At 23.1% G+C, this 72,089-nt stretch overlaps 2 protein-coding genes across 2 annotated transcripts in view; both read right to left on the bottom strand.

Annotated features, from left to right (window-relative positions):
* Positions 1-6,185: 6,185 nt before the first annotated feature.
* LOC105364864 (ADAM DEC1-like) lies at positions 6,186-20,529 on the bottom strand. The gene is made up of 4 exons (XM_011502894.1): positions 20,499-20,529; positions 19,963-20,151; positions 7,446-7,801; positions 6,186-6,230 (listed from the first exon to the last, which is right to left on the bottom strand). The coding sequence occupies exons 2-4, from the start codon at positions 20,036-20,038 to the stop codon at positions 6,186-6,188; spliced, it is 477 nt and encodes a 158-aa protein (XP_011501196.1). The 5' UTR covers positions 20,039-20,151; positions 20,499-20,529.
* Positions 20,530-52,575: 32,046 nt separating this feature from the next.
* The window catches only part of LOC105364865 (neurotrimin-like), a 28,000-nt gene continuing 8,486 nt past the window's right edge, over positions 52,576-72,089 (bottom strand). The window contains exons 2-6 of the mRNA XM_011502895.1: positions 71,897-72,063; positions 70,189-70,399; positions 60,298-60,425; positions 55,591-55,759; positions 52,576-52,874 (exon numbers count right to left, since the gene is read on the bottom strand). Coding sequence (XP_011501197.1) covers positions 52,783-52,874; positions 55,591-55,759; positions 60,298-60,425; positions 70,189-70,399; positions 71,897-72,063 — 767 coding nt within the window. The 3' untranslated portion in view covers positions 52,576-52,782. The remainder of the gene's footprint in view (positions 52,875-55,590; positions 55,760-60,297; positions 60,426-70,188; positions 70,400-71,896; positions 72,064-72,089) is intronic.

Below are 72,089 nucleotides of genomic sequence, written 5' to 3' on the forward strand. Positions count from 1 at the left end.
ATTAGTAAAAAATAAATACTTAACATAATTAAATTATACAAATTGTAAATCTGTTTATAAAATGTATGAATTATACGTATTAGATTGTTAAAATTAATGTTTTACAATACAAAACTAATAAATGAAAAATATATCAAATGCATACTTTATGAAGTTCTACACTGTATGAATATTTTATACGTTCTACAATCGATATTATAAACATATTACATATGATATACATAAATGTAAATATCGAATAATTTATATTAGTAGTATTCACATGAGCAATTACATAAGAACTCTGATATTCTTTTAATACTTTAATTTTATGTATTGTACATGCAGATATATATTGAGAGATATATATTTATATATAGTTTTGTATGTATTTACATTCGAAGTTCACGAAAAACAACTTAAAATATAAAATTCAGTAGTAATCGCGAATTATCGATATTATAAACGTATGTTGTCAATACTTTCAATTCCACATAACGAGCGTACCTCTACCTCTTAAACAGTATACGGGTCCCTCTCTCTCTCTCTCTCTCTCTCTCTCTCTCTCTCTATCTATCTATCTATCTATCTATCTATCTATCTATCTATCGATCTATCTATCTATCTATCTATCTATCTATCTATCTATCTATCTATCTATCTATCTATCTATCTATCTATCTATCTATCTATCTATCTATCTATCTATCTATCTATCTATCTATCTATCTATCTATCTATCTATCTATCTATCTATCTATCTATCTATCTATCTATCTATCTATCTATCTATCTATCTATCTATCTATCTATCTATCTATCTATCTATCTATCTATCTATCTATCTATCTATCTATCTATCTATCTATCTATCTATCTATCTATCTATCTATCTATCTATCTATCTATCTATCTATCTATCTATCTATCTATCTATCTATCTATCTATCTATCTATCTATCTATCTATCTATCTATCTATCTATCTATCTATCTATCTATCTATCTATCTATCTATCTATCTATCTATCTATCTATCTATCTATCTATCTATCTATCTATCTATCTATCTATCTATCTATCTATCTATCTATCTATCTATCTATCTATCTATCTATCTATCTATCTATCTATCTATCTATATCTCTCTATCTCTCTCACTCCCATACGCTCACTCACTATTCTGAATCATACGCGGCTCGTTTAAACGCACTCGCGCTGTCGAGCATAAATTACCGTGTGGCTACAAGAGTGGCAATCATTGCTTTGACTAACTAGATATATATAACGGGCGGTCTTACACTGCAATATGTTAAAGCCTATTTTCATACTTTATGTTCTATACAAGAAGCTCATTCTTTGATTCAGAGATAATAAAATCAGTCTGTAAATCCCTATATCCTCGAGGTATAAACATAATTATGATTAAATAGAATATGTAAGAAAACATGTTATTTGTTCTTGAATTACAAATTTATATTTTACGTGGATTCGAAAATTTAAAATCAATATGAAAAATTAATAAAAATTAATTTTAATAAAATATAATTTTGTTTTAAATGAAAATGTAGCGAAATATTAAAGCAAATATACGTAATAAGACTCGCATAATAATGGGTAAAAATTTATAGTTCATTGTTCATTCAGAATCAACTTCTAATTTCTATATTTTTGTATATGGATTACAAATTTTAATTACAAATTAAATCAACAGCTAGTATTGTACTTTCAAATCTATTTTATTGGTTTTATGAGATATGAAATATTATATATACAAAATATTATATTTACGTATAAAATTATGATCCTTTTATTATTGAGAAAATTCATTATTAGCATTTTTTAATCATACATTAGCAAAAGTAAGTAGATAAGGTATGAGTATATAATTATGAAATTCTGTTGCATATTAAATATCTATTGAGTATTATGTATCCGATTACGTGGAATGCATCATTGATATTTTAATAGAGAGACTATAATTATTTTCATTATCACCTTACTACTTAAGCGCATAAACCACCACCTAAATACCACATAATAAATAAAAAAGAGTAAATGTGTTATAAAATAGAAGAATTAATATTGAGTAATATAATTAAAATAAGTGTCATTATTAATGAATGTTGACCTAAAAATATTATCAAGTCTAATATTTTATAGTTGCAATTGAATCATGAATAATTATGTTATATATTATACCATGTTTTGTACAATGTAGAATATAATACAAACATATAATATAAATTAGAAATATATATTTCTATGTGGACATATTTCATAAATTTTTTATAATATATCAATGGATGAATAAATAAATACTTGCTAAATTTAATGATTAAACCTTAAATTTTGATAGTAATATGATGATTTGTGCAGATTTAGACATGAAAAACCTGAAATGTTTTATAAAAAGTATCTGTCACAGTGAACTTTATTAATGAGTTGCCTCTGCTGCAATGAAAAGTTATGCTAACTCCCCGAAACATTTTTAAATGACATTGGACGGCTTTAACTCGCGGATGAATCAATCATCCATATTACGTATAAACGTTTCATTGTAAATTTACTAATAATAAAATATAATAATAAAAATAATTTAACATAAATTGAAGTAGTATGCAATAATTTAATTTTTGAAGATTATGCAATTAATATGATTTCCTATGTAATTAATTTTGATGAAATGTAAATAATTATTTTAAATACTTCTTTGTAAAAGTAATAATAATGTCCTGTATATTTATAAATATTTATTTCCTCTTATATTTTTTACGATTTTATTGAGTATTTGCATATTATATAAAAAAAAATTGTAATATGTCAAAAAGTGAGAAGCAAACCCATCAATTTCAATGATTTAGGACGTTTAGGTTTAATAAATTGGCATATTTACAATAAACTCTTAAATATATTTAGTTTTTGAAAAAATATTATTCTACATATTTATATCTACATATTTTAGCTGCTCTACGTATTGTAGCTGCTCACCATTATCACAGTACTTTAAAAACTATCTGTATGAGCATATTATTTAACAATCGCTAAAATAATAGTAATAATAATAATAATGATAATGTAAATAATAATAATCGTCTTCGTCATAATTATCATCATCACCTTCATCATCATGAGACAACTAAAATAACCTAGATATGATATCAACTACTTTATTTTATTACTATTTCAAATAATTACTAAAAATATTTCAAATTAATTGTGTATTATTTAATATAAAAGCTTGTTTTACTCTTAATCGGAATTGTTTATTATTCATAATACATAATGATATTGTTTCATTTAGTTATATGTATATAGATCTAATTTATATATATATATATATATATATATATATATACTGTATCGAGACCAGTATTTGAAGAAAATATCTTATATATTATATATTACATCTATATCTATATATGTCTAAAATATCTATATAAAATATATTGAACGTATATTTTATATTATTTCAAAATTAATAAAAAAAATATGACAAATTGAACGCGTACGAATTTTATAATATGGAAAATATGGTCAGTAAAAAAATAAACGTTATTATTTTAAGCATTAATATTGAATTCTATGAAATTATTAATACCAGTAAAATTAATTATTAATACTAGTAAATTAAAATACAATTTCTATAAATTATTATATTATTTGTGTACATATTTTTTATATCATCAAGTTATTTGTCATCTTTTATGTATATAAGCATCCAAATCATATATCACTAAAAACCTATATCTGTCAACTATAATTATTTAAATAAATTAATTATTATGAATATATTAATATTCATTAAAGATAAAATAACTGATACTGTTTTCATATCATATTAGATGTTTAACTGTGTACGCAATACCATTCATAAAATTTTATAATAAAATCGAACTTTTAAAATCATTTAACGTTTTTTTAAAACATTAAGTTTTTAAATAGAAATTATTATTTTAACAAAAATTGATACAAAATTATTTTTGAGAATTTCATTGTAACAAATCATTATTTCCACAAATGCAGAATATTGTATCATAACTATTACAACTACAACTATTACTTATTTTAATTTAACACTTAGAAACATATTATACAACAAACCTACAATACTGAATAATGAGGGAAATCGGAAAGCATGCCCCTGTCACAGGCACGATTCTCCACACGCGCATGCCCGATCGATCCATGATAAATGGTTCCTATGCTATTCTGCTCATTTATACCGTCATTAGACACACTGCACTCCTGTTAATGATGTGTAGGCGTTGCGCAATCACGTTACTCGATGTGACCATATATATATCCCAGAGCACACACGCATAACAAACATACAAGTGCACGCAAAAGCCCGCATGTACACATATTCATATATACCAAACGTTCAAATGCGTACAAAAATACATATACAGACATAGGCGCACATAAACACAAACGCGCATGGACAAACGCTATTCGTACACACAGGGATTCAGATTCAAATAAGATTTTATTTGACCGTTAACAACGATAGGACGTTGGAAGTATTTATTAAAATAAGAAATATATTGCCTTCGAGTTCGATACTTTATGAATTAATGTTTTTATAATTACATTTTATATGAAAACTTATTGACTATAAAAGTCTTTGAATTACATACAATTCGCATGCAATTTTTTAATATCAGTAATTTTTTTAAGATAAATTTTTAAACTTTTGTATTGTCTGTTCTCTCTTATACAATTCAACGATTAGAGATGACGAGATTGGTAATAAGATAAAACATAATTTATTATATTTCGTTCATATTAATGGATAGTTTATAATTTTATTAATTCGTTTATTAATTTATATGATATTGTTCGCTTGAAAAATCCAACATATAATATTACAAAAATTTTAATATTTCATAACGATTTTATCTAAAATAAAGGTTGCAATAAACAATTCTAACAAATTACTTTTAAATTGTCTTTCGCAACATTAGATTGAAATTTACATTTCCTCCATCGTTGAATTTCTACATTTATTTATCTAGAATTTTAGTAATCGTTAAAAGTTATTTACGTAACATTTTCATCAAACGTTGAAATTAAATAAAAGGAAAAGTGTGTCTATAATCTTTATACATTATGCTATGAGTAGAATATCGAGGATGAGTAATAGTAAATGCAAGTTTGCATTTCAATAAATAAAGTTCATATGTTCAACAATAAGAAATTAAATAATAATGAAAGAGAGTATGATCTCAAAAAACATTCACGACAATATGATGTTCTTTTGCATTGTATATCTCAAATAGATACGATTATAAAGCTAAACGAGCACGTACTAATGAACGTATGTATTCACCTACATAAATAAATAGGTAGATTTGTGCTGACCGTAAATTATGAATGCTGTCGAATACTACACTCGTAGACTATTAGTACATCTATTAATAAATTTCCATTTGATAAATGGACGCACATCTGTGTATAAACATTTTTAAGACGCCGTCAATGAACCAATGCTAAATGAACATAACCGTTGTTATAATTAATAAGAATAATTCAGCATATTATCCATCGTGCATTCTCAATACTTTTAATTATAACGAAAATTGAAAAAAGAAAAAGAGAGAGAGAGAGAAAGTAAGTGAAAGTGTGTACAGGAATGAGGGAGGAAATCAGTAATAAACAAATTAGTAAAACAGTCGTTATATTTATGGAAGCATTTCTCACACAGTCTTAAGAATTTTATTTAAATGATATTAGCGATATAATGTTTATATAATCTTTAAATAGCAAAATAATTATTAAATAGTATATGCAATAGATGCATTTGTGTATCTAATTATGCAATTAAAATTAAATTAAGAAGACTTTTAAAAAATATACTCTATTTTTATTGTATTAATGAAGTATATAATGAAGTATCGAATTATATCTGATTATTTTTTAATTTATATTTTATAATATATATTGATTTATTTTTGTAAATTTCTTTGAATTTCCTAAATGAATTATCTATATTATGTGATAAAAACGTATATATCAAATTGACCCCTATAACTATTTATCGAGGAAAATGTATTAAAAATTAATATTTGTATATTTGCACATTTACCGAGAAAAATAGTCATGAATCTATAGATAAATAGTTTTTCGACTTGTACATATTATGGATATATGTGCAAGTCGTATGCATCCATAGACCAAATCCAATACACACTAGACGCACCCTGGCTATAAATCTCTTGGTTTCTGCCAAATTACATCATTATCTAAAAGCTACAAGTAAATTATATTAATGCATAAACACACGCTTAATCCCTATTGAAAATTAAGAAAAGCACGTAGCACTACGGATTATACATCGTAATGTTATTGACTAGTTAATATCGATCATGACAGCATATTTTTCCTGTGCCCACCTACGAAAGGGCGGGGACAATATTTTTCATCGTCTTCTAGTAAACGTTTAGCGTCAACGGATACGATTTCTTTCTCACTCAGATTACGTGTTACAGAACACACACACACACACGCGCGCACGCGCGCGCGCGCACACACACACATATATATATATATATATATATATATGCATATGTATTAGTTATGTGGGTTTAGCTTTTTTCAACCGGAATACAATTAAGATTTTTTTGAAAATTCATTTGGGACGTAAAATTTCAATTATTATGTCTTCCCATTTGTAGATTTCAAATTAGAAATTTACATACATAAATGAAACTTTAAATTTCTAAATAATAAAATATAAAAAAAAAAATTATGCAAGAATTAATTATTGTCATAGTTTATACATTTTGACAGCATTTCATTAAATAATCCATATAATTATTATAATTGTGAATAAAATGTTCTTTACTTTTAATAAGTATAAGTTTACTTTTAATAATTTAAATAAATAAGACATTAATATTTAAACTTATTCTAAAAGTAAAGTAAAAAATAAATTAACATTTGTTTCGAATTAATATTTTAAAAAGTAATTCCTTTAGAACTTTCAGTATTGCTAAAAAGAGTATAATTTTTTATGTACACAAAGTAATTTGTCGACTACGTAGTTGTTTATACGTATATTTACAGCAATTAATCTAAGAAATATTTCAAGTTCATAAATAATGAATAATTTAATGCCGTAACTCATTAGTCAAATCATTAAATGTTATCCTTTACTAATTAGAATTTAATAAATCTTTTATCTATATCACTATTTCGTTTTTAATCCAATGTATTAAACTTGTAAGCTCGTAATATTATTTTCAAGCTTTAAAAATCAATGATTACAAGGATATTATTTAATCAAGCACTAAATATGTAGTTTATAGTCAACTAGTAAATATAAGTAAATATATATAGTAAATAATATAGCAAATTTGATAATAAGGAACATATTTAACATATATATTCAAGTATATAAAATATATAAATACTATGATAATTGCTTTTATGCATATTACGAATCGATTGCAAATAGCTACCTACCAAACCATCGCAGGTGGACAAAACAACTCTGGAATTCGGCTGGTTTTGAATAATGCCTCGATAATGACATTTAGTCGTATGATTTTTAAATGCACTACGATGACGTATTTCTCGTTTATGCCGTTCCACAATCATAGATCTCCCAATAAAGCTGTTGGCTGGTGCTAACTTCAACTGATACTTATTGCCACCCATTGTTAGGTCATAATATAGATCCTCCATTTCTGCAGAGAGGCCATGTAATTCACCATCTGATAGATGGGTCACGTTGGGAGAGATTAGATGGCCAAGATGCGTTACCTTACGTGGAAATATGATCTCATGCGAATGAATATGTTCTTCAGCTGTGTACAGACCTGTTTTAATAATAAAAAAAGGATTTTAGATAAGAGCTTAATGTCTTGCTGTCTTAATTTAGTGACATCTTGATATGCAAATATATTATCAAATTTTTTATTAAATTAAATTCAAGAATAAAATTATTATAATATTTATTAAGTTGGACGTCGATAGAATTTTTCAATTATAATAAAATTCAAAATAAAATTAATAATTTTGCGAATATACATGAAGATTTCTCGAGTAAATTATTAATGAAGTTTTATATTAGGGTTACATAATATAATATATAATTAGCTGCTATTAGAAATAGAAATTGATAGATGAAATACAAATTTTAGTTTATAAATAATGCAAATCTATAATATATGCTCGGTCTTAAAATTTTAATTTATATTTTAAATTCTAAAATTATATTAAACGTGTTATGCACTTAAAACATTTTCACTACTTAATATTTGAAAATAAAAGCGAGAATTTTTCATTTTAACTTTTAATAGTAATGCACTATCTCTATTTTATTTATAGTCTTTATGAAAGGATATCATTTATGTAAGTGATAAATTTACTAAGAGAATTCTAAATTCAAAGGCTGTCAAATCATTTACTTAATTAATTTTAGTTCATCTGTAATATTCATAGATAAGCTTTATATATATATATATATATATATATATATATATATAATTCATCTAGACGATGAGAATGCAAAATGCCAAAAAAATTTTTAATGTAAACAATTATTTATAGTTCATTATTCCAAGCTGTGACCATCTTTTTCTGTATTTTTTCATTCAATCTATGCGAATGTAATGTTCATATCATAAACTAGTTTCTATATATTATTTGACTTTAATTTTTACTACCACTTCTGATTAAGATTTAAATGAATGTTGCTTTTTAATTATTCCTTACTTTTTTATAATCATAATAATAATTATTATTATTAATTATAACTTTAAAAATAATCCAATTATTTATAAATTACATAAAACTTATTTGGGAATTAATATAATTATTGATATGTAATATTAGAAAAATTGTAATTCCTTCAGATAATAGATTTATTTGATTATTTATATAAAATACAATTTTTAGTCATCTCTATTAAAATTATATAACCTACATACAGTATATTTATACACATCTTTATATTATGAATAATAAGAGTGGTTACGTCTCCCTATTGCTAGACATCGACAGAGATGCTGAAATGTGTACAAACAAATGATAATTGCAAAAAGCAAATGTAAAAAAGGTGAATCATTCATTAATGTAATTATGCAGTCCAAGAATTACGCAAGGTATCATAGTATTTCCAACACAATTCTTGCGAATATCTTTTCATCTAATAATACTAAATTTATTCTACAATTTTTCATAAATTTACTTTATTCTACATATTATATTGAATCTAATAAAAATAATTATATATTCTTTAGTAATACGTATAATGTGATGGTAATTTGCTTTTTTTTATATGGGACAAAATTAGTGAAAACAAAAAAAAATTAAATATGTATGAGATAACAGAAAGTATATGGGATTAGGATTGTCACATTTATAATTCAACCAAATACTCTGACCGAATTCAGATTATACTTATGGTTAATGCAACTAGGCGTAAATATATGCAAAGAAGCGTAAAATTTATTATTTAATCAACAGATCAGTAGTTCGCAAATATATACCCCTACATTGAGTCTTTCAGTATTACTGTGAATCGATTCACGAAATAAAAATTATTTAGATTATGTTTTTATACTCGTAATTCAAGTTATTACTTGGAATGAAAAGTAAATTTCATGTTAAAAATGAAAAATAATAATTAAGAAGTACGTATAATCCATTTTCTTACTTGTTAAAAGAATATTGTATTTCTACTATTAAATAATTCGTAATCATAAAGAGTTTTTTAAATACGTATACCAAGTTTTCATAATATTCATAATATTTAAAAAGCAATATTAATGATATTGAAACCACTGGCTTATTTAATATGTAAATTTTGTTCGTGTCCGTTAAATATTTATTAAAGTTTATAATAATGTTATAACGTCAAATACTTTACATTAGAAAATTTATATCCCAAGATAATATTTATATTATCAATTAAAATTGAAAATTATAGTAAAAATATAAAAAGTTTTAAATTTGTATTCATACAATTTTTAATCTAAAAAGATACTTTATAAAAAATATTAATATGCTCAATTCTACTTCCGATGAATAAAATTTCTTATATATTATATTATATTACGAATATACATTATATTCGTTATAAAATTTAATAATAAATATTAAAGCAATTTTTAAGTAATTTTTAAATAAAGATAACTATAATAAAATAGACAATTATAATTAATTGTATCAATAGTTAAATTCAAATAAAAGTTATGGTGAAATTTATATTATTAAAAAAAATCGGCTTGTCTATATAGATAGACTAATTATTGGATATTTATATTATATATAAATAATTTATTATTAAATAGCTATTAATGAATATTTATTATATATAATAATATAATAAATATATATTTTTATTTAAATTAAAAACACTTCTTAATTCTTAAAATTAAAAATGCCTTTATCATGTATTGTTTTGAAGATTATAATTTAGATATAAAAAAAAATATTAAACAGTTTACAAAAGATATGTTAAAAATTTGCATGTATAATTATATGAATAAGTATAATATATTAAATTTATACTAAAAATTATTAATTAATTCTTACATTATAAATTAATTATTAAATTTTATAATTTTATAATTTAATATAAACACTATCTGCTTTTAATATGCATTATTCATATTTATTAATATGCTTAATTCAGAATAAAAAGTCATAAATTACTTCCAGTTGAATCTATATAACAATCTTATTAAGAAATATGTTCATATAGTTAAATTTTTATAAAGCTATTATACAATTATTCTATCTATTTTTTTTTTTTTTTGAGTTGACTCATAAATTTTATTTATATACAAATAATTTCCTCTGTTAAAAATAAAGAAATATTCTGCTTATTTTATAAACACAAGTCTTATTCCCCAGAGTTCACCCATAAATATCGATTAGTTAGTTTAGCTATTCAGTAATAGAATGCATATTTATTAAACATAGTGACGCAAAGTATTAAAATACTTTAGTAATACTAATGCTGTTTATGTTGCAGTCATATCAAATTACCATATACGAAAAGCATTTTATACATTTACAGGAAATTAAATTTCATTCATTTTATGCCAATTACTACATGAAGACATTTATAAAAAAAACTTTAAAAGAAAAACAATTTTTATGTTTTATTCTCGTTTCAACCGTAACACATTTATTTTAAGATATTTTCAACAGTTTTATAAAAATATAGATGAAGGCATGGAGGATAATTTGTTTTAATGAATAAATATATTTGTTTAAAGAAATAGTATAAATTAATATATCCAAATTAGATGAAAGGAAACGAAATAGAATAATGAGTGAAAATGATTTGATAGAAAAATGTCGTTGAATCAAGTTCGACGCCTATGGACTTAAATTTCCTTTTACTAAAACAGCAGCTCTTCTTCTTCTTCTTCTTCTTCTTCTTCTTCTTCTTCTTCTTCTTCTTCTTCTTCCCTTGAATTTAGTAAGTACTCAGACACTAGCATCAATGCAATTGGACTAAACTTTATTCTCTGTTTTCACAAGAAATCCAGCAGATTACTGTGACTAGATCAACGTCATAATGGCCCGACGCCGATGAAAAATTTGAATGATTTCATTGGTTTTTGCAGTATTAAACGAAAACGTTTTCTATACGTTTATTACAAATACATCAAGAAATAAATAAGTATATAATTTTTTTTCTATAGATAATGGTAAATTAATGAAAAACATTATTTGTAAATAGAAATTTATTTATATTTTCAGTTTTATAAATTTGAGATAGAAATATTTAATATGCAAATATAATACATACTTTTTAATGATTAAATGCATTTTAATTCTTCATTTGACTTTAATTAAATCTGTTATATATATATATATATATATATATATATATATATATTTACTGAAATATTACGTAAGCAGATTAGAATATTACGTAAGCATATTAGAAATAAGAGAAGAAAAAATATTTAAATAGTATACATTAGTTAACCAAACCTACATGGCCATATGTTAGTTTAAATTACAAAAAAAAAAAAAAAAAAATCCAGTTTGAAGTTGTGCATATAACTAATGAAGAATTATGATTATTTTTTTTACATAATAAAAATTTTCTTATGTGTCTAAACAAAAATAAAAAGTAGTTTAACGTTTTAATCAAGTATACTTTTTAAAAATATAATAACATTTATTACTATTATAACATTTCTGGTAATGTAAATATTACTGAATGATAAATTTTTAAATATTTCACTATATTTATATCATTTACTTACATCAATTCATATTTCATACCTAGTTTAAATAAAGTTATTATCTTAAATATTAATACAAATTACTAAATATTTGTTTAGAAAAAAGTAACAATAACAATACATAACGTATAAATATTTATCACTTTCAAACTACTTATTTCAAATAGTGACTATAATTTTATTTTTACTATATAAAACCTGCAAAGAGTATTTTTAATGTTGTTTTTTTTTAATAAAATTAGAAAAAAATTGATAATCAATAACATCACATATTCTAAGTTATATTTAATAAATGTTTTATTACTATATAGTTGCTTTTGCACACAGTCTTTGTTATTATTTAAAAATAAAAATGTAAATTATATAATCAATGTTGATATTTTCAAATCAGAAATTAAATGTCATACATTTTATAGCCTTAAAAATAAATAATCAACACTTTCTTTATCGTATAAATTCACCTCGTATTATATCAAGGTGACTCATTATGTAATAAAGTTATATTACTATTAGTTGTTCATTTAAGCCAAATTCAAATTTTTGTAATTGTGTGAGTAAGAAAGGAAAAATAATAAAATCGTAAACATAAATAATTAATATTTTGGTACATATTTAAATCACATTTATACATAAATATATAGTATTCAATAATTATAGTTAAAATTTATTTATTTTATTTAATGAATTCTAATGTCAATTTAAAAAACTCTTTATTCGTATATTTACTAATATGTGCATGAGATTAATACTCAAAAAAATCAACAATTAATATAAGTGTGAGACGAAAAATATACAATAAATAACAATAATATTGAAACAATAATGATACAATAACTATTGATGTTTAGATGAATTTTATTAAAATATTTATAAAATGGATATAAATAGATAAATAGATTATTGTTTTTACTAATAATTATGAATTACTATCCCAATAATTAATGAAAATGCATTTAATTTACAAATTAGAATATCATAATTTTTAATGCATTTATCCACGGAAATTTCTGTAGAACTAGGAAGGGATGTGAGTTACTTAGCTGTGTGAAGCACAGCAATTGTCTGAATATGAAACTTTGAATATGAAAACTGCATTAGGCTGATAGCTGAGATCCATAGATACAAAAGTTTTCCTATAAAATATATTTATTTAATAATATATTTATTACTATAATAATGTACTTGCAGGGACTTAGTAAATTTGATATCGAGGTATATTCGATAATATTATGAGAGAACGAAACAAAATAGTTTTGTTCGTTATTATTAAACATCCTTCACGTAGGATAAGAATCAATGAAATTATTTAAAAGTTTTCTAAATAGTTATGCTATTGATGTGCAAAGTAACAAACTAATATCAAAATATCAAAATTACTTTTATTGATATAGTTTTCTATATATCAGATATATCAAATTATTCCATTAAATTTTTCATTCAATATTCATTATTCTGTTACATACCGAATTTTTATCAATTGGATCAATTTTTTATTGAGAAATAATTTTGTTGTACAATTTGAATCCTATAATATTACATTACATGCTGTTATACATGTCAAAATCAATATAAAGCTCAATACATATATTAAGAAAAATTGTGTTAAGCCTTTAGATTGATTTATCAAAAATTAGAGTACGGTTTTCAGTCTTTATCAAAAGCAGAAATTTAATAAAGTAAAACGTGTTTAATGTTTTCATAATTTATGCAAGCTGAAAATATTTTTGTTTCCTTTAAATTGTAATTTATTTTTTAACTTCATTTGATCTCTTAACAATCAATTTTCTGCGTCGATATTTACAGTGCAATTTCCATTGGTCATTCTACTCAAAGCGTCATGTTTTTTATTTAATAATCTTCTATATAAAAGTTTCGTTCGTCCTTAAGCAACTAAGAAAGGGTTTAATACTTTGCAAATTGACTTGATATGAATTTAATATAAATATTTTCTGATAATACTTGCTTAAATCTTTAATTATCAAAATAATCGGTGTCCTTCGCTCTTGATCAAAGAACCATTCATATTCCGTTCGAGACTTTATCTGATAATTTTTCATTTATCCAAACCTTGTTTGCATAACAAGACTTAAATTGATTTTTTATTTTAGTTTTACTATCAAATAACTATTAATATTAATTAATTTTCTATTCGTTTATAGAAAATCACAACTTAATTAAGAAATGTAAACATATTTTATTTTTAATTACGAATTATTCATAAAATTCATAAGGTGTATAATAATTATATTGAAAAATTGAATTAATTAGTTTTCTTAGGTGAACATGAATTTTAATAATTATTTAAAAAAAAAACGGCAAAAAGACACTTTCTCAATAATTTATACAAACAAATAGTTAAGCGACTATCATTATTATAAATTGGTCTTTTTACTTGTAAACACTGTTAAATTTTGAATAATTCTTATGATGTTTATATATTATAATTGGAATTATTATTAGGAATAAATGTTCTGTTACTAATTAAATAAAATTAATTTTACATGCAGATGGCTTACTTAAATATATAAAGCACATTGTTTATGAATGACGTTATATTCGTGGCCTATTACGTACTAATAATTACAATCAAAAAACTGAAAAATTCAACTTATATTAAAATTATGTCTTCCTCGTTTAGAAAATGACAACTATTAAAAAAGGTAAAAATTAATTTCTTTTGAAAATTTTAGACAATAGTCATTTCATAAAATAATATAAAAATATATAATCTGCCATGAATATTTAATAATAAATATTTATATGGTAAAATTTTTTATATAATATATAATATTAGAAAAGGAATATTGATAAAAGTTTAAAATAAATATTTGTTTACAATAATCTAATTTTATATTTATAAATATATTTATAATATATTTATAAATTCATGTACATTTATAAAATATTAATGAATTGTAACAAAAGTGAAAAATCAAAAATGATTAATGATAATGATTTAATCATATAAATATTATTACATATAATATACAAATTTAATAAGATAAGTACACTTCAAAACTTTTATAACTATACCAAATTTTGTATATTTAATTAATAAAAATAAATTTAATTCTGGTATTGTACATAGATAAATTAATTACTAAAAAAAAAATTTTTTTATGAATTATTATTAATTTTTTCAATATTTATTCGATCGGTACATCTAAGTTGGTAATGTTGTATTTAATTTGAATATCTGTGACTCATTCGTATCCTGTATATGGTCATATGTATCTCTATTCTTGTTTATTATTTATACTTTCTCAGTCTCTCTCTCTCTTTCTCTCTCTCTCTCTCTCTCTCTCTCTCTGTCTCTGTCTCTCTCTTGTCCCTTTGGTTCTTTTATAAATGTGGTAACATTTTACTCTATTCTTCATAGTAATATGCTTTCGGACTTGCTGAAAAAATACTTTTTTTCATTTCCTCAGTACAAGAATCTTTTGCTTGGCTTATTAAACACGAGCTGACAACTAATCATGCAACATACAACTTAATTATTGTATAAATAGCTTGTACATGGCGTAGTGACATGTAATGCGAGAAAAGAGCGTTATAACCCACTAGTGTAGCTCTACACTCATTCATTACGCGTCTAGCTGAGAAGCTTATATTCTAATTACTATTAACGCATATTTAGTGACATTTTCCTAATTATTTTTTTATTTTAAAGATATTTGTTGTTCTTTGAAGTTTTCAAACTATATAAGTTTTAAAGTCCAGTATTTTTCATGCACTTTACATGTTATACAAAACTAATAAAGTAGAAAAATTTTGAAAAATGAAGTATAGCATTTTGTATTATGATGGACTTAATAAAAAATTAATAGAAATTTTTAATTTTAAAGACAACTATAAAATATAATATAAACTAGTTATAATAATATAAGATACGCAAGAAAAGATGTATTTATATAGAGATCCTAATAAATACTCAGTTACTACCTAAATTGTATTTTAATATTTCCAACAAACCATTTTTCTCCATTTCTTTATAATACAAATTAATAAAAAATAAAATTTAATAACAATACACGTGTTAATTATATATTTTAACTTATAAGTTAATGAATTCTTGATTTTTTTGCTTGTAAATAAATATAATCTATTCTATTATTATGTATAAAGTGCACTTTTACAGTGTTAATAAGTACTAGTGGTTAATTTGTCTGTATTAAATGTTATTGTGTAAAATTATCTATATTATTGGAAATATGCTAATGGAAATGAAACATTATTTATAAATTAGTAATACACAATATGTAGAAAGCTAATAAATCTAAAAATCACCAAAAATTTGTATAAAAATTTATTTCATGGATGTTTTTAAAAAATCTATACATAAGTTTGTACAGCTTTTGAAATATACATATTTACACAATTTATTTCATATTCTACATATGCACAGAATATACATACCCACATATAGATATAGCAGACATAGCAGCTAATTTACAAATTCAAAACTACGTTCATAAAAATCTTATGTTTTAACAATTTGTTTTAGTCAATAATATTCTTTTCTAAGATCTATGTTGAAATATAGAGAAAAGTACAATAATAAGAGAAAATTATGTAATTCTTTCAAATAAATCAATACAAATTCTGCATCTCTTTAATTACAGTTTATTACATACAATTGAAAATTTTTAATTATATTAAATTGCGCATACCATTTCGATTTTCCAATGGTTTAATAAAAATATGAAATTTAAGCTTTAAATTATGTACATAATTTCAAAATATTATCTAAATAAGGGACAATTAATTTATTATTGATTTCGTCATATAATACCTTTAATTCGAATTTCATTGAAATTACTATTATAGTTGAGTTTTTTTTCCTTTTAGTAAAATTTGTAAAAGTAAAATATATATATATATATATTTATATTATAAATTATTATATTATATATATTTATATATGGATAAAATATCTTTCTATTCAATGAAAATGATTTTTGTTTGAAAAGATTACTATAAATAACTAATAAATAATACTAATAATACTAATGATACTAATAAATAATAACTCAAATAATTTAAATAATGCATAGGGAATATTAAGCAGAATGTTTTTACATATTTGCTATTTTATTAAATTATTCTATAATATTTTTGAAAAAAGTATGAAACTTAATAAAGTTATTTAAAAATTTTTCATGTTTTCAAGCATTTTTAATTTAATAAATGATATTAGACGTGTAAATTATAATTATCTCTAATAAACAAATAAGTAATAAAAAAATTTGAAACTTACCTGCAAGTCTTTATAATTTTCTATAATAAAAAAATCTATTTTCGTTCAAAATTAAAATACTAGAAAAGAAATTCCAAAAATAAAAAAACAGAAAAAATTCTAATACATGTGTAAATTTAACATTATAAATAGAGTATGTTTATAAAAAATTGGAAAAGTAGATGACTGTTTGTTTAAATACCATTTTTTATAAGAGTATCATTAATCATTTGCAAGAAAAGAAATGAAACTAAATAAATCCATAAATACTTTTATGAATTTTACAATTTGAAAATTTTAAACTTATTTGTAAATAAACAATAAAGATATGTTGAAGTTATACTTTTAATGAAATTAAAAGTATGTAAGTTAATAAATAATAATTTAAGAAAAAAATGTATAATCAATAAGTTAAAAATATAAAAATAAGAAAGAAAACATTTCAAAGGCTAGAAAAGATTAAAGCATTTAAATTAATACTACTGTGGAATTAAAAATACGACCTTAAAAATTTATTTCCTCGGATTAATATTAAATAGAATTTTATATGTCCTTTGAATGCATTTAAAAAGAATGGTCAGTCTATCAATATTTATAATTATAAATAAAAATAGATTTTTTAATAAACATAGATGCTATTTAGAATATAATTTCATTTAAAGTGATTTACGTTGAAAAGAGAACCGATTAATATTAATATAATTATTAATAAGTATATAAAGCAAAGATACTTTTAGTGCAGTTTAGGTAAAAATATGTAGGCTATTTTTATGCAAGAAATATTTTGTACAAATAAATTTTGAGTATACTAGAGTCGATTGTTAATAATAGTCGAGTGTTTTAATAATAGTGGATTGTATTAATACGACATAATGGCATATATGTTTAAATTCTTAGTAAACTTATATATTGTATACTATGAAATTTAATTTTTCTCTATTCATTAAAATAATAAAAATATCAAGCTTTCCTGCATATCACACACGAAAATTATATTCTAACTTCTTATGAATGATTAATTATATGAAGAATTAGATGAATAATTATATTTTAATTATGTTTAAGTATTTTTTTGTTTGTTTTTTTTTTATATCAAAGAAGGTATTGCATAATATGTAATTAACATTAACTTGAAACCTATTTAATATTATATATATATTACTCTGCTTAGATTGAACGAAAGACATAAGAAAGTCATATTCATAAATAAAAACTGTATATTTCATAAGAAAAATATTTAGATAATTGCAGTCCTCGTATTTTCAAAAAATATAATATTAATTCATTTAAGTAATTGATTGATTTAAGATACATGCATTATGTAAATAGCCAAATTTTTAATTAAATCAGTCAGTCATATTTGAGTCATCTTGTTCTTACACGAGAAAGAATTTAAAAAACAAGTATATTTGCTAATTACGCGTAAAGTTAATATGAATTCTAAAAATAATTAAATAGAAGATCTATGTAATATACATTAAATAATATTAGTAATCTAACAATATATATTAAATATCTAAAAAAAAATATTACGATGCTTGTTTTCTCTTTAAGTGTTGAGAGTGCAAAATAATTGTTCCGCGGCCGAGAATATTTGATATATATATACAACGAAAATGACTAACTATATGATTTATAATTAATGTAGACGGTAAGTTTGGTATGGAAATGAAGATAATTAAGTAAATAACTAAATATTAAGGAGAATTTAGAGTTTGCGAAAAGATATTTGAATTCTAAAATTCTGCAACTTTTCTAAATATATATTTGAAGGTATCTAAATACCATAATTTTATAAATTCACAAAACTACAAAAATATATACGTAAAGCAATTTTGCAAGCAGTAAAACATAAATACAATTAATGTTAATTAAAATTTATTGTTAATTAAAAATTAGAAGAATAAAACTTTTATAGTATTTCATGCGCAAGATAATCCATAGCAACTGTTACAATTAAAATTTTTAATTTATCATTTATTACAGGCCACACTATACTAACATCTATTAAAATTTACAGATTCTTTTGCAACAAATAATTCTATCAATTATTTTATATCTTCTATAAGACTGTGCACATTTTTAGTCATAATGCACATAATTACTAATTTTTAAAAGCTCTAGTAATATTAAGTTTTTATAATATTTGAAATTAGTTATATTAAATTATTAAATTAATTATTATTTTAATTTTATAATATTTTAAATTAGTTTCTTGCTATTATTATATATTATTTACATCATAAATATGTTATTAAGAAGAATGCTATAATAAATCGTTGAATAATTAATAGTTAATTAAAGAGTACCCATATTACTTTTGTTTTAAATAATATTTTCATTTTTTAATCTTTTTAATAAATCAAGAAGTTCTCAAAATAATAATGAGAAGATAATTATAGAAATAATTAAGCAGTTATTACAAAATTTACACACATAAATAAATAGCTGTATATATAATTATAATTTCTCCTAACATATTGTAAAAAATTGAATTTTAATTTCCTAAAATGTATAGAATGTTATTTACCTTTGGGTTTGATCGATGAAAAATCATGGGCTGCATAAACGAAGTTTATCAAAAGAAAATTAATAAAGAAATGCATTCTTTGTTGTAAGCTGTTACTTTTAAATATTAAGACAATTTACTCTCTTGTTTCACAAAACAGCAAATAGAGTTTTTCAGCATCTTTATGAGTGTATTCATTCAAAGAATCATCTAGAACAGAAAAGTAGAACAATATATTTTAGATATATATAATTTTTCATACCAAATGTTTTCCTATGAGTAAATTAGAAATTTATAGACTTTTGAGTTGAATCATATTAATATAAATTCAATTTAATTCATATAAAATGAATGTTATTATTAATGATTATCATCACTAACTTTATGAAATTTGAGAATAATGAAGTCGTCCTCCAATATGACTAATACTGTCATTCCATTTACTTCATTAGAATAGTATAGAAATTTCATAAATTAATGTTATCTACAATGTTATCGTAAGAAACGATATTTTCCAAACAATTAATGCACGCAAAGAATATTCGGCTCAAACATACATTAAGTTTTCCTTCGTCTCATACATTTGCGGCATCTCCGAGATTCGTGCCATCCGAGTCCCCTACCCACCCACTCAATACGACGGAACCGGGCTCGCTATCCCTCCGGTATGTTCATACTGCGTGCGACGAAAATAAAGAGTGGTACTACAGGATTGAAGAAAAAAGGAGAATGACTGAAGGAAGAGGAGTCTGGAACATTTCGTCATGAGAAAATGACAACACCGCCCACGGAGCTTACCACTAGCGACGCTGCCTAAATGTCCCCTGAATTAAAACTGCTCCTTTTAAATTATACATTGGCTTCCGCCATTCGGCCTTTGTGCAATTACACTTCCAACATATTTTGTCTTCTAGACATATATATCTATGAATTATAAAATTTAAACAATGTATAAAGGTCTAGTATTCAATTTTTGTAAATACTATAAAAATATGAAAATACTCGAACTGTTAAATGTTAATTATAATCATATATTTATACATTAAAATATTCAAAAAGTTAATAATGATAAAAATGGAAAATATGTTTCATTTATTCTTATAAGATAATTCTTATATAGTAATAATCTATTTCAAATAAAATATTCCAACAATACCTTACTAATTTATAACATATTGTAAATTATTAATGTATAAATTTCGAAATTTGTTTTATGAAATTTAAAATGAAACAGTAGTGGTTTGTGGTAATTAATTCCTTATTATTTTATATAAACATTCATTTTTATTTTATAGAATATTAATATGATTTTTAAAAATTTATGAAAATAATTTAATATTCCGATAATTTTAATATAAATTTTAATTATTTGTCAGTTATTCAACAAAATGGAACTATTATAATGTTTGCAAGTGTGAAAATCTGTTTATAAAGCTATACAATACAAATTATATGAGAAAAAGTATTACTCAAATTTAACGTAAAAGCTTACTTCTGGATTTTCACAAAATTTCTTATATGAATTAAGTAAGATTACTTATGTGCAACTTAAAAAATAAGAATATATATATATATATATATATATATCTGTGTGGACATATGTATAGAGTTCTAATTAATCATTTTTTAATTTTTACGATTGAATACCTGTATTTAATTTTTAATTACTTAATTTTTAAATAATTTCGTATTAATATTATTTAATATTAGAACATAAGGAAATATAAGTAAGTAGTTATACATGTCCTTACAATTTTTGAATTAAGCTGTTCGGTATGAGATCGCCAAAAGTGATTTATCTTTTCTCAGTGATTTGCATTCTTAGGATTTTATTTAAAACATATATAAAAAAAAAAAAAACACAAAAAATTGTATTTTTAATTTTATAAGAATTCATAAAATAATAGTGGATATTATCTGATTTTTCAAAATATCTAAATTTAAAATTTGGAACAGTAATTAATGTGCCACTCATCAATAGTTGACAATTTGAATATTCCGCATTCATACAAGAGGTTTTGTTAGAATGTCAGTCGAACGCCATATCTGTGTAGCAATAACTCTAAAATAGTCAGAATGTAACACAAGCAAGACAGTCCAATTGTAATTTATCATCTGACACTGCGAGATATGGTCAGTAATGGTGTACATCAGCGTAAGCCTATACAAGTGTACGTATCCATTCACAAACCCATCTGGAGGTTCGCACTCCAAACGTTACTGATAACAATTAATTATCATTTACGTGAGTTGTTTATTTAAATATTTTTTTCTATTATATTGTGCACTGTATATTTATTGTTAACGAGTATACTTTAGAAAGAATATCTGTATATATATATATATATATATATATATATATATATATATGAAATAGCATTTCATTTTCAATTCGACAAATCTAAATGAAAATTATTTCATGTACCTTTCACATCCTAACCACCAATGTGGTTAAGATCGTGCCTCACTTGCTAAGTTTCCCTCGTAACTTAAGCTGATCGAAGTTAATAATCAATAGTATACGAATCACTCATAATATAATTATTTATGATCATTATATGACCTACAATTTTTTCTTCTAGATTATATATATGTTAAATATCCATGTATTAATTTAACGTAATAGTCATGAGAGTATTTGTTTCAAGACTAAAGTGTCATTATGATAAATATTTGCAATAACAAGATATATATGATATGTATAAAAGATAAATTTACCTTCTGGATTTTAGATTTTCATGCAGTGCAATATTTTTAGAAAATATTATATTAAAAACATTATTTCATTGATTTTTCCAATTGACTATTTAATAATCAATACAGCTTTGTATTATTATTATTTTTTTTTTTAATTCATACAAATCTGCATTTTACATCATTATTTAATACTTGGAAAATACTACTCACAATATTGATCAAAATATGTTAAAATTATAAATTTTATTATTTTATATTCTTTTAAAACAATTTTTCAAATATAATATTATTCCTCTCTCTCTCTCTCTCTCTCTCTCTCTCCCTCTCTCTCTCTTTATATATCTTAATATTATATTAAAAAATAATGAATTAATTAATATTAAATTAATTAAAATAACAATAAATTCTTCAATATTATTCAATATATTTTATTATTCATTTCATGTTAAGATATAGCATCAGGAAAAAATAATATTGTGTTTGAAAAAGATTTTTAACTATAATTAATATAAAAAATAAGAAATTGAATATATACGTATGTTAAATATTTTAAAACTTTAATTTTCCTTATAATTTCATGATACACGGAAAAAAGCAAATAATTGTATATTTAGTTTAATAAAAGAAGGCTTTGAAAGTCTGTATAAGTAAAATGTTATCATTCATAAAAATATTAGGATTGATTGACTATTATTTTTCATAAATATATTTGCACATTAAATAATTAAAATTTATGTGTATGATTTTTATTTATATAAGTATATATTTAATTAATTATTTATATTAATTTTAATTATAAGAAATTAGTAAACTTAACAGTATATTACAACTATGAAAAAATGTATTACATTTATGTATATGTATAATGTTAAAATTAATCATATTAGATTGGTACATTGCATCATCGCGACAGTACCTGGCAGTAGTATTTGCAATAACTAGTTATATCATATAATATCATATAATATTTATCTTCTAAATTGTCAATGTTTAGTTTGAAGAACAATTGATAAATTTTTTGTTAATTGATTTTAAAAATTTAGAAATATTATCAAAATTTTGAATGCATCATTTGAGTATAGAAAATAAGTAATGTATAATTAAAGAAAAGTGGACATCTTTTTTCTGATATTTAAAATATAAGTTTAGAATATAATGTGTGCATGTGTGTGTATAAATATATATATACCATTGGAAAACAACCAAATTTTACACATGATTTTATTATTTTATTAAAGTGAATGAAACTATTAAATAAATCTTCTAATATTTACTTAATCTTAATCATTATGTATAGAGGCATTTACACTGAAATCGAAATTTAAAAAGTCTCTTAGTTTGTTTAGTATTAATTTCTTAAATTAATGTTAAATTAGATTAATCAAATTAATAAAAATTAATTACATTTTATATTTTTTATAAAATCATAGTTAACAATGAAAGTAATATTCTGTTACATTTTCAAGTTACAGATATTTAATCAGTATGGATTAACATAATGAAAAACATCTAGTATCAATTATTATACATAAGTTCCTGGTTTATCAATCTAATTTATGGTTTATTTTTAATAATACTTTAGTGCATTATAAATATTTGAGCAAATTTTTTATAAAAATCAAAATTCTTTTATAAAAAATCAAAATTTATTGATGCAAAATTTATTGACTTCTAATAAATGTTTCATTGCTTATATCTTATATATTTTTATCTTTATATGATCAAGTATCTCTACCCACTTTATTCTTGTATCTCCGAGTCTCCGTAATTGCTTCTCTCTTTCTCTCTTATAGGTATATATCCACACGTATACTTAATCTTTCTCTATCTTTCTCCTATTTCTTTATTGCTACCAGACCCTCGTTCCTTCGCTTTGTCTCTTACCGTTATCTTTTTTATCTTTTCCGTTTTTATTAAATTACATATAAACATACATGGAAACTGATCTATATATATTTATATAAACATAATTAATATAATTTTATATTGTTAAGATATTACTAATATAAATATTTAATTAATAATAAATGTATATGTATACATATTTCAAATTTTTTACTTCCTTCTTCCATTGCTCTTATTGTCTTTCTATATTCATCTCTTCTTTTTCCATGTCAATATATATATAATTATTTTTGTTTTCCTGAATGTTTTGCAAAAAAGTTTTATAGAGAAATTTTTCATTTTTCACGTTTGTGATAATAAGTTATCAGAACTAGAACACATACCGCAGGATAGCCATGTATATTTTATACCTATTGATGATTTATAGCAGAACTACTTAATACATGTAAACAAGTAAAGAGAAAAAATAATTAGGAAACGCTTGATAGCACTGCCTTTTACTTGTCCCTCTCTCTCTCTACATACACGCATAAAGACACGAACGTACATAAAGAGAGAGAAGCCTCAGAGATACTAATTCTCTCAAAAAATGGACGGATGATATTTGAACAAGAAAGATTATGCGTTCCACAAAATTAATCGTAATACGAGCCGATAGGTATAGCGAAATGTGAGAATTGCCTAGCGCCTTTAGCTCTTGACTTCGTGCGTCCGTCCGTTAATTTGGCGCCGTCCGATAGGCGTGCGTCCCTGGAATGTCATTCGCCGTTCCCCATCGCAAAAAGTGCTGTGGCGCCAAGCGAAAAGATCAATTATTCATCTTTTTCTCTAAGCGTTGTGCGGTCGATGCCATTGGCATCAAGATTCGCGGAATTGCCAAGGACCGTAGTCCGTCTATCTCTGTCAGTTAAACTCACGGTGCTAGCACGTGTGCCGGAGAAATTATGTAGCATAAAAAGATATTTACATGTGCGATGATTCATTTAAAGGGATTAACTACAATCATAAGTTTCTATCTTTCATTGTCATTGTTTCATCGATTGGCAAGAGGTATGCGCGAATAATATAAAACAATAGCAAAATAATTATTTAATCAAATTTACGAACTGATGCAAATGAATAACTATATAAGAGTTCCCTACTTATATAGCAGTCTTTTAATCAATAGATCCCTGCAGTTTTGTCACTAATACAATTGTTAATAACTTTCTATATTTTATTTATGTTTAAAAAAATTCATAATTAGTAATAATTACTGAAAATTAAAACACTATTTAAATAGTTACGATTAAGATCCATAAATGAACCATAACAAATATTACATAAATTATTCAAAATTAATGTATTATACTTTATTATTAAATAAATATCTATTAAAACTTGTTCCATTAATTTTTTACATTAATTAAATAATTTATTTTAAAAATGCAATACAAAACTATTTTCCGATAAATATTTTCAAAAAAACGACAGTGAAATATTATTTATTGTAGATTTAATGAAATATCAAATCGAATTTACTTTTATAGATTTTTCAACAAGAAGTGAATTTTTTTAAATATTTTATGAAACCAAAAATTGCATACTTTGAAAAGTTGATCTATGATTTCTACCTTAACAGACTATTTTTAAATAAATTCCAAACAATTTAATTTTGATTTTAAAATTTTATAATCTACTGATAAAATGCTTCAAAAGAAATACATATTTAATCATTTATTTTAATTCGTAACATTTATATTTTACTCACTGTGCTATAAGTATAATTATTTAATACATAAATATCTTCTTTTTTTTTAAATATTAATTGTTATAAAAAAAATAAAAAATTTGCATATAATTAATGACTATCATAAAACTGAATGAATTTATATTTAAAAAAGTATATGAAGATGAAAATATATATAGCATATATAGATGTTTATTGGATATATTTTGTTCAAACATTTAGAATATGATCAAACTTTTAGATTATTTCTTAAATATTGTAACCGTATTAATTTTTTAAAATTGCATAAAAAATTACACGCTGTAAATAGCATTGAAATTTATTCACTAACAGTAATAAGATACATATATATATATATATATATATATATATATATATATTGAATTATTTTGAAAATATATATCAGAATTAAAATAAATTATATACTACATAATTAACCCCTATAATCACGATTGAAAAAAACGTATTCAGCATTATAAAATTAGGATCTAATAGTTAAAATATAAGTACTGCTTGTATTTTAGTTTAAAAGAACTGTTCGAGCTTACACGAAATCATTCATTTCATGTATAACAAATCTTTATTATCTAATGTTACTTGTTAAATATTAATTTTTTGTTACCGATGGAACATTTGCTAAATCTTAATTACAACCAGATGTGCTAGTTAAACGTATTTATTCTAGCTGACAACATAACATTATAGGCATTCCTACAGCAATTTTTTCATAATATTCTAAAGTATTTGCGTTACTGCTCTACCTAAACTCAAAATATATATGTTCAAATATACAATTAATTTTATGATAATTGCACTATTCGTAGTTATTTCTTAATTATCGTTTTAATTATATGAATCGTATGGAGGAATAATGAATAAAAATGGTTGTTTCTTTCAAAACGATTATTCTTCATTTATACGAATTTATGCTAAACGTTTTGAAAAACGTTTTAAAAACGGAACATTCCTCAGTTTTTTCTTTTATTATTATTGTAAAACGAAGACAGAGTAATTGTTAACTAAGTTTATGATTAAATATTCGTTAAATATATTCAATAAAATTTTTAAATCCAAATGTAGAATATATAAAATCTTGAAAGTTGACTTTTAGAATATATTATTTGATAAAAAATAAGTGCAAATAAAATATAAATGTTAGTATAAAGATTTTAATGTTACGTGTATAGTTAATCTTTAAAATGCATAAATCTGAAAACAATATTATTCTCCAAAAATATTTTACATGTAGCACTGACTAAAAATTAATAATCAATTTTTTCAAAAACCTGTTGACTTAATTGTTGCATTAACTACGTATTAATGAGGTATCAATTAAAATTTCTTCTTAATGTCTATTCGAATTATAATCTCCTATATACAATCGACTTTTCCTTTCTAATTACCGGAGAAAATTATAAAATATCTGATTAATTACAATTAATATATTAATTGTTAAAGGAAAAAATTATAGAAATCAGAAATTTCCAATAGATACTACAGATCAACGAAAAAGAGCAAACAATTGAAATTTCATTTAATAACGTTTAATTATAAACAATAAAACAGAAAAAGCAAGGTGCAAAAGAAATACATATTTTTAATAATCGAATAATTCTTAAATAATGAACATACGAAAAATATTAAAAGTGAAATTTGATCCCAGTTCAAGGAAATAAACGACGCTTTAAATAAGATAAAACATGCTTACACTGCACGTACCAATCCATCTTGTTTGAGGTAAGAGCTACGACGACGGCGACGGCGACGACGGCGAAAAGAACGTCGAATCGGCACACGAAGCATTCGACGTGAACCACAAGGAATTTCGATACTGGCTGATTTACCTTTCTTCTTCTGTTTCTTCTATAAAATGTTCAACCACACAATTCAGTCGCGCATAGAGATTTTTATCATTGCCATAACTTGAGGAATTAATCTTGGATCGATGGTTTTAATATCTTAGCAATTCCAATATTCTTATGCTTATCAATTACTAAAATACCAATTGAAAAGCTTGACAATTGAATTACCTACTTGCAATATTAAGACTATCTATAACATAGCTTATTTTGTATAATGAATTTTTATTCACTATATTGCAAAAATTTCATAGAAAAAAGGAAAAATTAATATCCATTTTGTTTACCATTAAATATCTTGAGCGTAACATTATTAACTATTCACTGAATTTAGTGTAATTGTTAAAATCACATGCTTCATCAAAGTTCTACTTTATTTTTAGTACTATGACGTTGTTAAATCTCTGCAGTACAAATATTTATTTAACCAAACATCAAAGTGGCGTGTTATAGGCGTTCGCATATAACCACAAAACGCATTAAAATTTTCGTCTAAAAATACAATTTCTACACCATAATGATCAGATCCAGATTTACACGATGAAAATCTGGAGTGGAGCTATGCGGCACCGAGCGGTGGCTATTACTTACAAAGGCGACTCCATTGGTGAACACTTTATACCGAAGGATGTGAAATCACAGGGCGATAGCATGCATTGCCAAAATGTGACGGGTAATAAGAGTGTACAGCGATATTCCTCGTATATGTCCAACCAAACCGGCGCTCATTTATGACACAAAACACGCGCGCACATTTAGTAAACGCACTGTGGAAGTCTGTCGTGCAGGCCGCTTTGCTGTTCGCTGGCCGTCATAACACTAGTGGCGCTCTTTTCTTTTCCTCTCTTCTTGCTCACAGTTACCACAGCACCGATCTTTGGTTTTCTTCTCCTTCTCTCTCTCTCTCTCTCTCTCTCTCTCTCTCTCTCTGTGTGTTGCCGTTTCTTTTGCACTTTCTCGTCCTCTCTGTCACACGCACGCATACCTATGCATACACTTTCTCTTTCTCTTTCTCTCTTTCTCTCTTTCTCTCTTTCTCTCTTTCTCTCTTTCTCTCTTTCTCTCTTTCTCTCTTTCTCTCTTTCTCTCTTTCTCTCTTTCTCTCTTTCTCTCTTTCTCTCTTTCTCTCTTTCTCTCTTTCTCTCTTTCTCTCTTTCTCTCTTTCTCTCTTTCTCTCTTTCTCTCTTTCTCTCTTTCTCTCTTTCTCTCTTTCTCTCTTTCTCTCTTTCTCTCTTTCTCTCTTTCTCTCTTTCTCTCTTTCTCTCTTTCTCTCTTTCTCTCTTTCTCTCTTTCTCTCTTTCTCTCTTTCTCTCTTTCTCTCTTTCTCTCTTTCTCTCTTTCTCTCTTTCTCTCTTTCTCTCTTTCTCTCTTTCTCTCTTTCTCTCTTTCTCTCTTTCTCTCTTTCTCTCTTTCTCTCTTTCTCTCTTTCTCTCTTTCTCTCTTTCTCTCTTTCTCTCTTTCTCTCTTTCTCTCTTTCTCTCTTTCTCTCTTTCTCTCTTTCTCTCTTTCTCTCTTTCTCTCTTTCTCTCTTTCTCTCTTTCTCTCTTTCTCTCTTTCTCTCTTTCTCTCTTTCTCTCTTTCTCTCTTTCTCTCTTTCTCTCTTTCTCTCTTTCTCTCTTTCTCTCTTTCTCTCTTTCTCTCTTTCTCTCTTTCTCTCTTTCTCTCTTTCTCTCTTTCTCTCTTTCTCTCTTTCTCTCTTTCTCTCTTTCTCTCTTTCTCTCTTTCTCTCTTTCTCTCTTTCTCTCTTTCTCTCTTTCTCTCTTTCTCTCTTTCTCTCTTTCTCTCTTTCTCTCTCTCTCTCTCTCTCTCTCTCTCACTCTTGTTCTCCTTCTCCTCCGATCTCTACTCTTGCTATCCCTACTCGATTGGTGCCTTTACCGACTTGTGTCTGGTTCGTTTCATCCTTCTCTTCTGTTCGGCACGCGGTGTGATCTGTCTACGTTTTACCATAAATAAAAACACGACGACGACGACGACGACGACGACGACGACGACGACGACGACGACGACGACGACGACGACGACGACGACGACGCGGATAGACGACGACGATGGTGACGACAACTCGGTAAGCCAACCGACGATGGCGTCGAATCACATGGCTTCCGAGAGCTAGCCGAGACTAGTTCCACTTTGAAAGAAACAAAGAGCGAGAAAGAGAGACAGTACCTTTTCTCTTTTGTGCGTGCATACACTAACAACCCGTTTTGCGAAGGCAAAGATAGAGCGAGAATAGTGACTGGGCGCCAGACACAAATATTACGGTACGATCTTCCGTAGCTTTTTTGGTCGTTCAATTTCTTACGTGTAAAATGTAGAGAAAAATTAATTATCTGTTTAGCAGAGAGAGAGAGAGAGAGAGAGAGAGAGAGAGAGAGAGAGAGAGAGAGAGAGAGAGAGACAAAGAGAAATAAGAAGAGTGAAAGTAAAAGAGAGGGACAAGTGGAAGTGTATGTGTGTGTGAGTGTGTGCGTGTGTGTGTGTGGATTTAATTACAAAGTAATATATTTGTCCAAAGAATAAAATTATTACGTTTTTACCATATTTGTATACTGTTCAGTCTATTCAATACGATTTTGTTGCGATTATAATATTCAAATATAATACTAATATGTATTAGTACAATATCAACATAATAGTAAAATTTCTAGAGAAGTTTTATTAAATTTATATAAACGCATAAGTGCATAAAATTGACTTTATTAATTTAAAACAACACTAGAATTATCATATTTATGTTATTTATTGTATTACATTTGAAATTTGGTATATTTATTTATATATTATTATTTTACAGTTTTGTTGGTCCTAGAATATAGAGTAATTATAATGCAATTTCTTTTTTAATATTTTGAAATTTTCAACAATTTGGTAGATTGTAATAATTTGCTGTTAATAATGCAAACTGCAAATAATCAAATAATTATTTACTGAATAATTCATAAAGATTGAATTTAAATCTAAATGATTATATTCAAAATAAATAATAGTTATATCAAATTTGACAAATATTTTTTATACATTTCTATTCTAATTCTGTTTCCATTCTTCAAAATATTTTTACAGCATAACTTTAAAATAACACATTAAAATTATATTCAAACAGTCGAAAAATTGTTTTCTCACATAAAATTCTTTAAATAGATAAATTGATCAAAAGAAATAATTATAATTAATATTATTAAACTCGATTTTTTGTAGTTTTTAAAAAACAATTAGTTATTATTAGCTTGAATAGATCGATAAATTAACAATAAGCAAAAAATAACTTAACAAATTCAAATTTAATTCATTTTACACTTCAGATTTACACTATATATTTTGAAAAATATAAAGAACTAAAATTTATTTTGATTACTTCAGAATTTAGTAATTCGTTTTATTAAATTAATTATATATTTATTTATTAACGGATTATATTAACGGGATTATTTAGAATTATAGATACAATTATATATAATATATTATTAAATATCATTGTAACTAATAAAGATATTTATTTTATGTAATCATTTAATTTTTATTTATAACTATTAGAATTATAATTATTACAAATTTATATAGATTAATTTTTTCTGTTATACTTTCTTCGCAAATTATAATTCGTTGAAATTAAAACAAGTCCATAATTAAAATTCTCTTTCAGAAAAAGATTTATTCTAATAAAAATTGAATTTCTTAATTACATAGCATATACATGCTTTTAAATACTATATATATATATATATATATATACATATATAGATTCTTTAAGAATAATGTGGTTTTTACAATAATGTTTTTATTGTTATCTTATCAGAGAGTATATTAATTAACATTAACTGCCACGGTAATCATTTACATAAAACAGGCAACTACATTATCTTAGTCTAATAAATAGTATACATTCACAAAAATGTGGAGTCAATAACATGTTTTATATCGTAGTATTAAAAATTTCAAATATAATGAAATAAATTTTATTTTTAATTAAAATTGTGTATAAAAAATGAATGTAAGAGGCTATAAATTTTTATCGACATTTGTTCGAAAATTTTTAAATAAAATATCTTGGTGATTTTGGTTGTGCACTTCATCGATTTAATGATATTGTTAATGATTATTAAGCTCTAGCCATACCTTGAAGAGATTAAACTTAACAATTTTCAATAATATTCAGTATTTAATATTATATACTTAAAAGTTTTATAATAATAAAAAATTTGTTTCTTTTTTAAAATATTTTGCATTACACTGTATTTCAATGTACCTAAACTCTTTAAATCAATCCAAATGGTTTCTATAAATTTTCATTAAAATTATTTGAATTTCTAGAATAAATACATTTACATTTTTATAAATCTATTTCTGAAATAGATAAATAAAAAAACATCTAAAAATATTAATTCGTAAATAAACGATGCACAGCGACGATGTACTTGGCACATTTTTGACATAAAATGCGTATAAGATTAGAGAAATTTTTTAAAAAAATTATTTAATGTAAAATATTAATAAACAACAAAAAAATGTATGTGAAGTAATAATTTTCATAAGATATTTTATAATTTATAAACTACCATGCATTGAATAACAAATAATTCAATGAATAAATTTTTTAATGTATTACTAATGAAGCTTTAAAATAAAAGTTTTGATATGAAGTTTTGATATGAAGTTTTGAATTTTTTCAAAATATATAAAATGATCGATTCGGTTTTAATCTATGATGAATAAATCTTAAATAAAATTATATTTTTAATAATTTCTAAAAAGAATGTAAAAATTATACATTACCGATCACTTTTACTTAATTTACTACTTGTTAATAAAAAAATTAAAAGGGAATAAAACCAATTTAATAAAAACTTCATAAAATTATCGTTATATAACATAAAAGAAAATATTTTGAATGAATATAATATATTTTACGTAATTATATACATTTCTCTCTTCATTTTATTAATTAAGAAACTAAAACTAATTAGTATTACTAATGCGATAGGTTGTAGGACTTATTATTAAAACTTGTATAATAAATATAAATTTTCTTATCTTCATCTATTTGATACTATAGTTAATGATCAAAGATAAAAATGTTGTGGATTCCTAGAATGTTATACTATATGAAATATTTTAAACACAAAATTATGCTTAAAAAACCATCTTTACAATTTAATCATATATTTATATTTTTAAATGGAAATTTATAGATATTTATTACATTTATTATAAATTGCTAATATATGTATATATATATATATATATATATATATATATATTATATTGTATTTTATTTTGATTTTGCAATTACTACTATTCATTTTCATAACAAATATGATATTCGATATAATAATTTTTATTTTCATAAAAAAAAATTTATTTAAAATTAGTTTATTCAATATTGCCCACGAAAGTACTAAAATAATGTTATTAATTACAATAATTTTTATATTATAATTGATATAAATATCTAGTACATTTGTAGTATATATTTAATTAATTCAAAATTTAATTAATAGTATATATTTAATAAATAATTAATATTTAATTAATTGATTATCATAATTTCTGAATATAAATCAAGAGTTTACTAAAATTATTTTATTTAATAATCGTATTTAAAACATAATGTAATATATGTTGTAATACTTAAAATGTCTACGAAAAGGAAAAAATATAATACTTAGAAAAAATGGAGTTAAGTATTTGTTTATAAACTAATTTTCATTATTTCATAATGAAATAAGAATGAAATTCACTTCAATATTTAATAAATATTAAAGTTTATATTTTTTACTTAAATAATAACACAAAATTGTATTTGACATTGGAAGGTAAATTTTCCTATAATTTCATAGTTATTGAAATATTATGTAAATTTCATCTGAATTATAATTTATTAAACGTGTAGAGAAATATTGATGTAGATATTTCATTTCTACAGCAAACTTTTTGACTTCATATAATACGTGTTTCAAATTATTGAGTGTCAGTTGACAATTGTTCATCGTATTCGGACTTCAAAAGTCGTAATATTTCATAAAAATAAAATTTGCAATTATTTTAAATGAATGCAAAATTACTTATACAATTTTTGAATATGATATAATATATATATGTATATATATATATATATATATATATATATTGTAAAATTACAATGCCAAATATTAAATATTTATATAGAATGAAATATTTAATAACAAATTATAAATATTATATTTAAAAAATATATTTTTGTTGTATACGTAATGTATTCAAAATTTATCATATTCTAGACTTTATTACATATTTCATATCTTGTTATATAAAATTATTAAATAAGTATTGGAATATTGTGAATAGCTGTATTTATTAATAAACGAATATAGTGCGCTTTCTATCGAAAATCTTTCATATATTTATTTGTGTAAACATTAAAATATTATACGTGTATTTAATCGAATATTGGGTTTAATTAATTTATTTTCTCTATATACAAAATAAAATTCATCAACTCTATTATTCTTGGTGAAGCGTATTCTTTATATCATAATTCTAAAGTGAATTTATTAACACAAAATAAATACTCGTTGCTTTCAATTTATTTTTTATTTTTTAATAAATTAAAAAATTATGAGATTATTTTATTTATATAATTTTGCAATTTAATAGAAAAATTAATTTATGTATATAAAAATTTTTCAAAAATTAAAATGGTTGTTTATAAAATATTAATAAAAAGTTTCAAAAGTATGGAATATATATATATATATATATATTGATCAAACTTTTTTATATATGTTTAATACAATGCATTTTTTTTCCATTTCATTTTATAAAATTTCTATATTCAATACGTATTATTTATAGACTATCAAAGGGCAAACTAATGCATTTTATACATAGGAACTATTGAAATTCTGGAATTATTAAAAAAGGCAATGGAGAAATGAATATACATATATCTTGCAGGTAAAATACATTATAAAATATTATTTAAAAATTATTTAATATTTTAATTAATAAAAAGTATGATTTTTATACATTCACATTATAGTAATTTAAATGTTTATTTATTGCAATTGATTGTTACTAAATACTGAAGATTATATAATATGACGAGAAAATATTTTCAAATTGAAATCTACTTAATTTCGAATATAAACTAACTTGAAAATTTTGAGTCAATTCATTTATTATTATATATAGCTTACAAATAATTGATAGAAAATTACTAAAATATAATGTTCACTGTATAATATATACTGATATCTATATTTCCCTTGAGCTTTATTATTTGTCTAATGTAATAATTAAATGAAATTCAAATTATATCAAAACTGTAGGCAACTTTATATGATAAAAACTTAATCTTATAACACTAAAATCAGCCATGCAAATCTTTATATAAAAAGAACCTTAAGTCTGTCAAATATTGATGTCGCACTATGACAAAATCTTTTATTTTAAATAATTGACAATATAAAGTTGTAAAGATTATTAGATTATATGAATCATATTTATTAAAATTATCTACATAAAATCAAAAATATATTATAAGTTATGATGAAGTTAACAATATTCCAAGTCTGTAGTTAATTAAATATAAATTTAAATTCAATTTTCATTAATGAGAAATTTTGTACACGTTTTTTCAATTTTTCATAAAGTTTTAATATAATACATAATTCTCAGTTTATGATTTCAGAGTATCTGTGGATTAATCGTGGTCCATACATCATAAAGGCAGCGCCTTGCAATAAATCAAATAATGACGAACGCACATAGACCAACACACATCGGATATACAAGAAATGATACGAGCTAAAAATACTGATTATCAAACAATAAGATTTTCTGTAGACCAATGATTTTCTTAAGTGTTAAATATTAAATATTATAACTCGAAAATAATTTATTATAAAGACTAGATTCTTAGGTTAAATAGATAAAAAAATTATTTATAAGTGAATTTAATTTGTAAATGATTACTTATAGAAAAATCAGCCTTAATATATCTCATAATTATATTGCTATGTCACTTTTATTATTTAAATAAATTACAAATTTAATAAATATTTTTATATTATAAATAGTAAAAATAATTTTGATTAATTTTACTAAAATTTAAAATCGGATAAAAATCTTTTATTTCTATAAAACCAATATACCTATAATGCATAACATTATGAAAATATTTAATATATATTAATTAATTAATTAATTAATTAATTAATTAATTAATTAAGGACAACCAATATCATTTTTTCATTAATTTTTTTTAATATAATTGAATTATATAGGGATTTTCTAATAAAATATTTTTAACGAAAATTAATTCGAAAAATGAATGAAGCTATTAACTACTTTAATAGAAATTTGGAATAATATAAAATAGATATTAATCATTTACATAGATATGTAATATGCAATAGATTTTATTGAAAATATTGTATTTAATTAATGTGAAATTCATAAATTTGTAATTTAAGAATTGTATTAAGGTAACTTCGCATACCTATTATTTACGTTAATATCTTTTTATTATTAACCTTGAATAAATATAAATATATTTCAGAAATAATAATGTACTGTCTGTTCTTAGTTAATAATTTAATAATAATTTAATTTGTTGGGTTACAGCTTACATGTACATCGTACAATTTGGGCACTTAAGATGAGTAAAGACCAAAATACATAATAAACGCTGTTATTACAATGATTGAAATTTTAGATTTTGAATTAAAAATTGTATGAAAATTCTATAAAAAATCAATAATTTATTATCATATGTTTTTAGAATCAAATTATTTATAAAATAAAAAAATTAATAATATTTAATTAGCCGGATTTCTTAGTTTTCTGTGGGTATGTTCTATGTGTTCTTTGAAAAAGTATGGGAATATTACATATTTACATCAAATATTGTTTTATTTAGAAAATTGTCGATTGTATTTAGAACCAAAGATTGAAAAACAGTTGGACTGAACAGTTGTTGCGGCGGAATAAGGTCAGTCCGAACGAAAGCTGGACGATCGATGAGAAGTTTGCAAACTGATATAGTATATCATCCCTCAAGCACACATAGTATTCATTCTTATATTAAAGTCGCTACAGTTACCGATCAACAATTATTCAACTTTAATAATAATACTAATTATATATAATATCTACTTTTGATAATGAATAAAGTATTGAACTTTATTAATATGTAAATGTTGACAACTAAAAACATATTATTGTTACACTTAAGAATATGTGAGAAAACAAACAATTTATTACCACCTACTTTTGTTTTTACAAAATTCAAACCAGTTTGATAAACTATCTACATAATTTTTGTTGTATTAAGATATTTTAAATTTTTTTTATTTTTAAATATAAAATGATATTTCTTGAGTCTCTATTCTAGATATTAACTATCTATATATAGATATCGTAAAACCCTGTTTTTTAATAATTAACCGAATTAAAAGCTTAATAATTGATTCATAATAGATAATTCTACATTTTTATATAAAAACACTATTATATATTTCATATTAAGAATTATGAAATATAACTCACTGAAAAAATAGGGTATTTATAATTATACAGCATATTTTTTTAAATATTAATTTTTGTGAAGTAGTATTTAATGTTAATGAATGATTCTATTATACAGAAAAAGGAATTATAATCAATAATTTCCATTTTATAAATACGTCATGTATATCTTTATGGAATAATACTTTTTTTTTAGTTTTTAAAATATCATGTTTCACAATAGCGAAATTATTTAGTCTTCTTATATTCTTATTATTCATTACTTTAATGATATTTATTATAAGTAGATTAAAACAAGTATTTGATAAAAATGAGAAAATCAGACAAATTTAAATGACTGTTATCTACAAAAGTTTTACAAACAGATACTATTGTAATTACACTTATGCTCATGTGCTTATAGTGTGTTAGGAGCTATAAAAAGTTAATTTTAACAAAGCAAAGTATATGTTTATCATAAAAGTATTAGTCAATAGTTATAATAAAATGAATAATTGACAAAAATTATAATATTTTAATTTGTATATTGCATTATTTAATAAAAGCTTAAGAAATATTTCTTACGTCAAATTAATCTACTTAATTTATTCATTTACCACGTACTGAATACGTCTGTACCATCTGTGCTAATAAATTTATTCTTACCTACAATCTATACATCTGAAGTAGATTTAAAAAAGTCTTATTAATCTACTTTTAGTGGTTTGTTTTAATATTTTGTATGAAAGAACGATCGACTTTCTAATTAATTGAATAGATCATGAAAAAACTAAAAAATTCTAAAATATTAATTATTCAACATTAACTTGACATTAATTAATATTAATAATAATTTCAATAATTTAAATTAATCCTAAATGCCGATAAATTCATTCAGATTGTATTCCTTTTTTTAAACGGTTCGAACACATATGCTGTCTATTATAATAAACTGTATATTTTGATAAATATTATTAATTTTTCCAACTTTATTAAAATTATCTTATAGAATATTTTTCTTCGATAATACAATATTTTTTCTTATAGAATTTTCAAAATCAATAAATTCACTATGCTTATTAATGAGATTATTCATGGCTATTAATGAGAATTTATTGAATATAATTTCTGTAAATATATCTTTACGAAAACACAATTTTATTCAATTTATCTTATAATAATGGCAAGTAAAATCAACAGTTCTAATTTTGATTACCTAATAATGTGATTTTACATAAAAAAATTAATTAAAACTAATCCTAAAACAAGAAACAAATTTCATTCAATAATAAATTAATTTATCTCTTAATCAATATATTTTTAACAAAAACTTGAATAATTATTATTTAAAAATTATTTACTCTTTAATTAATGCTAGAAAGCACTTGAATTGACAATGCATTGGTAAAAATGATTTGGTTCCTGTTGAATGAAAATAAAAAATAATCTTCAACGATCTTATAGATAATAAAGCAAATGTTTAATAAATACATTGTAATAATATACTAAAGTACAATAAAAATTCAATATTTGAAGTTTAAATTGAATTATTTACTACTAATCATTGAAAATCATTCGGAAACCCAATATGAGTATTAATTTTTTATCTATTTCATAAGCAAATACATTAAATTAAAAATCTTTATTTAGAAAACAGTAAATTGCTGAAACTTACGTATCATTGAATATTAATATAAAAATATATATTCTACATTCTGATATGGAATTTATAATTAAATAAATGTAAGAAATAACCTAATTTATATATTAACTTATTAATTTAATAAAATTAAAAATTAAAAAAAAATTATAGAACTGAATAGAATATAGAATATATAGAATTATAGAAATCATGTATGTAATTAGAAATTAAAAAATTAATACAAACTGTATTGATATATATAAATAATATAGATTATAATAGATATAATAATAATAGATAATATATATATATATATATATTTATAGGTATATTCTACAGTAAATAAATAATATATAATATAGTATTCATATATAAAACACATACGTATCTTTCTATTACTTATATTTTTACTTTGATAAATCATTCTTAATTATTAGTGTAATTCTAAACTATTAAAAACCAAAAATTATTTTTAAATTTATCTTCTAATATCGTCGATATAATTTTTTTTTAACTTCTACAGATTAAATCATCTTCTCATCGAAACTATAATATGAAGACAAAATCGAGGCATGCATCATAAGAAACAAAGAAGATCATTTCCTTTGAAACTTTTGAATTAATTATTTTAATTGAAATATTCATATATTAATACCTAGAATTTACTATTTTCTTAAAAGTATAGAATAAATTTAATGCGAATATACTTTTCGCATTTGTCAATGATGCTTGTTTTTGTTCATAATAGTTTAATTATGTGGAATGCAGCATACTGCATATTAAAATGACAATCATTTTATACAATACTCAACTACAAGATTAATACATTTATATATTATATAATAATATAAATAAATTTAAACGATATGCATAAACTTATATAACAATATAATAATAGTCTGATATAATCAATCAAATATAATTTTAAAATAACAAATTTTATTATAATAGAATAATTTATATTATACATATATGGATTAGATTTCATAAATAAAAATTTATTCATCACAATATCGATTGTAAGAATAAATAATTTGTATAAATATTATTGATACAAATTAGAGCATAGTTAACAATATATTATTACGTACTTTCTTTATATTATACAGTATATTATTTGACACTTATATTTAAACTATGATTAATTTTTATTATGATTATATTATAAAAATGATTTTAAAAGAAAGTATATATGAGTGCCAATAGTTGCGATTGAGTATCTTAGCAATCATTATTCACTGAAGTAATCATGTTATTATACTTACATAATACTCCTTACATGTTATACGTTATATTTATATGTATAAATTATAGAATTTTAAAATATAATAATAGTAGATATTTAAATTTCAATTATTATATAGAGAAGAATTACAAACAAAGTAACAAAAAAAAATCATCAAACAATGATTACATATTACCAAATATCAGCGCCTACCGAAGCTGAAATTTTATATAAACGTAAATATAAATTAAGTATTCACAATTTTCAAGCTTCTTTATTTAAATAATTCACGATCTCTCGAAAGCACACCATTATTATTATTTTCGCAAAACCAGTATTGAATAATTAATAAATAAATAAATAACAATATATATATATAAATTCTATATATAGTAACTCTGTAACAATAAAGACTAAAATTTTAAATATTAGTATTAAGGGAAATAAATTACTAATGCTTATAAGAGAATACATTATAAGGAGAACGAGATACCGCAGCATTTTAATAGAATGTACAAAAATTTGAAAGTGATAGAAAATGAGAATAATAAAATATAGAAAGAATTAAAGTAATATTTAAATAAAATAATAACAAGTATATACTTCATTATTACAATTTAATTGTCATAATATTTAAGGAAATAAAAATATAATTTCTGCAAAACTAAATATGCATAGTTTATCAAATGAGATATATTATAATGTATATATATATCAAACCTGCATTATTCTACTATTTCATGTTTTTATTTTTAATAAAATAATGAATGTAATTATTAATTACATAAGAATGTGAACATAAATAAAATAATAAAAAATTATGCTTTTATATTTTTATCGTTATTATATTCATTGTTACATTCTGACATTGAATTGCAATATGCTGAATTTCAGTAAAAATGCCTTTTATAAAATTACCTATCTAGAAAATATTAATTTACAAAAATTATATTTATAATTTATTTGTCATTAAATTTTAATGATAGCCGATTTATTTATTTTTATAATATACAATGTATAAATTTAATTTGTATATTTAATTTAATAATGATTTTAATTACTACAATGTTTTCCTTTGTTTTAATATGTCTTTATTAAAAGCATCACTGTACATTGAAAATATTCCATTAAATTAAGCACACATTTTGATTACAAAGTAAATAAAGAATGTTATTATTAAAAGTATTTTAAATCATCATTCTAAATTCTACACCTATAAAACCATTACAGAATTCAAATCTCTCTTTGAAAATATAGTATACGCTATATCAAAGTTAAAACTCTTAATACGAGGAAATGAGCACTTTAACAATATATTAAAGAAGAATCAGAGTAAATTTTATAACTCTTTTGATATTAGTAATAACATCGTCGAAATTTATTGAATTTTAAATGTTAGTTGCATGCAGAGTCTGTCACTGGTAACTATAGATCTCTAATAAAAAAAAATAATAATAATAAAAAAAAGTGCCAGCTAAAATATATTACTTTACTTTCAATGATTTTTATAATAACGTTTAATAAGTTTTACTAATAATTATTTAAATCGTCGTAAAAATTTGTCCATATTTTTAACTAATTAATTATATAATTTCACAAAAATTCTTTAATTTGTGAATTATAAGGCCAATAGAATTTATTTCTTCAAAACATATAATCAAACTTTTATTTAAATCCAATATTATTTTACTTGAAAAGTTTGAAAAGTATCAATTATGAAGCAATATAAAACTTTTTTAATTATTCAATGAAGTATTTTAGTTTTTAGAATAATTATTATCATTTTGATATAATATCTGTTAACGTTTTAATTAAAACACGCAAACATGTCTATTAAAATAACGAGTAAAATTTAATTCAATATCAGTCTTACATTTTAATAGGAAACAGTTTATTATGTATTAAGTATTCACACAATGTTATATGAATAATTTATTTCTGGGCAAATATGTAATAAATATAATTTGAATAAATTTACATACATCAATTTTTTAACAAAATGTTAACTTGACATATCCAAATTCATGCTTCTAGAATATGATCGTTTCTTCTGAAACTTTTGTGATTAAATATTGCGTTAATTTAATTATATTGACAACATACATTAATAATAATTCATCGTTTCATTACTAAATATAATCTTATTCTTCATAAAGTTTCAAACAGATTTATATATATATATATGTGTGTGTGTGTGTGTGTGTGTGTGTGTGTGTGTGTGTGTGTGTGTGTGTGTGTGTGTGTGTGTGTGTGTGTGTGTGTGTGTGTGTGTAAACATTATTATAAAAATTAGTTTTTATTTTAATATTTAATAACATTTGATTGTCAACGCTTTCACTATTTGTCTTATAAAAATAGTTATTTGAACTGAAATACAATAAAATGTATTTCATTATTTACAGTTCGTTATAATTCATTGTAAGCACGAATTGAAATGATTTATTAACGTAATATACTACCTGTTTTGAGACAATTCTTTAAAAGCAATAGTTATTTTAAAGATAATTCACAAAATAATATTATAAATGAATAGTGAAATAGCTATAAATCAAATTTATTTTATTTAGTTATCAGAAGTGGATTTGAATCGTTACATTAATCCACAAACTATTATATTAAATATGCTTTCAATGCAACGTAATAATCCAAAGATAAATATTTGACTATAGCAAAAAATTGAAAAATTGTTAAAATTAATTTTATTTTATTTTATTTACAATCTGATTGAAAGTATTTGAGAGCCTACTTTTTTCATTTAACCATCGAAAAGTTACATGAGAAACTTATATGAGTTCCTATTTTTAAAGTTGGTCGAAAAGTGAGAACAATATATAATATTTAAATTTGATATAGAAGGTTCTTTAGAAGTTTCCATTACATATTACTCATAACATTACATTATTTAGAATAATTAATATATATTAATTTAAGCTTAAAATTAATAAGAATATAAGTGAAAGTATGATTACAATCATAATTCTCGAGAATAAAATATTTATTATCAATTATAACTACATTATCAATAAATGAAAGAATTTTAATAATTATGTACATTACATATAATCACAATTTCTTAGAATTTTTTAAAAATCTTTTAGTACATTTTTATATAAATCATTGAAAATATTTCGTTCTCTTTATTATTAAATTGATAATCGCATTTAATGAAAATTTTTAAAATATTTTCTTAATACATATCAAAAACTTAACAATTATATATTTCAATCTGTGTTATTGGTACTTTAATTAAATGGGTATATTGAATATGCTATTGGCTAAATAATATTTAAATTAGAATAAAATATCCATACAATTTATTATACGTAATATTATATTTGCTATAACTTTATTAACAATCTTTACTATACGTTGAACGAATATAATTCATCTTACTAAAAATTATAAATTAATAAAGTTTCCTAATTTGAACAAATTTAAAAATTTAAACAATTTAGTTGCATACATTTGTTTCCATTATGTTATAAATGTATGCTCATAATATTCAAGGACAAAATTTCTGGTTAATTCAAGAAAGGAATAGGAGGTACCTTACGAGCAAAAATAATACACTTCAAGTGTAATAGCAAGATTATTGCAGGAGTGTCGGTATGCAGGTAAACATGGAATTATGAATCATTGGGACAATGCAATTAATTTTAATATAAAGTATAATAAAAATATATATTTAAGCTCGCTATTGCTACTTGTTACTGAAGTTTATATCAATTATAATAAGAATTTAAATTGCCATTGAATTTTTGCTTAAGACAGATTTAGGATACAAATGTCACAAATAGTACGTGAACAATTTATTGTGGATACTTGGAATCGAGGAAAATGTAGAAGAATTTGTGCTCGTAAATTCGAAATGGATGAAACGTGTTAGTCTAATTAATTCGCTTAAAGATCATCCTGGAAGGAAAAGAGAACATACTAGAGAGAGTGGCACTAAGTGATGAAATGCTAATCGATCCAATAGAATAATATTAAATAGATTTTTATGATACTGAATATTACGGAACAATAGCTATAAACAAAAGAGATAATACACGATAAAATTATGATTGCCAGTTGTCAACTAGCTTTTTATTTATCTATCTGGTCACTTTTATTTATTTATAAATATTATAATCATAGACTTACTAATATTATCTCTGGTAAACTATCTAATTAATTTTTAACGAATATTACCTGTACTGAATGAAATAAAATTTTTCTTTTAATACTATGATTTCTGTGGCTGCGTCAAAACATTAGTTTTAAAATTCTGAACTGAGCTGCCAGCGCCATAGTGTCGAGGAGAGCAAATCATAGGCAGAGGCTTATCTATTGTAAGAAATGTAGTAAACTCAAGTACGAACAAGTGCTATCCATGTTATAAGGCAATGACAAAAATAAAAGACGAGACACGTCTATAATAGTTGAAGTTATATCTGTAATATTTATATCAGAAATATTATAATATATTTTAGCATATTGTTGTGTCGGATTTATTACATGTCTATTAACTACAACATAATACAACTTATATATCAATATAGATATACTAAATTTTAATTAAATAATCCAAATACTAAATTTATTTATCTTCAATTTATTATTTATTTACTTCCCCATATTACGACAGAGAAAAAGCGAAAGGTGGCGAGCAAAATTCAGTACGTTAAAGCGAAATTGAGAGCCAAAGTAAGTGTGAAAGAATGAAGATTTGGCTAGTGAAGGAAATGTGATGCGGTAGAGAATTGGTAATTGTCTGATAAAGTTTTATGAGACAGACGGAGAAATATTGATATAATCATATCTGGTGTTAATAATTTATATTTAACTTTTTTAATATATTACAAATACTATCTATTAAGTTTTAATTAGTGAATTACCATTGCAAATTATTCACATATTATGCTTATTTTGTTATAACTTAATGTAATACTACTTTGTTTCTTTTTGTTTTCTAAAGATATTAAATTTTATTGATTATAATTTAAAATATGTACGTACTTCATAATTAATTGGTAATTACTGTATACAGTATTAATATTATCCTTCATTTAAAAATGTCACGAAATTAACACAATTAACAGGTATTTAATTTATTTGATATTTATTTCAATAAATTATATTGTAAAATGCAATTGACATAATTAAAATTTATTTAATTATATTTAATGGAATTGATATTTATATTAGGAATATTTAAGTCAGTTCTTAATCACATACATCGAATAAAGCTAAAATCAAAGATTATAATGAATATTTTCAACAATATACTTCAATGATATAATTTACAATTATTTAAATAGTTTATTAATTATATTTTATAAATAATATTTATATTTTAAACATAGTTTCTCAAGTATAATAATTATAAGTTCTTAATTATGTGAAATTTAAAAATAACTTTTACACGAATTTATGAAATGTTATTAACATAGTATTTGTAGAAAATATAGTTTGATATAATTAAATGAAGAATTAACTTTCTAATTATCTGATCTAATGTATTAACTTTAATTATATACAGAGACTTGCTTCTTATGAAGAACTTTCTAATATAGAATATTTGTTTTAATATATAATGGATGGCATATTCTTATACGAGAATAATGTATAATAAGATAATATGTAAGAATAAATAAGATCGTAGAATAGAAAGCAACAAAATTGCAGCAAAACTATGTATTGCCAACATTATTATAATTACGAAATACACCTTAAATAAATTAATAAACAAAAATATCTGCTTATATACCAAGTATTATTTTTCATTACTATTTTTCATTAAAGTCACGATGGAAAAAGAATTATTCGTAGAAATGCGAAAATTAAAAACTAAGGTTCGATTATCTGTAGAGGAAGATTTATTAATGCAAATGATAGATAATATATATATATATATATATATATATATAAGAAAATGAGAAATTAATTAATATCTACACTGAAAATATTTACTATTAAGTACACTCTCTGAGTACAACTTAATTTTTTTATTCTGTTCAGGATTGGAGCATTTTACAAGACCTTTTTTGTAATCTAATATTTAGTAACTTCCTTCGAGTATTTTGTAACCATTATATGTTTCCCGGAATCCTCCAACCTTCTGGAGCTTTACTTTCCCGGAATTATAGAAACTTCCAAAGCTTTATTCTCGAATATCCTGCGATGTTTATCTAGTCTTCGCATAGCAATATGTTGTTGTTGTTGTTGTTGTTGTTGTTGCCATTATTGTTGTCCATTGTTGCCAGCGAACTCAACTGTCGCGTGGATATATAAAGCAAGCGCGCGACGAGTCTCTCTCTCTCTCTCTTTCTCTTAGTTGAGGCGCCATGGCACGGAACCCGGTCTGACTTAGCAGGACCGCCATGGAACAGTCTCGCACTATTACCAGAGCCGCCACGGAAGGAACGCGCTGTAAAAATGTGTGAGCATTAAACTAGGTCACCGGCAGGGAAAAGGTATTGGAAGAAGAAATCAACAGCATTGTGATACCATAGAATACAGTTCGAGAACTATTCAAGTGCTATGGTAGCAACTTCCATAACTAAGAACTAAAAAGGATCCTCAAACAGAGAGTGCCTGAGCGCACTCTCAGTATCTAACCTCAAGCAGCGTGCCCGAGCGCACAAGGAGTTTGCAAGTAAACCCTCGGCAAAGATCCTCGCGCATAGTGCCTGAGCGCACGAAGCAATCGCCGGTAGAGATTGCAGGCACAAGACATCAAAAGGAGACAAGCAATGAAGAAGCCACCAAGTAACACTACACTAAGAGGTGTCCAGAGATTTACGATTTCTCACTTCTCATTGTAGTAATCCACCACCAAGCGCACTGCATCAAGAGGATCAGAGAACATAGGAACATAGAATCATTATAGTGTAGTTTTAAAATAAACGCAATAAACAAGCAGAATATGCAGATGTGCTGAATACTGAATTGAAGCATTACCCTTTCCACTTAACCATACTTTTTTCCCACCAGTAAACTGATGGAAATAGCCTAATCCTCGACATCTTAATCCTTCAACCACCGGATGAGTGGAATTCTCAACATATTCATCTAGGTATATATAGTATTATGCAACAAAAATTATAAATAATCTTTATTCAGATATCAAATAAATAAAATTTATAAATAATAAACATGGAAAATAATAATTGGAGACTATTTATTTTATAAAATAAATAAAAAAATATGTTAATAATTATGTTGTGATTGTTCATATTCGTTGGTGATGCTAATTGAGAGCTTAGTAGATAGAATTTATATTATATTAGAAATTTTGCGATTAATAAGCCACAAGCACCTCATAATTTACGTATAATTGGTAACAAGAAGTGCTGGTGCAAAAGTTCCACATAAAAAGAAATTACGTAGGGGATAATTTGTCCTGTTACAAAATAAGTACTCTTAAATAATAATTCTACTATAGCATGAAATATTATATAACTAAAATATTATTGTTATATTATGAAAATTATATTGATAACATCTATAATATATTAAATTATAATTTCTTTTATCTATTACATAAAATCTAATAAAACAGTGAAAATAAAATACTGCCATTAATATTTAATATTAATACTATTATTATCTAATATAATACTATTTATTTAATACTATTATTATATAATAATATTAATAACATTAGTACTGATGTGAATTTTATTATTACTTAAATTTGTTATATATAGTTATTTGACATTAGGGCATAAAAAATATATAAATATATAAGTTTTTAATCTATTTTTAAATACATATAAATCTATAATTTTGATATTTTAAAATACAACTAAAACTATTTCATTTGATATTTCTAAATGTAAAAGATAAATAAGTATATTTTCGTCTATTGTAATTTTTCAATTATAATTTAATAAATGTTATTTGATGACCTAATCCAATTTACAAATAAATTTAACTGGTTATAGACAAGAAGAAATATATAAAAACAAAAGATGTGTGTTTTCTAAAGATTTTAAAATTAAAATAACTAAACGTATAAAATTAATTTAATGGACAAAGAATTATAACGACCAAATAAAGAACAAAAATAAATAAGATTATATGTAAGCAAAATATTATATTAATAAATTTAAATATATAAATAAATATTATTAAAGAAAAGATACATGCAATTTATAAATCAACATACAATTTATAAATCTATACTTTCATTTTTTACTCTATAGTTATTTCAAACTTTAATTCAAACAATTTGTATTTTTGTTGAACTTATTATAATACAAACGTTATTCTATCCTTATAATACTTTATATTAAATTTTTCATTACTTAAGTGCCATTTGTCTCATATATTAGAATTTAATCTACATTAAGTTATCTGTATATTTATACTTTCGAATAACCACTTTAAGTACATGTAACATTAACAATGAAGCGTTTATTAAAAATAGATAGTGGTCAAGAATCAAAAAGAAAATTACGAAAAAAAAAATAAATACAACAATATAAAATACAGTGAAAATGAAACTAGTTTAAAAACAAGAATTTTTTTAATAATAAAGAAATATTTTTTCTAAATACATATCTACGGTATTATATATTGTGGTTTGAAGATTTGAGTACGAGCTTTTATGTATATTTTTCAATGCACTTTAAAATATAAAGAAAAATATAAAAAGTAACTTATTTTTTCAATAAAAAATTCAATTCAATTACACTTCATTTATTTCTCTTTTCATATTCTAATAAAAAATAGATAGCAGATGACTCGTATTCCATAACTAAAGTATCACTTTACGTATTCAAATAATAAATTTAAAAAATTAGTAATACACAATAACTATTTTTCAATTTTAATATACAAATAATAATCATTAGAAACATCGATTTTCCTCTATTTTATAAATTACCAATTTTTAATGTTGATTAGGAAAATAAAAATATGATAATGAAAATATATTTTAATGTGGTTAAAACTACTCGCACCCACATATTTCTAAATTCTAGATAATTTATTAGGTAATTACTATATATAATCCTAAATAATATTAACAAAATAATTTTGTCAAATACATAGTGTCCTATAATTGGATCTAAATATTTATACAGTAATTTGCAATATGTACCTAAAATTATTCGTATATATCTTAATTGACGATAATTATACATCATACGTAAAAAATATTGTAGGTGTTATTTAAAATTCGATATGTTTATTGATTTGTAAAATTCATTGTATATAAACTATCTAATTAACATAAATTTTATAAAAGTAATAAAATAATAATAATATATTATACATATTATACATATACATAAATGTATTATACATAATTTTATATATTATTCTTTTATATATATATATATATATATATATATATATATATTTATATACATATATATTTATATATAGTTGATTTTATTGTATTTTTCTAATATTCATATATACTATGGATTAATAATTTGGAAAAGAAGAATTACATTAATAAATATATAAAATAATCATATAAATATGTTAATAGGTTTATTTTAATAAAACCGAGAAGAATATTTTTTTTTTTTTTTTTTTGATGCAATGAAATGGTACAAACTGTATATTCTATTATAATATTTTGTCAAATTGATAATTCTATATTTTATTATATTTCATGTCAAAAATATAAATTCAAGATACAATTACTTTGCATACTTTATCGGAATCAAATTTAAAATATAGTTTCAATGATACACAATAAGCAAATAAGAAAACTATTCTAGAAAAATCTGTTTCATAAACAAAGATATTATAAATATAATAATCGAATTGATAACCAATATATATATATATATATATATATATATATATATATATATATATTACAGATAATATTAAGAAGATAAATTAATTACAGTAATGAATGTGCCTATCGATGAAAAAGAATATATTGAGAATATCAACTTTATATAGATACATGAAAATAAAAATAAACTATGAGAAAAAAGTAAATATAATATAAGAAATATTTGAAAATTAAATAAGTAAATACAAACTAAATCATATTTATTAAAACATTAAGCATTTCACAATTCCATTTAAATTTATTTATTTTTATCAAAATGAAAACATATATTTCTAGTAACTTATGAATATTTAATAAAATTTGTATTATTAATGTTCATGGTCTGTAAAGTGTATACTATATAAAAATATATTTTAATACACATGTGTATGAAAAATTAAAAATAACTAACCTACCTTTGAATCATCGCCATATAACTTCTGCAATAAAAAATATGCGCCTTGGTAAACGTTTAAGTTTTTTTTTTTGTTATATTTTTGATAAAAAAAACTCATTTTAAATAAAAAATTAGTCTTATTTATATATTATAGATCATTTAGTATATTGAAAATAAAAGTTTCCTGTATTTAAATTAATTTATTTAAATTATATATTATTCGATTATACGAGAACAATATGTATAATAAAGAAAATGTTGTGAGATGAATAAAAGATATATATTTAACAAATAATAAGTTCCAATTAATAAAACTATTAAATACATATTTTAATAATATTTACACCGTAGAGTGCTTATATTCTAACAAAACTAATAAAAAAATAGTATGCTACCTAAAAAAAAAAATTGAAAAACTTGATTGAATTCAATAAATGTATATTATCTTGAAGGATATAGATAAATAACATTATATTGTTTTTACATTAACTTAGTAAATTATCAAACTAAACTATTGACTAAATAAGATATGTCTCTTTTATAGATCTCTTTTATAAATCAGCGTGGAAATGTACAAGACAAATAAGAATTTCACAAAATATTTTTATTCGTTAATTAATATTGAATCTACTAATCTCATTATTTTATATTTAAATTTATTTTATTAGTAATTTATACATAATATTTTACATATACTTAACATAATATATATATATATATATATATTTATATTTTAAATAATAATAAATGTTATTTAAGGAATAAATTAATAAAATACTATAGACAATTATTATTTTATAACTATATTAGATTAAAATATTATTTACAAAATTGAAAAATCATAATTAAAATTGTACGATATTTCCGTTTTTCAAAATTTATGCTTTATTATCATGTGTTCTTATTATTTTATATTTACAATCCAATATTTATTTACACTCGTCAAATTATTCGAACTTATATACTAAAATATCAAATCAATTGATTTGATTGACTTACTTTATGTGATCTTTGTTATTAATCAGTAATTAACTCTTACTTTTTTTCGATTCAAATGCAATGAATGAATTAAAAGTCGAGATGTTCAAGAGAAAAATTTATATGAATAAATATTTGTTTTAAATAAATAGAATTTGTTCGTGTACTTTAATTTTAGAGAAAAAATGTTTTGAAAGGGCTATAATATATTTGAGCATCAAATCTATTCGTATAATCGAAATTTGTATACTTTTTGTTTATAGCAATGTTAAACGGTTTGTTATCTTTGGATTTCTTTTTATCCGATTCATATGATAAATTTAAACTTTTTAATAAATTAGCCAAAAAATTGTTTGAACATTTAAGCTGCACTATGCTACATATAGTTAATATTAAATATTAAAAGTTAATATTAAATATTTATAGATTATCAATTTGATATTCAATATATATCTTAAAAATAATCAATTATAATCTATATTTAATTTTAACTGATATTCTGTATAATAGAAAATAATCGTTACAAATTATAGAATGGCGGTTTGATATTTACAAAATATTATTTATGTTTAAGATTCAATTTGAATCAAATGCAAAGAAATGCTTATATAAATGAAATTTTTACTTATCTTATATACAGATTTAAAAAAAACATTGGTAAGTATAAATTATATTTGTAATGCACTTTAAAATAATTTGAAAAAACGTTTATAATATGATTGCAGCCAAGTGAAATAGTAGAAATGCAGTATTTTATTTGAAATAAACAATGTTCTCCTTCACTATAAAAGCAATGAGGTTAATATTATATACCAACAGAATACTATTGCAATACACAACGAATTATCTATAAAAATACAGATTAACAGTTTTGTGATTTTATCAAGTACAGTCAAATACAGGAATATATGTAACACAGAAACTTTCAACTATATCAATATATATACATTGCTCAATTAAATGAATTAATGAAACTGTGAATGTAAGGTGGGCAAACTTATGTTTATAAAATCACAGGAATATTTATACCGATATAAAAAAGTTATAAATATCGTATAACCTTATGGGTACAAAACTACGCAGTGGGTGTATGAGCTGCAAAATCTCCTGTTAAATATTTCCTCTTCTATTTTTGCTTGTCATATCGCAGCTTTCCTGAGTTACTTAAAGCTGTAATGATGATAATCATGTTCTATCGGCTAGAATATCGTCCAAAGTATAAGGACCGTGGGCAGGAGCCTGCTAGCCATTTTGTCACCAGACCCACGATGCATGGCTGCTGGGTGTTCTTCTGAAACAAGCCGATTAAGCTATCGTACCATTCTCTATAAAATTGCTATGAAAAATTAACCAAACTCAATGTAGCGGAAATATTATAATTAAATTATACACAAATTCTGATGACGTTTCAATAAATTTATTACAAATAATTATTTAAAACTCATTACAAACTCATTAAAACAATTACATAATTAATTGTTTAATTATTTTATTAGATTTTATACATATATTATTTATTTTCCTTCAAAGGATTTAAAGAGTATTTATTTAATAATACCCTGAAGTTTATCTAGATTGTGATTTTAGACAATTTATAACGATCTTTTATTATGAGGTAAAATGTTGAGTTATGTATTTTATATATAAAGCATTAATTATAAGCATTAATAATTATTTTAACCCCGCAGTGATAGATACTACTTAATATTTATGTAATGTACAAACAATCTTTAAATAATAATATTATAAAATATAAATATAATCCATTCGATTATTCTATAATTTCAATTGATCGCAAAAATATAATGATATTATTAAATTAATTTTTTAATTTTTTTTTTAAAGAAGTAAGTGTTCATAAAATTAGACTTAATTAAATAACTAATGCTGAGTAAATTAAGAATCCATTTTATTTTAAAATTTCAGCGTCTAATTTATGTTTATATATTTAGAGTTAATATGTACATAACAGTTTGTATTATTTCTATTTTATTCTAAGTTACTTTACGTTTATTCTATTATGTATTTGTTATTCGGCTGTACGGTATATTTAGTAACACTTTTGTAACTATTAAATATATAATTGCATAATGAAATGTATATTAATTTTTCAGTTTTGGTTATTAGGAAATCTATATATAATATAATTCATCTAAGCAAATTATATATGCATATAACACACTATAGAAACAATTGAAATTTATAATTGATAAATAGCATGTGACGTTATGAAAAAAATCTTCAATTATTATAAGCCGAATTCTAATTGTTCTTGAATTAAATGCTATGTTGTAGTTAACAATAGTAGACATCTAATTCTATGTAACAATTATAGTTTAAAAATATTTCAAATAAGAAAATCAGCATCTTATTTGTCTGAATTTCTATTGCAAAAATAAAAAATGTTTACTTCAGTTCTCAATCAAATCATCTTATGTATTGTTACTATTTATCTTCTTGTAAAAAAAATTTTCTTAAAAAAGAAAGGAATTATAAACTGAAATTATTATTTCGAATTGTAATATTGATTAGACATATTCGATTATCCATTTAATGTTAAACCAAGACACTCTTATTCTTGTAGTAATCAGCATTAATATAAAATCAAATTTATTATTACATTTATGAATAAATGTTTACTCTTAGGATAAATAAATAGAAGTCAAAGGTCGGAATTATTCCTCGATTATATAGCCGTAATAAATAAAATATTTTTTTCTGAAAAGAGCAATAATTATACAACTAGATTAATTCAACGACAAATGAATTTATATTTGTTGATTTTTATAATAACAATAGATACTATTTAGAAATATTATACTTATAATGAATAATTATATTACTATTTGTACATAAATTATTAATAATATAATACTGAAAGTTTGATTAAATATAGTTTTGATAATGTTATTGAAATTAAATGAAAAATTAAATCAATATTTTGTTTGATAAGACATTCATGAAGTAAAAATTAAACAGAGTAAAATTTTCTTTTGAAAGAAAAATATTAAGTTCCTACTTTAGACAATAAACTCCTTACAATTGCAGCCTTTGAAAAAAGTCATTTAAACTAAAAAATAAAATATAAAAATGGCCAATTCATGGGAATGCAAATATTAACATTTGCTCATAAAATAAACAGAATTAGAAAAATAGATGATTCATAAAAAATAAACATAGCCTTGTTAATTAATGTCTAAGCGCATTATCATGACTACACGGTATTATCATCTCTTCTTCTGTTTACCATACTTTGTTTCGTATACAACTTTTCCGAATAAATATTCTCTCTCTCTCTCTCTCTCTCTCTCTCTCTCTCTCTCTCTCTCTCTCTCTCTCCGTGCAAAATGTCTTTGAGTAGTTAAACTATCTATGTATATCCACTAACCTATACTACAGGAAATTGTTGAAAAATTTTATTAGAATATTTTTATCTGCATTATACACATAAAAATATCCTTTCAAAAGAAAAATAATTTCACCAATTGTTTTCTAGTTCTTTAAATCAAAATGATTTTATAACAATAATTATAAATGATTTCATGTTTGAAGTATACAATAATTTAGTATCAATATTGAATCTTTATCAATATTATATAAATACTGACAAAATAAACTTTGGTATAAAACTCTTAAAATATCCAAATAAATAAACGAAGTAATTAAAAAATATTTTTCTAATTTTTATCTACTCTATATCGTTTATATTATTAATCAAATATTGATAAAATATTTATGTCAGTAGACGAATTTATAATGAAGCTGTGGGATTTTTTTTATAGAATATTAGCCCTTTAATTACTTTCTTATTTATATGAAATCCAAAATAAAGATAGCTCAATTAAAAACGGAATTCTCTTAAATTATGTATTTGATTGAACGCACTTATAATCAGATAATTAATATTAATTATAAAAATTATAATAAATAGTTATGCGTCAATGTTTTTTTGTAAGTTAAATTATAATGACCCTTTTAATACAATTAAAGTAAAATAATTATCTTACCGTTTAATATATGTACCCTGACGCTGTTAGGATGGGCATTGCTGGGTGTACATGTATATAAGCCCGAGTCCTTCTGAATGGCCTTTTGAATTAGTAAGCGACTTGATGTTACTGGCCCTTTTTCAGTTATTAGACTAATGCCGCCTCTTGGTGAGTCAAAATTAATTGCCTGCAAATAAACAGCATCCAGCATCCATACGTAGATTTAAAATATTTTCCTTTGACTATTTCATAAATTCATAGTATTAATACTTTAATAAATGGACTAGATTACCCCATATGCTTATTTATTAAATGTCCTTGATCGATTAACGTAGATTGGAATTATAGTACAAGGTAATTGTGATAAACCCAGAATATTTAGTTTCGATTATTATATTTTACCTCCGATCAAATTCATGCATTCCTAACTGAAGAAATAAAGAAAATTATAAAAAAAATTGTTAATTCACTATTTGAAGTAAGCTAAGCATTTTAATTATATTATATTGCGTTTCCTCATCATGTGCAAGTATAATTTTAATTTGAAAACATACTCAAAATAATTTAATTACTATTTTAACACCATTTTTATATGTGTAAATTATAAATAATTTTAAAATCGTAATAATTTTAAGTTTTTGTATCACATGCAAATTTTACCAAAACCGAAGCTCTTTACTCTCATACGATCTGTTACGACATGAAGTGCACTTTCACATACCCCACTTAGTACTTCCATTTACCCCGTTATAACCATTTGCGCGCTCCTGCTTTGGCAGGTCATTAATACACATCCGTGTAGGTGACTATATATGAAGAAATAATGAAAATAAATAATATCCTTAATCGAGCAATTCATTAATTAAATAAATGATTATGAATAAGTAAATATAAATAAATAATTAATTGATTGTATCGTATACTAAATATATTAAAACCTGTGTGTTATCTATCATATTCACGTGAAATAAGAAATAATATTCTTCTTCCGTAACTTATGAAGATAACAATTTCAATAAAAAATGTCTGCCGGTTGTTTTACATTTTACCTTTACTATGTAAAAATTTTTCTCTTTATCTATTATATATTGTTAAGCTACACGTTTCGCATATGCGTTTTCATACATCGAGGGCACAACATCAATTTTTTCAAGGATAATGTGGATACTACTTCTACTATACCCAATATATATTGTAACTAAACTCCAGTAGAAATTCCTCCATCTTCTTAACCTGATCGATAACTATATTAATATTATTGAACTTACTGACGTCTATTTTTAAAAGCAAACTCTTGAAATTGGTTATAACATCAAAGCACAAGACCTTGCTACTTTAAAAGCTTGGTTCTCACGGCTTTTCCTCTCATAATATTTGCCATATACAATCTTTCTCTATCCACTGGTATCATAATGGCACAGAGCTGTTCAGTAAATCATCAAATTCAATTCAATTCATCCTCCATTCGTCCGATATCTTGGAAATTCAGTTAGCCAGACTATTACAATTTACAAAGATTTACATCTGAGGTAACCCCCTACTCTAGACTTTACTTGACATTGATAAAGTTTCCTCCTGCTTATTATAAATTCGTATTTTTATATTTTGTTTATTATAGTGCTTGTTTTTTTTTTTTTTTTTTTTTTTTTTTTTTTTTTTTTGACAAGTAAAGTAGATGGATTTAGCATACAATATGTAATTCAAAGCGCAGGAAGAAAGAGATTAAAAAGAAAAAGTGAAAGTAATATAGAACGTCAAAAAAAGAGAGAAAATGAGTCGGTAGGGGAGTGAGAGAAATAGAGTGAAATCTAACAACAAGAAGAAGCAGATATAATAGGATGTCGTTTACCCAACCCCTCAGTTTCTTACTCAACTTCCTCTACGATGACCCCTCGCTTATAGTAAGCCGCTTTGCAGTTTTTTAAACGATTTCGCTCTGATATTTCAATGGTTTATTTTTTATGATAAAATCACACAATAGAAATAAAAAAAATTCATTATTAGATTATCTGTTATTATAAACAACCACTTGATAAATAAATAAATATAAAAATATTTGTTAGCGATTTATTTATTCTGTTGTTATGAATATTATTTATATGATGTATATTTATAGCCCATTTAAGTAATATATCAATAAACTATAAAGAACAATTGAATAGAATAATCTGAGGCAATTAAATTGAATTTATTGTAAATTATCTTACAAATATGACAATTATATGACATCTTACAATATGACATCTTACAAATATCCAACCTGACTATTATCTTACAAACGTCTCACGTAATCACATACATATCTCCTCCCCCTCCCCGCCCCTCACCAACTCGCTCATCGTCGCTCTTTCTATTTCGATTTATCTATTCATCGACATTCTAATTCGCTTATTCATTATTTTTTATTATCAAGTAAATTTTGTTTATTAACCTAAAGTAAATCTTACACAAAAATAGTCTTATTTCTTACTTTTTCATTTTATTTGTTTTCCATGCTAGTTGCAAAATAATATAAAAACATCATTAAAGAATTCTAGAATTTTTAATAAAGATTAAACTGATAAAAAATTTAACATACATATTAGAAGTTATTTCAAATTTTATAATTATTTAAAAAAAATTAATTAATTTGTACTATAATTTTATAATTCATATGTTCTGAATATTAATATACGAGAACTTTTAATTCAAAAAAAAAATATATAGTAAAGTTATTATTCAAATTTTGTTGATTTAAATTACTTAAATTTTATTCATTTATTCGTATCGAATGGCCTGTATTAAATAAATCTGTATTAAATAAATAGAGCAGAAATGTAAACAACGATAAATATTATTCAACGTTTTAAATTGTTAAAAAAAAAAAAAAAAAAAAAACAATATTTAAGTATTAAGAATTAACTTGACGAACCTTTTGATAAAGATATCTGAAGAAGTCAGGCTTTAAAAAAATTAAATAAATAAAAATTGTTAAAAATTACAGTATCGAAAAAGTTTCTTATTTCTTCAAATAATTTGAAAAGAAAACATTGATATTGCTTACGATATTCGCTGGCAACTTTCTTATCAACATCTGAAACAATCTTTTCTAGAAAGGCAATTCTCCCGTTCTCTCGCTCTCTAAGTAAACTACACTATTGAACTGAAACTTTACTATCGTGAAATGTAGCCGCCGTCTATGAGTGAATCTCGAGTACTGAAAATCTGGATACGATTATCCAGTTAGACTAATAATGCGAACTCTTGATATTTTCTGTCAGCAATAGCGTAAACGTTCGCTAGTGATCGATATGCATCTGGATCGATCAAATCGACTTATATACATCAGATAAATAGATGTCGAAGTATTTTATTAGCTTATTTTAAATAACGTCTTTCCTGCCAGATAGTATTATTCATTATACGTTTTATTTTCTTATAATCAGTACGAATATAGAGTGCAATATCAACTTGTGGATTTATTCTCCACTTTTCTCAGTAGATCGTATAAGTGCACTTACTTCCTAAGTCTTCTTTTCCATTTCGTTGATTCTTTGATTTACATTATTTTATCCGGTGCTTTATTTCTTTACAAAAACATAAGTTGCCATCTAACATTCACAAATGTCTTTATGCTTATATTTATAAAATATTCAAACATTTCTCAATATCTAACTTTGTTTTAATGGCTCCCTTAAAACTTAACAGTCGGTTGCACAAAATTATATCTTTATCAATAATATATTTATCTTATGAAACCAGTTTATTTAATAAATGATTTTTAAAAATGTCCATTTTACCATTACCGTTCTTTTATGAAACTTATTTATTATTATTATTATCCGTAATTTATTACCTCATTAAATGTAATTTTACATAAATTCGGGATTTGCAACGACGTATGGATGTGGACCAACGCATGTACGTGTGGTCGCTTGGTCGACAACGACATATAGTCTACCCTTTATCTAACCAAACCTTATTAAAGAGAGACTCGTATCGCGCTGCTTATTCAGCATTCTCTAAAATTCAAATCAAAACTAAACATCGTAAGATACTCGTTCTTGCACAACTGTTAGTCATTTTATCATCTCCACCTGAACTAAGCAGCTGTTTTCTTATAAAATCTTCAACAAAGAAATCACCGCAACTCGATGATGGGACATTAGTTTTACAAAATGTTTTTTCAATTACTCTTAATACTTATAGTACTTCTTCTTCTTTTTTTCTTATATATATATATATATATATATATATATATATATATATATATATATATATATATAACTCTCTTTTTAAACTTTACTATTCGAATTTCTAATTGCTTGTACCATTAACAAACGTTACTTAATACAAATGACTCTACACTGTGGCTAATTTTGTCTTATATTTACATTTTTAATAAGTATAAAGTGTATTAATTATAAAATATTAATTTTATATTCTTTACTATTATCGCCATATATTTCTCTAATATATAATTTATTAATATTTCATATGTAAATAATTTAATATTAATTCCTTTAACAATTTCAATATTCAATTTCTTTCAGCTTTAAATGCAATTATTATACATATATACATATAATTATTACACAGTGTTTAAATTATAACTAATTATTTCAATGGTTGAACAAAATTTTATGTTTTTCAATATACCCACAATAAAATATTGTAATTATATATGTGAAAGACTCAACGGCTTAAACCAAGTAAATACAAAAACACTCATATTATCGAATTTACCTCTCTATTATGACTCCATATCATAGCTATTGGAGGTTCAGGTGCATTCTTTACCAAGCAGGTCAAATTGATGGTACTGCCTTTATTAATAAACAGATCCGTGCCACCGGCAATCTCGGTAATTGGTTCTGGAATGTGTAAGAATTAAACGAATTATTAACAAATTACAATTTTAACAAAAGTTAAAAAAATCCGAAAAGACAAAATTAATATGAAAGTAAAAATATAGGATGTATGTATATATGTGAAATATAATGAAATTTTAATAATTATTACAATTATAGAGATAAAGAATAGAAAAGAAAAGTCTTTTTGACAAAATTCATGCAGGAAAGGATACTCTGACGTGGCGATATTTACTGTCTATGTTTTCGAATATCTTATATTAATAAACCAAGTATTTTAAATAATTAAAATTTAAAAAACGATGTTATTTCGCGCAATTAAAAATGAAATGCATGACATAGTAATTAACATAAAGGATATGGTCGTATGTATATAATTTCAAAAATATTATAACATTAATGCTTCCATTTATTGGAGATATTCTTATAAGAATTCAATCCTGTAATTATTCTTTATTATTATCTTATAGATTTATCTATTCAATTTCATAAATGTCTATTTTATTACTCAGTGAAATCTATGCGAAAGCACAAATTTTTATATTCTAGTAATAACATAAATTTAATTTAAGCAATATCGAATACTGAAAATAAATTTCTAGAAATATAGATCCAAGTAACTTAGCCCCGGTAAATCGTAGATTTTCCAAAATATCTCGTATAATATTTCTGTGTGCAAGTACTTTGCAATTTGTACAAGTGTAAATGAATACGCGCTAGTGCAAGGTAATAAGGGACGGGCAAACGCTAAGTCAGCGTGGAAAAAACCTCCGCTGGGACCAAAGAACGTTGTGGAAGCGGCCAACTCGATCCGGAAAAGTCCGTTGGTTAAGGAAGATGAGGCAGCCCATCACTGGTCGGCTTTTACTTTACTCGATGGATCAAATTAGGCCATCTCAGCCCCAACGCATAACGGCATCCCAGAACTCATCGAGAGGAACGTGAAAAAGCATCGACAAGCATAAACATGCCGGATAGCGACCGAGAGGCAATCTAACCACCATGGACTCGTAATCATCGCGCGTGTCGTCATTATATTATTCACTCAGATATGTATTACATGCTATATACATAGCTGAGTGAATAATCTGCATTTGACACAAGAATATTTTCTGTTTACACGTATACCATATAATTACTAATTATTTAAATTACATTAATTTTTTAATTGAATGAAATTTAATGAAACGAGACTTAAAAGTGATTCACATTTTTTGTATAATACTCTTTATAAATTATAACCTTTTCATTTAATCCAGATGTGCATAATAAATTATTCAAACGGTTTAAACTATAGTATTTATCACATTATATTACATTAATTACTCTGATATATCATCTAATCTACGTCTATGCTTCAATCTAAAATACTCCATATGAAAAAATTAATTATTTTCACAATATAGACATTTATCAATGTGATATTTTATTTTTCCAACGTATACTTTACTAAAAAGTACTATAATTCTTTTTTAAATATAATTTTGTGTCAATATTTAAGTAACTGATAGTGAACTTTGAAATCTAGAAAAAAAACAATAAAAATGTTTATCAACATAAATAAGAAATTCTAAAATATATTTTTAACAAGCTGATACTGTACAGAAATATCGTACAGAAACAAGTATCCTGTAAAAATTGCTTTTTATAATAATAATTATGTCAAATGCATTGAATCGTCTATAATAACACTAAATATATCCAAATCCTCTTAAAAATAAACTATTTTAATAATATTTTATACTGGTCGCATTACAATAGATATTTACATCTTTCCGTGTAATTAAAACATTTAATTATTGTTTTCACTTCCTCGAAATTAATAAATATAAAGTCGTTATAGTTGTAATTGTTATTCAAAAATATTGTTAAAATAGTTCATGATTAAACATTCGCGATACATGAAGAAAATAATAGCGTATGATTACATGCTACATTACTTTACATATTATTACTATTATACTTTACAGCTATATTATAACAAAATATTATTATTCCTTTATTTCTTTTAAGATATTTATAAATTTATAATACCTTTATTTTACATCAACATTCATTGTTCTTTTATAATTTAAAAATATTTTATTGTTTAAAGTTTGAATCTTAGTTGCAAACATTTAACGTTCTTTTACCTTCTACATAATGGCATCAATACTATACAATACAACGGAAAGATCGTCTCGAAAATAAGAAGAGAAGATTAAAGCATTATTGGTGTATTTAACTTTCACTGAGAGTAGAAATTAGCGGGTATCAGCCTCATCAGGATAGTCAGAGAAGATTTCAACCAAGACAGAAGCTGACAGATTGCGTCAACAGAAAATATAATTCATGTTTTTCTTCACTTTCACTTTCACCAATTGTAAACGGCAAAAGTAGCTGGATCTCAAGGGCCTTCAATATGATCTATCTCATATCAATAATTCAAAAATATTTACAAGTTTTAACGGTATGTAATGAAAATAATAAAGAGTATATTTTTAATTATTATTCAAAACTATGTATATAAGATACATAAGATTGAAATTAAAATTTCAGTAGGTGTATATTTTTTAAGGCAAAAATTTCAATCAGACTATTTATAAATAATGTATTATTTACTAGTAGTCTTGTACCAAAAATATATTTTTGTAAAAGATAAGAAAAATTTACATGAAAAATTGTCTTATTCTAAATAAGATTTTATATGTAAATATGAAAACTTTGATTATCCAATGCAATATACTACAAGGAATACACATATTTTATAACTTGATACATATAATTTGTCAGAATGAAGACAGCAATGTCAAATAGGCATTTTCTTACAAAAAAAAGTACTACGTTTTAAGCTTCTAATAGGAGTTGTCACGTCAACGCCATCACGTTGAAGATATAAAAAATAAAATACGACGTTTTTCATTCATCGTTGTAGAACGGGCCAAGATTGCAGTGCCGACAGCGTAAAATCTGCCACCGTCAACCCCTATGAAATTTCAAGTTCTTATCGTACTTTGCTACGCGCCCTGACTATTACGACGGCTGTTCTTTCGACATTCCATTTTATTCTTCATTCTTCGTTCAGTCCTGATGACGCGAAAAAGACAAGTGCAATTGCCTGATCCACCTCCATTTTATTCATTTCGCTAATCTCACGCTGAAATTTGTCCCTATTCGTTCAATCTCCTCTATACTATATTATCTCTAGACTATATTATCTTATTGATATACGAATACTTTGATAAAAAAAAAAAATTATACATAAACCCATATAATTTCTTTAATATCGATACGACTATTAAATATTCCATATTTGTTGATTATTAAATTCTATCATTATGATTTTCAGACAAACTTTATTAAATACATGTTTCAATTATAAATTTTACTATTTTTTTTTTTTTTTATTAAATATGAAGATTACTTTAATATTTTAAATCATTTATTTAGGTATTAATTTTAGTATATCAATGGTATAATTTTTATTACAACAATTATATTATTTAACTCATTCGAATATCATCATTTTTCCTTTAAAAAACTCTTCACTTCATTCTCATTCATTCACAGGGTACACGTTAAATTAACATGTAAAATTTAATCTATTTTACAATATTATAAATGTCTATATATAGATTTATATACATACATACACACGCGCGCACACGCGCACACACACACACACACACACACATATGTATATATATATATATATATATATATATATATATATATAAAATTATAATTTAAAGAAGACATATTTAGAAAGATTAATGTTATTGTAATTGTGCAAGAAATATTAATCGATTTTTTTGTTAATATTATAAAATCATATTTCTATTATTAGAATCTAAAACAATATTAAATACTTAACCATAGTAGTAATATATTTTTTTTCAAGTCACTACTGAACCTACACTATTCAATTTGAAATGACGTTAACATTTGAAATGTGCTATCTAACCCTGAAAACTCAGATATTTCTCATTCTGTTTCGTGTACTCCTTTCATTTTTTTTTTTTTTTACATGTCTTTATATTCCTCAAATTATTTACAATTTTCGAACCTACAGTTCTACAGATGTGTGTGAAAATCTACAGATTGTCAATCACTCATATTATAACCAATTATTCAATAATTAGCATACTATTATTATTAAATAATAATTACTTAATAGAGAAATTTTTATTTGTGTAAGATTACTGATATCTATATTTATATAAAGCTAAAAAACATTTCTGAATTTAAACATTTCACTATCTCAATTATTTTATTTTTATTACCAATCTTCTAATATTTTCAAATTAAATAGAAGAATATAAGAATAAAATAATCCAAAAATAAAGAACATTATTTCATACTTATTGCTATCAGTATATGTGTATATATATATATATATATATATATATAGGCATAACAGTATGTCACTTTAGTACTAATAATACTCTTACAACACTATATGTTCAATATTTAAATCGAACTTTGATGACTAATTTAAAGTACAAAATTAATCTACAAATGAATATCTATTATTACATTACAGAATACAGAATATTTTATGTTACATATAAATAATAATATATGTGTGTATATACATATATATATATATATATATATATTAACAAGCAAAATTCAGTATTCTAATTTATATGAAAAATTTATAACATTATTAATTTTTTTAATTCCAAATTAGCAATTATAATATATAATTTTTAATAATAAATAACAAATGTCTTACAAAATTATGTTACATTCAATAAATGCTTATCTACAATAAAGATATACAGTGAAGTTATGAAATAAAATTGATACATACGGAATTTAATCAATATTTATTATGATTATTCTAAAGTTTATAGTATAACCGTGGTTAATTATAAAGTAATTTTATAAATGAAATTGTATCTGTAAATATATAATCGTTTTTGTAATTAATCAAATCGATTATAGAATTGTAATTTGTAATATTTAAGGATTATTTCTCTATAACATAATTTGTTCGATTCAATATTATTGATATTATTAATTAATCGTAATTGTGCAATGGACTTAATATTTTAATATTATCATACTATTTAAATTATTTTAAACTTTCAATGTATTATGATATTTAAATTTTGTATCTAATTTTTATTATTTTTAGTTTTTTTCTTAGATCTCACCTATTTTTCGAATAGTTTTATTGTTCACATTGAGAATAAATTATTTTAAGATTATAAAAGTTAATAAACCTTATATTCATAGTTTTACTTCAAATACAATTAGTACATATAAAAACCTATATATATATATATATGTGTGTGTGTGTGTGTGTGTTTATGCACATTAATCAAACAATATTTGTCGGAGTGTAATTCTTTTGAAATATACTTTCAATTAACTATAATTTGTAAACAATATTATATATAAAACCACTTTTACTGAATTTTAATGATTCAAAAGAAGAAAATAATCTAAATCTTAATTCATTTTTTTATAAATATTATCTTGTAAATGTGATAAAATATTGAGTGAGTTAACTATAATTATTAATTTATGTTAGATTTAAGGTATCTTATATTATTATTTTATTTGAGAAAAGTAAATTATTTTTATGAAAATATTCTACAATTATAAATATATATATATATATGGAATTGAATCATATTTGTTTGATTAGTTAAAAATTCTTAGGATGTTATCTATTACATATATATATATATATATATATATATATATATTAACCTTGATGATTGATAAATTTAGGTGCAAAGTATTTTTGTAATTCTAAAAAGCAGATAGTACTTCAGTATGTAACAGTAGGTGAGAGGAAACCTCCGACTGTTTACCCTCAGGATAAATTTGCAGCTGAATAGTTCATTCTTTTGTTCTCTCTTATAAGGACGAATTTAAGCTACACAATCCATTGCATGTCACCTTGAGAAAAGTCCGTTGTATTTATAGCTCTGTCTGTATTTCATTGTACTTTTACATTTACGTGATGTAAATGAAAGAGAGAGAGAGAGAGAGAGAGAGAGAGAAAGAGCGAGAGAGAGAAAAAAAATCCAATATGATAAAATGAGTGGAATGTGTACAAAAAATATTAGAATAAAATGACGTAATCAGTAATATAGCGTTGAAATGAGGCGATCTCTCCAAACCGAGACTAGAGAGAGATAAAAAGTGTCGGCTAGGTAGTGGTAGACATAGATGACAGCAAGGCAGTGCCGATTGTAACGATGCTGATTGTCGTCCCGTCTTATTATGCCAATCGCTGAAGGGGTTGTTTATAGAACTATCCATTTTCGTATATTTTTAAATCTCAAAGACGATATTAGCCGTTCCAATTTTACTACTTTCCTCCTTTTTGCACTCTGCAGCTCAGTTTTAAATATTTCTTCTCTCTCTGTACTTTTATCATTCCTTCTTCTCTTTTTCTAGTTTTTCTTTACTGTACATAGAACGCAATGAATCCCCGTAGGCAGTAAGCACATTGAAATTACTCTGCTTTAGGCTCAATGTGTTATGATATATTACTATTTACCAATATAAATATATTGTCAAAAATAATCAAATTAGTAATATATATTTTTTATATTTACAGGCGCTATATATATTAACACAAATTCTCTGTATAATATATAAAATTCCATTATTCTGTATTTTATATGATTATTATGAACTGATAAAATAGCAAGGAAATTTTATATAAAAAATATTTTACTAATGTAAGGAATCAATTTCTTATTAGTAATTATTAATTATGTATGTTATTATTAGTAACATATAACTTAGTAAACGACTTATTTAAGCATTAATTAATATATTCTAGAGAATATTAATATTTTACCGTATGATGAATTCGATGATTGGAAATGCAATATATTTCTTGTAGCAAAGAGATTCGCCAGGTAATGATCTATCACTATAGATATCTTTAAGAGCTTCGATACTTACAGCGATCTAATAAATTTATCTATCATCCACGAAATATAGATATATAAGGAATAAAATATACATATAAATATTACACGAAAGTAATATTTATTTTTTAAAAATAATTGCAGAAATCATAGATGATTAAAGGTAATATCGATGATTAAATAATTAGATAATATATACAATCTCTTGTTCAACAATAAATAGAAATATGGAATAAATGTTACATTTCCATGTAGGATATTGTAATTACGTACTGTAACATAAAATAATGTTAACAATTTCATTCTGATTTATATTTACACCAAAGTCTTATGATTTTTTCCATTCTGTCTTGTGATTGTGATTTTGAACTTTCTTTTCTACTTGAATTGTTCTTACTTTTCAATTGTATTAATAAAATATTGGTATAGTGTTTCCTAATATATTTAAATAATAAAGTCCGCATAATTAATTTTTTTCATTCAATTTTTATCTAAACAATAATTAATTTTATGTCTATACTTATTGTTAATGAGGGAGGATTTAGAAAAAAGCTTTATTTTTTATACATTAAAACTCATAGAAACGATTGGACATAAACATATTATCTAAAACAATCAAATTCAACAAAAAAAACAAAATTCTAAATAGGCTTAGCAGTTTTGTTTCAGTTTTATGAATAAAAAAATTTATTTGCATAAATATGTAGCTATATTGACTTATATAAAAATTAAATTATTAAAAGATCGATTAAAACAATAAATTATCATTGAATATTAATAGCTGGAAATATTCTTTCAATAATTTACTATTCGTATCTACAATAAACGGTCCAGCTAATATTTTAAGTATTATTATATTAAAAGTAAATTAAAAGCAAAGACAAAGATGTGGTCTTTATTTTTTGAATAATTGTTTAAATCTATAAAAAAAAATTTTACGAATATATTAAAAAAAAAAATTGATTTTTTTTTTCTTCTAAGTCACATACTTATAAAAGGATGTCATTTATCTGACTCGCCTTAACTGCTAAAGAATAAGTAGAAATTTCGCAAGCAATTAAACTATTTTACCGCAAAAGACTCTTAAATATTTGTACAATATAAAAAATGTAAAAATATAACTCGAAAACTGGCAAAACTAAATTAAAAAAAATCTCTGGAAAGTACTGAGTATTTTTTTTTATAAAAAAGGTTAATTAGCACTGTAACTATGTCAAAACATTTATATATATATATATATATATGTACATATAGATATTACAGCTATAATAATATTCTCATTTACCTAATCATAGCTGCTACGTATTATATATAAAGGGACACAGTAAATAAAGTGACGCTTTAAATATACAAAATATTTTTATATAACTAATTTAATCTAAAATATAAGTCACGTTTAATAAAAAATTATTATGCAAAATTTTAATCAATAAATTAAATTCTGTGCAATACTTTCTTGTGTTGTATTATTGTTTATTGTACAACAATAAAGTATTTTTAAAATATAAAAATTCTATAAAAATAAAAAATTTTAATTGGTTGTTAGTCATTTGACATGAAAAATCGTTATTATAAAAATATAAAAAAAGAAATGGTTAATGCACTTAATTAATACAAATATATAAAATCTATATAAATATTTAATTTTTATTTATTTATAAGTACAATTAGACTTTTCTAAGAGCCTTCAGTAATTATAGTTATAATCAAATTTAACTTTCTTCTATCTCATAATTCTGATTTATGCGAGAGTGTGCACATGTGTTATACATAAGAAGAATTGGTATTTTAAAATTATATGTATCAAGTCTGCTATCATTCTGCTTAATTACTAAATTATTATTATTTTTTTAATAAATCATAATAATTTATTAGTTTCTTTCGTTTAGCTACATCCTATGAAATGTTCTTTTTAATAATTAATTAATAAATATATTTTATTTTTATTAAATATATAAATAAATATATTTTTATTGCTTTCCAATAAGATATTTATACATTTTTTTTTATATATATTATAGTTTTATTATTTATTATTATATATATAATATTAGTTTTATATATTACAGAATATTACTTCAATCAAACGACAATAAATTTAAAGATACTACTAAATTTTTAGTATAATTTACATATTAACTTCATTTCTTTTTTTTTTTTTTATAAAGTAAAACTATTATAACTAATTACATAAATTATAAAATATAAATTATCTGTCTGATACATCTGAAATGTATGTATATATGATTATAAATTCTTTTATAATAATGATAATTCAGTCGTATAATATAAGTATTAAATCATTATTCATTTGCAATATAAATATTGAGAAACAGTTTTAATGCGGTAATAGAATTATGAAACATATGAAGAAATTCTTTTTGAATTAAATTTATATTATGAATGAGCAGGAGCCAACATTAAGTGAGACCTATTTAGCAGCAAATGTCGTATTGATTAATTTTTCCAGAAGTATAAAGTATATTTTCTATGCGCAGAATAATCATAAAACGAGTAATAATATAATTTTTAGTATCTTTCGAAATGTATGATAAGATCATATAAACAATGGTTTAAGCTCAATCTTAATGAAAAATGAGATAATTTTCTACATACATTCTACATATCTAACTTTCAAACTTAATGCTAATAAATAATCGTATAGAATATGTCTTCGATAAATGTTTCAATTGGTGTATAACTATATCTCTAATTAATTTAAATGATTGTTTAATGCATTTTCCTATTTTTTAACTTGCACAAATGTTTTTGTACACAGATAGTACATTTAAATTTATAAAAATACATTTGTAACATGAATAGATGAATTATATTATAATTTATGGTTGTTGATTTTCGTTAAAAATTATATAATGAAAACTCACCAACAACAATCAAGTGAACCGAATGACCAATTGGCGGAGTAGTAGATATCTGACATTCGTAGATTCCTGTATCCTTGCGCTGGGGATAACGTACTCTCAGAGTCCATTCTTCACTATGTGGAGCATGAAGTGCTTCAAAACGTTGGTCGCTAGTATAAGTGTAGCGACCTACCGTTAACAAGTGAATGTCACGATGTCGTACCCATGATACCTAAAATAACATTAAAATTTGTTTTAAAAACTTGTTTCAATTTGTAATTAAAAAGTAAAGCAAACAGAAGAATTTCATTCAACAAAAAGAATATAACCCCAATAATTGCAATTTCAAATAAATTGAGAAATTATAAACTTTTAATTTCATTTTTAAATAAATCAGATGCAGAATTATAAGAATTATGTTAAACTCGACGAGACAAAATTTTTAGCAATTTGTCGCTAGATATAACGATATATATGTTTCATAGTTTTCAAGTAATTTTCATTTATAAATATTACTGCAATGACTAAAACTACTAAGCTAAGCAATTCTGCCCTATTCCTATTGATTTTTAAATATAATTATTGAGATAATCTTTTGCTGCATTAAATATATTTGTTTTAATTTTTTTTTTAAAATTACTTCCAATAAAATATCTAAATTTTATCAAATAATAATTTGTTGGTTCATATGAATATTGTATGAAGTCATTATATATCTATTGTATATTAAATGTATTACGAAATATTAAATATATTAATTCGAAAAAATTTTAATATAATATATTATATATATATATATAATATTTTATATATATATATATATATATATATATATATAAGTTTAATAAATGTCTGTAAATATTTCACAAATGCTGTCAATAAAATTATCTTTATGTTATCATAAAATTTTGATGATAAATTAATTTACGTAGCCATCATTGTCAAACATGGAATAACACGTTATATGTACGAATAGATATTCTTTTCTCTGGGAATGATTGAATTTTATTCGTATATAATTTACACATGGACCGTGAAATATTATGTTGTGAATCTATAGTAATTAACTACTGAATATATTGTGTTACTATAGTCTTTTAAGTCGTGGTTTGAAAATTTTAAGTTCATATCATTTTATAATATTACATTAATTACTATTAAAATACATTTAATAATAATCACTTAATAACCTTATACCTATCATTTAAAATATTTTAAAATAATTTTAACAATAACCATAATAATAATTAATGTAAATTTCATAATATAACTTCATTGTATCTTTAACTACTTTTTTTAAGATATCAAAAATATAAAATTTTAAAAAAATTACTTATTCTAAATGTTTTCATGTAGAGCTCCATACAATATTCAAAGCACACAACACACAAAAATGATTTAGTATAAAAGTTGTTAATATATATATATATATATATATATATATATATATATATATATTAGTAAATTGTCTATGTAGGTATGGATAGGCAATAATTAGTGCATCATGCATCATTAATCATTCCTCTACTCATGATTAATCAAATATATTGATCCACTAGTAACTTCTTGAGATACTTTGAAATAAATGTACCATGTACCAATGTATGTTGGTACTTATAAATGTACCAACATTTATACTACCGTCGATAAGTTACGGAATATAAATAAAAATTGTATTTTTATAAGAAACGTAATATTAACTACTATAAGAAATTTCATTCTGACTTACCGTTCGATTACCAAGGTTTTTTACTTTACAGATTAAATGTACGGTTTTTCCCACAAGCCCCGTTACATTTATAGACGCCGTAGTGTCAAAATACGGGCCAGTGTCTGGAATTGGCCAATCTTGAAGATAGTCTGTTTTAAACTGACGAAAAGTTTGTGCCGATGACTCTAAATACACACGCACACCCAAACAA

This window comes from Ceratosolen solmsi, unplaced genomic scaffold, assembly GCF_000503995.2.
Source record: "Ceratosolen solmsi marchali unplaced genomic scaffold, CerSol_1.0 scaffold15, whole genome shotgun sequence".
In the NCBI taxonomy this organism is placed as follows: domain Eukaryota; kingdom Metazoa; phylum Arthropoda; class Insecta; order Hymenoptera; family Agaonidae; genus Ceratosolen; species Ceratosolen solmsi.

Coding starts and splice junctions, on each gene's coding strand:
- LOC105364864 (XM_011502894.1), bottom strand. CDS start 20,038: ATGCATTTCTTTATTAATTTTCTTTTGATAAACTTCGTTTATGCAGCC. Junction 7,802..19,962: donor TTCATCGATCAAACCCAAAG/GTAAATAACATT, acceptor TTATTAAAACAG/GTCTGTACACAGCTGAAGAA. Junction 6,231..7,445: donor TGTCCACCTGCGATGGTTTG/GTAGGTAGCTAT, acceptor ATTTACTTGTAG/CTTTTAGATAATGATGTAAT.